We start from the raw sequence: 72089 nt of genomic DNA on the forward strand, positions 1-72089 counted from the left end.
GGGGAATCCAGCATGCGATGGATGGGATATCGCTTTGACGGTCCAGGAACCAGCACTGGGGAAGACGCGGCCACCCCTTGCCATAGCATTAGAGTCAGGACAAGTAACCAGCATGGCGAGCTGTGTAGAGGGATTCATAGGGCAAGGGTGGGGCGTTACAACAGTAGGTGAATTACGGTTGAGCTGGGCATTAACAAATGTGACTGACTTGAGCAAAGGCTCAAATGATACCAGCACAGGATGTGAGGTGTCACTAATAGCTAAAGGCTGCAAAATATATGGCAAAGGAGGGGGCAAAACTTCTGTGCTGCCCTGCAACAGGATGGCAGTCTGGGCAGTAGCTACTAACTGTCTCCCTGCAGGAGTTGTAAAATGCCTTCGCAAACCTCACTGAAAATTATAGGCATTGTCATTAAAGAAGGGAGAGGTCTCACCCCTGTTGCAGCTGTTTGCTGTACTGGCTGTATATTAAAAAGTACAACTGTTTTGGGTGGCATCAGGATGGCAACAGAGATTTATCATATACCTTATGTCTATCACAGGTACATCACCAGCCACAATGGCCTTACTGACAGTGGGGGGTATCAGAATGATGGGGCAGACATTTCTGGCAGTGGGAGCAGCAGAGGGTGTGTCTAATAAATAAATTGTGAACCAGACCCTTTGTGTGTGTAAAAAGCTATACTCACTATATTACAAGGGCAGAATAGACAAGTATGCTTTATTATGGCAAAACCCTGTCAGAGTTAGCTAATTTACAATGTAGGGATATGGGCCATATGTAGTGTAAAATTCTTAGGACCGATGTACACTTATGGAATTATTAAAGGAAGAGTTCAATATTTCCAATTTATTACTATTCAATTCATTACTATTTTCATTTCTTGCCTTTTCATTTTTTGGATTTCGCGACTCTTTCTCACACATGCTGTGGAATTCAAAATTATATTTGGTTTTACTGTGCATGTGTAGTAAAATAAAGCAGATTTTAGTGTTTGAAATTTGGATATATAGCATGTCCAACTCTAAATGTGGCCCTACATGAGGATTCTAACACCATAAAATGTTTGATTGCTGCAAGGTCATTCTGAAATTAATAACAAAGGCTGCATACTGCTCACATTCTCAACATGCATGTAAATTAAGGGTGTGCACCGGGCACTTTTGGGGTTTTGGGTTTTGGGTTCTGATTAGCTTGAGGTTTTGGGTTCTGATTTGTTTTGCCAAAACACCCCATGAAAGGTTTTGTTTCTGATTTTGGGTTTTGGGTTCTGATTTTTTTTTAAAAAAGCATAAAAAGTGCTAAAATCCATATTTCGGTTTTTTTTCACTCCTACACTATTAACCTCAATAACATTAATTTCCACTAATTTCCAGTCTATTGTTGTCGAAGTCAGCATATTGGATAAAGTCATTTCAATTAAAATCGAGCAAACTTGGTTGTCTTTGTCTGAAAAGATGCATACGGTACGCTACGGCATGAAAAGGGCACGCTACGGCGTGGATGGGCGTACGCAGCTGCAACACGTGGCAACAACAGTATTTAGTCTTTTACATAAATTCGCACAAACACGCACACTTGTAAAATAGTACACATTAATGGTAGTTGCAACACATAGTTATTTATGTCGAAATATAGAAGTATTTATATGTAATATTATAAGTTATGGGCATATCAGTAAAACATATGGTACACGTTGAAGGAATCTAGTCATGTGTGGTATCATACTAATCCTCTTCGCATTTGCGACTATCCAGTTCACTCTGCAAAGGAATCGCAGAGTGCATACGCACGTTATTAATGTTAAGGAATTATGGACTATTATGATGAGAAATCTTGGCGGGAAGATCAGAGCTCATCCCCTGGAGAGATGACCCCCTCCTTTGGATTCCTGAGCTTAAACAAGCCTATGATCTGCAACCCCCTGGACCCTCCTGATGCCTGGACCAATAGAAGCAAGCCACACCTTTGCATTGTGTTACTGTATCTCTGTTTGCATATAAGCAGCAGCTCCTCATCCAGAGTTCAGTCACCTAGACCACAGACTTCAGGACTAAATGACTGTTCACTGGATCCAGAGCGCCTGCAATAAGTAACAGCTGTACTTATTATTATTATTTCGCTAAGATATATCTACTGCTACTTTTTGAGAATAAATCTTTGTGCGTTGGAAACACAAATCGAGATTCAACAATCGTTATTGGATAGCGACAAAACACTCATAACATTGTGAACACCTCACACCTCACAATATTGTTTTTAGTCCAAAAGGTTGCACCGAGGTAGCTGGATGTCTAAGCAAAGCGACACAAGTCGGCGGCACAAACACGTGGCCCATCGTAGGTGGCTGTGTAGGCTTGAATGGCCTTTTTCTGCTCCTCCATCCTCTGCAGCATATAGAGGGTGGAGTTCAAGCGCGTCACTACCTCTTGTTTTTGTTGATGGCAGGGCATGTTCATGCTTTTTTGATGTAGCAGGAACAGGGAACGTAATTTAATATCTGATACTAATATTTCTGCACTGCAGGAACAGTGAATGTAGTTTAATATCTGATACTAAGATTTCTGGACTGTGTAGTGAAGTGGCCCCGGTACCCAATTTGGTACCAGGCCACAATACCTCCTTCAACTGTCTAAATTCCACTGCACAGATGGCGGACACCGGATGCACGTCTAACACCAACATAGCTGTTAAGGCCGCAGTTATCCGCTTTGCCATAGGATGATTACTGTCGTACTTCGTGCTCATGGCAAACGACTGTTGGACGGTCACATAATGCCAAAAAAAGAGTTGCAAGATGCAATTGTCCTTGGTTTGTTTGGACCCCCACAAAACGAGCTGGCAAAGAAATAAAAGAGGTGCAAGATGGAATTGTCCTTGGGCCCTCCCACCCACCCTTATGTTGTTGAAATAGGACATGCACACTTTAACAAACCAATCATTTCAGCGACAGGGCCTACCAAACTTCTGTGGCTGAAATGATTGGTTTGTTTGGGCCCCCACACAAAAAAAGCTGTTCAAACTCCCTGTACAAACTAAACTTGCTCTACTGAGGCAAGATGTCGTCTTCATCCTCATCCTCTGATTCCTCGCCCCCTTCAGTGTGTACTTCCTCATCCTCACACATTATCAATTCGTCCCCGCTGGACTCCACAACCACAGGTCCCTCTGTACTATCTGGAGGGCAGTGCTGTTCTTATTTGAGGAATTGATAATTCATTTTTATGAACATCATTTTTTCAACGTTTTGCGGAAGCAACCTCCTTCACCGCTCACTGACCAGGTTCCCCGCTGCACTAAAAACTCTTTCCGAGTACACACTGGAGGGGGGACAACTCAGGTAAAATAGTTTGTACAGGGGCTTCCAAACTGGCTTTTTTTCCTGCCAGTAACAATATGGACTGTCTGACATGTCTACTTGGATGGTGTCAGCAAAGTAATCCTCCACCATTTTTTCAATTGTGACAGCATCCAATGCAGCGACAGTAGACATGTCTGCAATGGTTGGCAGGTCCTTCAGTCCGGACCAGATGTTCTCAGCATCCCCGCCAGCGGGTCTATTAGGAAAACTGAGCTTTTTACTCGCAGCCACAGGTGTTGAAGATTGGGCATCGTCCTTGGCAGACGACATTGATGACATTTCATCGTCTATGTCATGATTAGTGGCAGCAGCTTCAGCATTAGGAGGAAGTGGGTCTTGATCTTTCCCTACTTTATCCTCCAAATTTTTGTACTCCATTATATGCAGCACAAGAGAGCGTACCCCTAAACCACACACACTTTGGGACTGCTGAAACAGTGAACGTAGTAATATAGATTGCAGTTCCTATTTTTTTGGACTGCTGAAACAGTGAACGTAGTAATATAGATTGCAGTTCCTATTTTTTGGACTGCTTAAACAGTGAACGTAGTAATATAGATTGCAGTTCCTATTTTTTGGGCTGCTTAAACAGTGAACGTAGTAATATAGATTGCAGTTCCTATTTTTTAGACTGCTTAAACAGTGAACGTAGTAATATAGATTGCAGCTCCTATTTTTTGGACTGCTTAAACAGTGAACGTAGTAATATAGATTGCAGTTCCTATTTTTTGGACTGCTTAAACAGTGAACGTAGTAATATAGATTGCAGTTCCTTTTCTTAGGGACTGCAGAAACAGTGAACGTAGTAATATAGATTGCAGTTCCTATTTTTTGGACTGCTTAAACAGTGAACTTAGTAATATAGATTACTACTCACCCTCTCCACCTCCCTTGGCCTCACCCAATGGACCTCCTCCCCCACCCACTGTCTTGGCCACTCCCTTGACCTAGTCTTCTCTCACCTCTGCGATCTCTATGATTTCTCTAACTCTCCCTTCCCACTCTCGGACCACCATCTCCTCTCCTTTACTCTGTCCTCCTCCCTTTCTCCCCCCCCCGCCGAAAGTCACCCTCACCAGACGCAACCTTGAAGCGATTGACCTTACCTCTTTCTCCTCCTCTCTTGATTCTCTCCTCTCTCCCCTCCCTTCCCTGGCCTGTCCAGACCAAGCGTCCTCTCTCTACAACCATTCACTCACTACTGCCCTGGATGCTGTCGCCCCGCCGCTCCTCTCCGCCGCCGCCTTATTCCTCAACCGTGGCACTCCAAACTCACTTGCTTCCTCCAAAAGTGCTCCCGCACTGCCGAACGCCTCTGGAGGAAATCTCGCTCCCTCGCTGACTTCCTTCACTTCAAATTCATCCTCTCCTCTTTCTGCTCTGCCCTCTCCCTTGCTAAAAAAACCCTTCTTTAAATCCCTCATCTCTTCTCAGTCCTCTAATCCCCGCCGCCTCTTCGCAACCTTCAACTCCCTCTTTTCTCCCCCCCCCCTCCTCCAGTCCCACTTTCCCTCACCGCTGCTGACTTCGCCACTTTTTTCTCTTCCAAAATTGAGGCCATCAGACTTAACATCTCTTCTTTCTCCCCCTCTCCCCCTGCCCTTATTGCCCCACCCCCATCCAACACGCAACTCTGGTGCTCCTTCCACCCCACATCTGGCGATGAAGTTCGCTCCCTTATTCTTTCCTCTCCACCCTCCACCTGTCCGCTCTATCCCATCCCCCCTAACCTCCTTCGCTCTCTCTCTCCTACTGCCTGCTCCTACCTTGCACACCTACTCAACATATCACTCGCCTCAGGTGTTGTACCCTCCTCATTCAAACATGCTCTCATCTCTCCTATCCTCAAAAAACCCAATCTTGACCCCACCTCCCTCGCCAACTATCGCCCCATCTCACTTCTCCCCTACGCCTCCAAATTACTTGAGCGGATAGTCTGCTGTTGTCTCACTAATTACCTCTCAGACAATTCCCTCCTCGACCCTCTCTAATCTGGCTACCGCCACCTCCACTCTACCGAAACCGCCCAGGCCAAAGTCACCAACGACCTCCTCTCAGCCAAATCCAGGGGTCACTTCTCCATACTTATCCTCCTCGACCTCTCTGCGGCCTTTGACACTGTGGATCACCCTCTCCTTCTGCAAACTCTTCTCTCTCTTGGCCTCTCTGGTTCTGTCCACGCCTGGTTCTGCTCTTATCTCGCCAACTGCACCTTCTCTGTCTCCACATCTGGCTCTGCTTCCACCCCCTCCTCTCTCCCGGTTGGAGTCCCCCAGGGCTCTGTTCTCGGCCCCCTACTATTCTCGCTCTACACTTCCTCACTCGGGACTCTCATCTCCTCCTACGGTCTTCAGTATCACCTCTATGCTGACGACATTCAGCTCTACGTATCTTCTCCTGATCTCTCTCCCACTCTCCTCTCTCGTGTATCTGACTGCCTCTCTGCCATCTCCTCCTGGATGTCCTCGCGCTTTCTCAAAATTAATATCTCTAAAACTGAACTAATTGTCTTCCCTCCCCCCAGGCTCCCCTCTCACCACAACCTCTCTATCGTGGTTAATAATTCAACCATCTCCTCTCTCACCCAGCTCCGTTGCCTGGGTGTCACCCTTGACTCCTATCTCTCCTTTGTCCCCCACATCCAATCTCTAGCCCAAACCTGCCGCTTCCAGCTGCGTAACATTGCCCGCATCCGGCCCTTCTTCTCACAAGATGCCACCAAAACCATCATACACGCTCTCATCATCTCCCGCCTCGACTACTGCAAACCTTCTCCTTACTGGCCTCCCCCTCTCCCACCTCGCCCCCCTTCGCTCTGTTCTCAACGCGGCTGCCCGACTCATCTTTCTCTCACGCCGCTCCTCCTCCGCCTCCCCTCTCTGCCTTGCCTTACACTGGCTCCCCTTCCCCTACAGGTTCCTTTTCAAGCTCCTCACCACCACTTACAAAGCCCTCTCCCAGTCTACTGCCCCCTATATCTCCAACCTCCTCACCATTCACACCCCTGCCCGCTCCCTGCGCTCGGCCAATGACCGCCGCCTCTCCTCCACTCTGATCACCTTTTCCCACTCCAGAATCCAAGACTTCTCCCCCGAGCTGCTCCCCTCCACTGAAACGACCTCCCTCGCTCCATCCGTCTCTCACCCAGTCTGTGCTCCTTCAAACGGGCACTCAAAACTCACCTGTTCCTCAAAGCCTACCAACAATCCACTTAACCCTTACCTTGTTGCACCTTCGCAAACATCCTTCTCTCGTTCTCCCCTCTCTCCACCAGCCCCGCCTTTCTCTCCCTTACTTTAATGGCTCCCTCCTGTGCCTGTTTGTCCACCCTCCCTTAGGATGTGAGCTCGTATGAGCAGGGCCCCTCTCCCCTCCTGTCTCCATACCTGTTCTTCTACTCTATCTTCGCTCATATGTCTGCCCGGAGTTCTAAAAAATTGGTACTTTGTGTTTATTGCTCTGTACTATGTCACCCTGTATGGTCTCCTGTTTGTATTATGTACGGCGCTGCGGAAACCTTGTGGCGCCTAACAAATAAATGATAATAATAATAATAATAGATTGCAGTTTCTATTCTTTGGGACTGCAGAAACAGTGAACATAGTAATATAGATTGCAGTTCCTATTTTTTGGACTGCAGAAACAGTGAACGTAGGTATTGCAGTTCTAATATTTCAGGACTGCAATAATATATTGCTCTAGAATTTTTTTATACTTTTTAAATTATTTTTTATTTTTTTATTTTTTTTTGGTATAATTTTTTTTTTTTTGGGGAGTTTTTAATAATTAGAAAAATACTATGGACTTAGCACAAAAATGCCCAGGACTAAAGCACCACTGGACTCAGCAGAACAGACACTGGCCAAAGCACCACTGGACTCAGCAGGACAGAGCACAGGACAAAAGGACCACTGGACTCAGCAAGGGCAGAGCACTGGACACAAGCATAAAGCACCACTGGACTCAGAAAGGACAGAGCACTGGACACAAGCATAAAGCACCACTGGACTGATCACGCAGGAGCACCACTACCCTACAACCTCCCTCTACCCTGATCACAGCCCAAATGAAAATGGCGGCCGCTAGCGGGGAATTTATGCAATCCGAGTTTCGCGAGATCCGACGCGAGACTTGGACAACAGAGCCTCAGTTTCATTTTTTTGGTGCCGGAAATACCCGAACAGTGCTCGGATCCAGTCGGATCCGCACTGTTCGGGTGGGCTCGGATTAGCGGAATCCGAGCCCGCTCATCCTTAATGTAAATGCGTCAAGAGAATATTTAACACCTTTGACACACATATCAAATTCTTATCAGACACTTGGGCAAATACATAGCACATATATGCTTTTTTCACATACAGTTAGCACTTGCATTTTTTGATGCAAACCAAATGCCAACTGATAAGGGACCATAGGTATGTGGGGGCAATAGTTGGCAGTATTTTTATCGTTCAATTACTGTAATAAGAGAAAGAGTAATTCTCAAATTCCTATTACTTTCTAGTGTGAAAATGTACAAATAAACATTAATTAATTAAGAAGCTAGAAGGGCACATTTCAATTTCCTGCAATTCTGAGAATCATTAAGGGATACATATAAGTATATGTAATTTCATTGATATTTATTTACTTTACTTTATTTTCAAGTCAACAAGAAGTTATATTTGACTGCTGTATTAACATATTTTCTTGTTCATTAATACCCAGCTGTTTTCCTACATCCAGTATAGTCTGCGGGATTTTGGCCTTCATTGTGGCAGTTTTTATTACTCTATTGTCTACTTAAAAAAGATTTGTCTGATATTTTCTGCCAGACTCCTTCTCTCTGGCCCTGGCCTCTACAGCAGATATTATTTTTAGGGGGTAATATGCTTGTTTAGCAACATAAAATTAGCAAGGAATACAAATACATTACGATTCACAGCAACTAATGATATATTTAAATTGGTAAAAAATGTAATGTTTTACTTACAGTGATCCATGCTTTTGTACTATGCTTTACTATAAAAAAAAATGGAAACGTTTCTTGGTTTCATACTGCAAAACCATCTATGGGCAATTTTTAATAATGTTGTATCTGTCAACAACAAAAAAATGAATGTAGGAAGATGATGGAGCAATTGATTACGGTAACTCACTTGTGATTAGTGAAGAGATTTGATGCTAGCATTTGCAGCTTGGGAGCTAGGGAAGATGTGGCAGACTTATGACACCACAAATTGAACAGTGTATTATTGAATGGGTTGAACTCAATGAACTGAATGATTCTATAAATTAATTTACTATATAAATATTCACTTTATGTTATGCTATTAAAGTGCATTTGACAAAGGTCAGAGCACCTTATTGTTATCAGTCTTCTTCTGTTTGTCTAAATGTCCCCAGTTTTAAAATGGGCAGGGATAGAACAATATATCCTCTGGATATTCACAACAATAATGGATAATTCAGATGATGATTGTTCTCATCTTGTGTGAAGCAGTTGTCAGGCCACTTCTGTGACTGAGTAAGTGATGAAAGGACAACATGTGACAGGAAAAGTGTCAGTATCCAGGGATGAGAACATCCTAAGAGTTAAATTGTAGAATGAAGGATAATGGACCCTCAAGTGTATAATGTGGTTGTCACAACTTTTAGCTTCCCTTGTTCCAGCGCTGTATTTCTTCTTCTTCTCCACCCCCCACCACTATTCAATTTTTTTCTCAACTTTTCGCACCCCCATCCACACCTGCTCCTCATCCGCCAACTTCTAATGTCCCGCGGCGCCAGATAGGCTCCTCTGTAATTTTATACACTCAGACATGAGCATTTGTTTCAGTTGTGGACCAATCAGTGGTGGTACCTGTACAGAATGGAATACTGTAGGTGAAGGCCATCTGTGTATAATACCCTTGTGTTTGGCAAATATATCAATATATTTAACTCCTAGTCGTCTGAGAAATATGAACTAATACTTCGAGCTTTTTGCACCTTACATCCATTGCCATAAAAATTGTACGTTTCCGTTGATATCATCAGTGGACAAAAGATTAACATGACTCTTTATTTTTATTTTTAAAAAGAGCCTGAAAATGTCGTAATACCTCAATGTGGAACTCATCAAAGATTTCATTGAGACATATAGGGTGCTTCCCTGTTTGTGAAAGATAAAATCAAAGGAATATTGTAACCGAATGTTACATAATGTGTCTTTGCAAGAACTTGTGAAGCATGCCTGCAACCAGGGCTGCCACCAGAAATTGCAGGGTCCAATAAAAATGTAACAGGCAGGGCCCCTCTCCTTCCTTCTCTCATCCCACCCTCATTTCAGATTATTCTCTAGCCAACATTTGCCTCCCCTGATTTTTTACAGTCACCCCCATCCCCAGTTCCATCTAACCTCTACAGTAGTTTACTTACCTCTGTGCGTCATCTAGCTGTCACCTTTCGGCTTCCCTCTATTGACAGTGCTGTGGCGTTATTAATTACATGACATCAGCGGTACTACAGGGAGTCTAACTGCTTTATCAAGGCTATCTGTCCGGGAGCCGGGCACCTCGGGGGCTGCGACTGGAGCAAATGATGGCAGCTGTGGGGCCCTGACATCTTGGAAGTGGAGTCAGACATGCTGCCTACAAGGGGGCCCACGACTGCATCCTTAATTAAACGTAGAGGTCTCTCCCCACATCAACTCTCACATCTCAGGAGAAACTGCTACCTAGAAATGGTGCCCGTTACTTCACTTAATTCACTGGAGATGCCCCCTCCCGTAATAAATTTGTTTGGGCCCAGGGCTGGTGGGGCCCCACTCTGCTGCTGGGTCCCATACTGCAGTACTCCCTGTACCCCCCTGATGGCGGCCCTGCCTGCCACATTACCTTGGAGCAAATTTGGAATGGGCAAAAAGCAAAATACAGAACCTTCAGACTGTATACAAGAAAGAACTAAATAAGGTTGAGGCGTCAAAAAAATCTGGGGCAGGTGCAGATGATGTTTATGTGCCAAAGCTGTGGTACTTCGACCTTCTGCACTTCATCCATGAAAATAAAATTACACAGCAGTCCACCTGCAGCCTGGTTTCGGACAGTAGTTCTCCTACTGATGTGGTTCAAGCAGATTACATACCTCCTAGTGGAACTGTATTTAAAGTATATTTTTGCTCTTGCTGTGTAACAGATTTTTTAAAGTCAAAATACATAACAATAAAGTTTGCACATATAACATGCTTATGAACAATTGTTACACAAGATCATTCTGCCATGGCACTGCACCTTTCCCATTAAAATATTGAAGTTATGTCTCCCCGTTTAATTTTGCACTGACACTTGTATTTCTAAGGTGACCCGACTGTAGAGTTGTTAAGCCTACTACCTCTGTTTACTCTACATTGTTGTCCTCATACGTATGTGAACTGCGTACACAGCAGGTTTTACGTCTTAGAAAGTTATGCAAAACACAACAGGCCATCACCACTTTGTCTATCTTGTCCAAATGTAGATTAATAGCAGAATGAAAACCTCTGAATCTGTTACTGAGAATTCCAAACACATTTTCAACAACACGCCTAGCTCTTGAAAGTCTACAATTAAATATCCGCCTTTCTGTAGACAGATTGCATTGCAGGTAAGGTTTCAATACATTGTTGTACAATTCAAATGCTTCATCAGTCACAAACGCAAAATTTAGTCCATATTTTGTATTACTTCTAGTTGGAATATTAAGTTCATAGCTTTTTAGTTTTGCATGAAAGGGAGTCTGCTCCAATGCACCGCCATCAGACACTTTCCTATTTTTACCAATATCCACAAGAATATATAAATCAACAAGAATTTATAATTTACATCCACTATGGCCATGGAAATGATGCTGAAAAATCCTTTGTAATTACAATCAGAAGATTCACTTTTGGATGGAGGCATAATTCGGACATGTTTCCCATCAATGGCACCACCACAGTTTGGAAAATTCCATTGCCTCTCAAATTCTTCTGCAATAACTTGCCATTGTTCTACCAAGGCAGGAAACGGAAACATAAAGAAGTGGGAAATAGTTTCATTACATGCATTTTATATTATACTCTTTTTTTTTTTTTCTCATTTTTTCGTTACTCTGCCTGCTGTCCTGGCACAATTGAACTCATGTTGGATATTGCTGAACAAGAAGAGACAAGTACAACTACTGTACAGAGAAGCCAGATGACAGTCAACAGCCAGGATGTACCTGAGGTTGCAATTCCACCACAAAACAGAAGAGGGAGAAAAAAGGCTGCGGGAAGTTGATCAAAGTGAGGTGCTAACTACAAAGATGGTGGAATGCGCAAACAGCTTAATGGCCAAAAAACCTGCACAACACACTTTTGACCTACTTGGAGCAACACTAGCAAGCAAAATGAAAGGTGTTAGTAAATCAATACAAGTGTAAATGGAGCGTTTGGTGTGCAACCTCATGTGTAGCGCTACCAAGGAAGATTGTACCTGGATAAAATTCTAACGCCAGCAAACCACAGTCAGACACCATCTTACACATTTCGGCACACACAGTTGCAGTATGATAGTATGGGAGGTCAATATTTAATGTCAAAACCATACATGATTTCTACCCCTATACCCAGATCAAACATGCAACAGTTCAGTGCAAGTTCATCACAAATGGATAACAGCAAAGTGTTGCAATATGAACAACTATAAAATGTTTATTTGGCTGCTTTTATTGGTTCGCACTTTATCCATTTAATGTCTATTGTAAATTTAATGCATGTTAATAAAATTATATATTTGTATCTAAAGAAGACTATTTATGCTTACCAACCTTCATATACTGTTCATGGAGAACTTCAATGATACCATCACAGGTCTCAGGTATTATCAAACCCAGAGCTTGCTGTGAAATTGCTGTGCTGTATTTCAGACCAGTTAGTGTCCTTCCTGTTGCCAGAAATCTTAGGTTAGCAACCAGTCTCTACTCTGCAGATATGGGTCTCCTGAAATGGGTGTCCTCCTTCTGGATGATGGGCAGGGCCAGATTAACCATAGGGCTAACTGGGCTACAGCCCAGGGGCCTATGGCATCCAGTGGGCCCTTGAAAGTGCTCAGCAGCAGTATTGATCGGTCAGGGGTGGGGGCGCCCCCAGCCCTATCAGTGCTGCTGAGCCCTTTCACTGCAGTACTTCTCCGGTGCGCTGTATTCTCCTTACTGAGGAGATCTCACTCTCACGAGATCTCCTCAGTAAAGAGCGTACAGCGCGCCGGAGAAGGAGGTAAGTGCCGGGGGGGGGTTTTCGGGTAGCTCGGATCACGAGGCGGGCAGCTCGGATCACGGGGGGCGGGCAGCTCGGATCATGGGGAAGGGCCCTCAAGGGGGAATGGAGGCCCCCTTAGCCCAGGGGCCTCCATTCCCTTAATCCGACACTGATGATGGGGGTGACTAGTTGGAGCAGTTCCTGGAATGTGGCTTCATATATTCTCAAGAAATTCCTGAAGTCATCAGGGTTATTGTACCATATCTGCTTGTTGTTCTTTAACATTATCCATATTAGTAAAAAATAAATTGTTTATGTGCGGTTGCGAAGGAATGTACACTGTACACGTGCTAACGAATGTATGAAGAAAGTGTGTTACCTTCGCTTTTTATGATGTTTGGGGTGGGTACTATTGAACATGCTCTGCCCTTTATTTAAATTTCATGGGGATATCGTTACATGGACCTCATAAGTTGTTTCAGTGTGTACAAAATTCTAATCTGTGCTCACGACAATATGGCTGTGAAAAGTCGCTGCCTGGATGGTTGGTCTTTCGTTAATCATCTAAAACTTGACTAGTGTGTACGCTTTAATCCTCCGGGCCATCAGACCTTTGGTCAGCGGTAAAGTCATTGTAGATAACACGTCGATCAGAAAATTCTTCAGTGTATACCTCGCCTTATTCTGTTTTTTTGCATGGAATCAAAACATAGTGTCCGGTCCTTATTACCTCAAAGTTGTGTGCATAGTTGCCTCTATTCTAAAGATGTTTAAATTGCATACACCTTTCCTTTGAGTGCTTGAGAAAGTTAAGTTCCCAGGCTACGTCAGTCTCATTATGGTAAACATGCTAGATATGCTGAACTATTTTTGAGACAGGTGTCCCTTAGTACAGGCAGTACTACTTGTTTTTTATGCGCACTGAATACATCACTTTTTTTGGAGAGTATTTGGATGGACACCACATTAGATTTTCGACCTTCTGTGTTTAAAACACCACTGCCCTCAGGTATAGAATCACTGTGTGTGGAACAAGTCTCTGTGTTCTTACTTTTCGTACTGCTACCCCACAATGGTTCATCACCACTGCTGTTGCTGGTGTCCGAAAAACTGTCCTCTGAAGGGTCAGGGACATACTAATGCCCTCCAGTCAATAGAGCCGTTACACCTCACTGTTCCTACCTTCCTTTTGGCAGGAGAACACTGTGATAGTCTCTTACTCTGATTCCCATTATGTGTAAAAAAGGAGGGAAATCTCTGATAACTTTTCCTTCCAGTGGACTGAGAACCCTGGAAGTTCTATGATGTGACAGAGGACACCGAATGTGTGATCACATGCACTCTTTGGTCAGTATCATATAATGCTAGTTGTAAATGAAGAAGAAATCAGTCCTGCACATGTGCATAACTGATTTTTTTCCTTTAGTAACACACTGATTTTACTTAATGAGTTCTACAGATGCAGCAAAACTGATTATTTAAGTAACACCAGAAAGCTATTTAAATAATCCATTCTGTGTATTTCTGCTCAAGCGTTACTTAAGGTCTAAGTGAGATTACTTAGGGCAGCTAATTTGTCCTCAGAATAGTTACTTACATATGCTTTTTTTTTAAGGCTGGCGAATATAAAGGCCTTTATTTAAAGCAATTTAGAGAACCTGGGGAAATATTTGTAAGCTCCGAAGTATAAAATGTTTGGATACTTATACATAGTATGAAAAACTGAATTACACTATAAATTGCAGCAATCAACAATATCAACCAATAAAATGAAAATACAGTATGTATCTGGATATGTTGAGAAATACTTCGACACATGATACATAAAAAGGGTTTGCTATTCCAACAAATACTTTAGTTATATAGGCACACAGTTGAAGTGCTCTTGGGTGCTTTGTAGAAAATATATATATATTTCCACCATTCTGAAAAGTAATGCTGGTGGTTTTCATCTTGCCTTACTGACACTTTGCATATGTAAATGAGGTTTGTTTTTGGGCGTGCTATGTGATGTCCCTTAATCTTTGTGTTAATTGTGCAGCTTTGCCCTGCAGCTGTGTTTTCTGAGTATGATATTTAATACCAGTGTTTAATAAGCCTGGCTAGGCATGCCTGGCTCGGCTCCTAGGATGAATATGTAGTGGAGTTAAAAATTGGAGACTAAAAGTGGTCAGTGATCAGACATTCTGCACCATTACTTACAAATAAACAAACAAACCTTTACTTTCCTCCTATATCCTTTCACACTTGTACCTAAGACCGCAGCCAGTTCAGCCACCTGTACATACTTGTATTAACATGTTATTTGTTATTATGCCTTCAACACCCTATGCTGTATAGGATAAAAGGCCACTACTTTACCTCTTCTTCCTCTACATATTTGACATATGCTTTACTTCCCCACTGTACAGCACTGCAACTTTTTGTGGCACCTTGTATATGATTGATTATAATAATATATATATGCAGTTGTGAAAGTGGGCTGGCATACAGTGGTATAGCATACCACCACTTCTCCTACTGCTTTCATTGCAAAACCATCAAATTCCATTTACTTAAATTTTCTACACCGCCACTTCTAAATTTCCAATTTGACCACTGAATATATACTGTATATGATTAATTTTCTTTATTTTTCCCATATCTTACAATAATGATAGAATACTAATACACACACTTGAAGCAAAACAATAATGTTCTTTTAATATGTTTTTTGTTTTATTGAACATGTATTAGATTAATCCAGGGTTTCCCAAACCCAGTTCTCAGGGCTCCCTAACAGTGCATGTTTTCCATATCTCCTTGCTGGAGCACAGGTGTATTCATTACTGACTGACAAATTGTAACAGATACACAGGTGGTCCTAATTATGTCACATGTGATCTGGAAAACCTGCGCTGTTGGGGAGCCCTGAGGACTAGGTTTGGGAAACCCTGGATTAATCTAATGAAGTGAACTCTTATTAAACAATGTTATGAATGACATTAATGTTGATGTCATAGTTCATTCTCAGTGCTCAAATATGTTGATTTGGGTGTAAGTGTATCTGATGTGTACCTGACATAAACCTGGTGCGGAGCTGCAAGCATCAAGCTATGCGTCCAACTGAGAATATGCATGTAAATACACTATTTTGTGTTTTATTTGAGCAAGGTTTTTTATGAATATACACCCTAACTCAGCAATATGTCAAATATGTTTTATACAGGTGCAACTATGGAGATATGTCACTGAGGAAGCATGTTGGCACACTCCATACTTTCTACCTGTATAGACAAATAGAGACAGACAGACATATGTGCAACTGTTACCCGGACAGATGCATATTGGTAAAAATTGCCCAACCCGATGAATTGCCTGTTGAATATGTTAGTTCTTACACTCATTAACAACCGTTCTGATCCCCGGGTCATCTTTATTTGTTTTGTCTCCTCCGACACATTGGAATTTCTGGCACTATAGCCCATCTAGTTCCTCAGTATCACTAGTTTCAGGATTATGGAAACTGTAAATGGGTTACTGCTCTGGAGAGCCGTAACTTAGAATTCTAGCGCCTGGAGTGAGAAAGACAAATGCTGCCCCCCCTAGCCTTCAATTTTAACCAATTGAACCTAAAATATTCCTAAATTGCGCCCCCCTTCAGCATTGCATCCTGGGCGGTCGCCCCTATCGCACAGCCCTAGTTACGGCCCTGATCTCTGACTTCCAGGTATGTTGCGACATATTGTATTCTCAATGGTAAGCTCACAATTCATTAGTTTTTTCACCAGTTAGAGTGTTTTGAATGTCAGTTTGACATTTCTAAAAAGCCACTAATCTCTTGCTTTCAATGTGCAGGAGGTCACATGATTCTTGTAATTTGATGACACTTTGTTTATTGCATTATGATAGGCGATTTCACATGATGAACTTTCTGGAACCAATGCAGAAGTTGCAGAGAATTTCTCTTTCATGTATGATATAAAACACAAGGTAGCATATGATTTCATAACAAAGTCACACAAGGTATGAAAGATCAATGCACCCTTTATCATTATAGCACAAACAGCACAGAGCCTTGACCAAAAATGACTGATGTTGGAAAATCTCTGTTGTATATAAAGTAAAATATAATTAAATATAAAGGGCTACACAAACAATACATCAGGTAGGGTATTTTATTAAAAAGTGAGCTAAAACGCCAAAATTGCTATAATGGGAACATTTCTTCAGTTTTCATCCAGGGGAGGAAAGTGACATACTGTAATCACACAAGAATAATGGCTGCCATGTTGTCCTCTTGTCGGACCTTATTTGAAGTGACGTTTTTCTTCCACACACTTCCAATTTTTGGGGGGAATACACATTTTTGCAATAGCAATTATTGCTATTGTCAACCTCAAACTAGATTATCTAACTATAAATGTTAGTTTGTTTAATCCTCCGCTGATTGAAACAAACACACTTCCATTCCTGATAATATATAGCAGCTTGCTGGAGCCTGAGTAATTTCTGCAAAATGTTCAGTATCTATCAATTGATCCTGTTCCGTAAGCAAATCTATTGCATTTGCTATTGAAGTAATAACATTGTCTCTTGTGACATATTGTTTTGTAATAAAAGCACTATGTAAAATGGTTTCATATCCTGCAATGATTCAATGAACAGGCTTCTTACTGCTTCTAAGGGATAATGTCTGTTCTGCTTTGTTGATTCCATTGGAATAAAACAAACAGATTCTGATTTTATCTCCGTTCATATCTGGGGCAGCATCACTTACAAGATCAATTTCCCAATACTGACGCCCTTCTCAAACTAAATGAATCATTCTCCTCCTACTGGTTTCTTTATTTTTGGTATGTATAATTGAAAATAAAAACCCAAATTGTAGAGTTGTTTACATAGGTCTCGAGTAAGTGCATAAACATAAAATCATTTTCATTAATACATGCATCTAAAATGAGCAGTAGCACAAATATTTCACTATACAGTATGGGGTCTGGTTTTATTAAAGGAATCCTTCATAGAGGCTCCTATTTAAGACAGGGCCCAGTGAAAACTAAAACATTTTTCCCTAAGTTGAATAAATTAAAATAATCTATTTTCTCCATTTTACATTTTTTTTTAGTGAAAGTGAAACTGAAAGTCCAAATCCAGGCATCCAATTCTCCTGTAACCGACAAGCCAGAAGACTCGTCCTTTTTCTGCTGCCAACCAGTGTTGCCAGAGAGCAGAATATCACTTCGCTGCCCCGGCTAATTTTTATTGGTAAATTGGGGCGAGAGAAGATTTTATATCGCTACGATAAACAGCGATATAAAATCTTTGATTTTGTCTGATAATGGTAAATAGACCCCATGGACAGGGTTCTTCACTGGAATATTATTAATTCCCCCTACTTTTGTGGGTGGGGCTCTTCAGAGGAGGGCTGGAAAATTTTAGCTCAGGGGCAAGACTCGATTCAGCAGCCTATTAGGAACATTTTAAAGGAAGAAAATGCAGGTGGCCCAGTGACCTAGACCAAGGAAGCTCACTATGGGACCAGCTCAGGAGCATTTGCCCACCTGCCCCCCAGTTCAGCCAGCCACTGTGGCTTTTGCAACCTGGGTGAAAAGAAAGCTGTATTATTTATTTTTATGTGTTAGGGATCTGTGGTACAATAGACTGTGCTGTTAGTTCCCTTACCTGTATGTAGGCAATAGAGATGAATATATGGGAGAAACAAGGGAGGCTTAGCTTGTGAGTTTAACCTTTTCACTGGGTGTGCTGCTCTTCAGGGTGAATGTTCAAAATTCTATAAATTATACTTGGAAATCTATTTTATTGGCTAACCTTGTAGTCAAAACCTTCCTTTGTTTTGTGATAAGTTTTTTTGCTGTATGTTTATACTATGTTTTAGTTTTTATGTGCTAGGCAACAGTGTAAAAGAAGCAGATGTCATTGGGGCAGCAGAGAATGACAGACAATTTATGGGCAGAATTGGCTGGAGGGCATGCCAAAGTGGCTCTAGGTTGTGCAGAAGTGGCTTGGGAGGAAGAGGTTGCTAGGAGGTGTTCAGAGGGGGTTCGGGAGAAAGAGGTGGCTGGGTGGTGCACAGAGGTGTCCTGGGGGTAGCCAGGGGGTGCTTGAGAGAAAGAGATGGCTGGGGGCTAGGGAGAGGTTGCCTTGGGGTGGCCAGAGGGGGCTTGGAAAAAAGAGGTGGCTGGGAGTAGGCAGACGTAGTTTGAAACAAAGAAGCATATAGTGATAAATTATGTTGTTGCAAAAATGGCTTTGGGCCAAAAGAATGCATTTGGGTAGGAGATTATAGTGCAGCAGCATTGCAAAATTGGGGATTATAACCATGGATAAATGGTACTTGATGATGTGGCAGAGGGTCTTGTATAGATAAGTTAGGACGATGGACAGGAGTATTGTGCTAACTGGGAAGGAAGGGAAACATGTGACATTTGGCCAGGAAGGTTGGAAGTGACATATTGGGAAACAAGTTAGTGAGATGGGAAAGGATATTTTGGATATCGGTGAAAATGATATTCAATATGGTGAGGTAAGTGTCCAAGTTGTGATCAATATGGGTGTGGGTAGTATCTCCTGGGTAGGGTTTTCAAGCCTGGTGTTTGATTGGTGAAGACTCTTAAGGCTCTTCCACATCATGGTCCTCCTCCACCAGTTGCTTCTCAATGTCCTCTGGATCACCCTCCTTGAAAACCAAAATTAAGGTTATTCACGAATATACAACTATTTGTGTTATCTTAATCAATGTAATTAGACTTATTGATAAATGTTTGCACCCCAATTTGCTGTGTACCTAGGGTGAAATATTACTTCCAATTTTGGGGTCAAAAAATAAACATCACTGTATCAACCAGCATACATGATGAGTTTTGGGTGACTATGCAACATTTGGAACTTGATATATGATTTTGACAGTAAATAATCCTTCATCTTGAACACATTGGTCTGATTGTACACTAGGATGACTATATTGCAGGATAAGTGGAAAGGATTTTTTATGTGCATTACAAATTTACTAACAAGCTAGTTAATATAGGTGGGTTAGTTATGTTAAAAACATGTAATTTGGGGAATCTATATATTAGTCTTTACAATGTAACTCTGGGGGATAGAGGTTACAATAGGGTTGGGTTGCATCCAGCATCAATGCGGCCCACCTTTTGCACCAATTTCCCATGGCTAATGTCATGGGCTCAAGGGAATTGATGTCTAAGTTTGACACAGGGACCATCGCCTGTTGCCTGAGCATGTCTGCGGTGATCCCTCAACTTGTCCTTTGGCCAAGGCAACTGGGTGATGGGCTCTGATATGCGTCGGAGAGCTAGCACGTCTGATCCAATCCCACAGAAGAGATGCTATAGATGATGATGACAGTGGCCTCTTTCAGCAGGATACAGCGCCCTGCCACACTGCAAAAATTGTTCAGGAATGGTTGGAGGAACTTTTGGCTTCCAAATTCCCCAGATCTCAATTTGATAATAAGTCAGAGCCATGAAGGCTCCACCTCGCAACTTACAAGACTCTTGTCCTGCTGCTTTCTTAGTGCCAGATACCACATGACACTTTCAGAGATCTTGTAGAGTCCATACCTTGACTGGTCAGAGCTGTTTTGGCAGCACGTGGGGAACTTAAACAATATTAGGCAGGTGGCTTTAATGTTGCGGATGATCATGTATTTGTAGTGTTTTGTTTGTTGTTTTTTTTTTTTTTTGTAAGTCTTTATCTAGTCGTGACAATTATTTGTAAAAATATTTTAGGACCTATGCCTGTCACCTATTGAATCTAACCTTTTTGACTGATCGAAGCTCTTGGCTTTTAAACTATTTCTGTAACAAATTTGCACATTGTCACGAGCCACGGCGGTACTCACAGCCGCCGCGGCTCGCTTCTCATGCGCCCCAGCGTCCCGGCCGTCACCTTGACGACCGGGACGTCATTTCCTCTTCCTGTCCGGCCGTTACCAGGGCAACGGCCAGACGCTAGTACACTAGCGCTGCGTCCCGGCGGTGCTGGTAGCCGGGCGCATGCGCATAGCAGGCAGCCTGTGGGCTGATTAGGCTTAGTAACAGGCATTAGCATGCAACTGTGTAGGTCAGGGGCAAGCCCTGATTGGCCCTGCTGGATACTAGTAAATTAGCCTGCAGGAGTGTGTTCAACTGCTGATTGGTCTGTGTCTGTATTTAAGGCAATGAGGTCTGCTGCCTCATTGCCGGTTATAGCTTCTGTGCTCCAGTCTGCTGACCTGGTTGTTCCAGTTCCTGTATCCTGTTACCTACGTTTTGACTACCCGTGTTTGACCCTTGGCTTTGTATTGGACTTCGCTTGTGTTTCCTGTGACCCTGATCCTTGGCTCGTTTACCCGTTCCGCTTCTCTGCCTGTGACCTTTGACCTCAGCTTGTTCATCGATACTGATACCTGCTGCCGGCCTTTTGACCTCTGCGTGGACCTGACTCTTCTTGCCTGGGTTCTCCCCAGCCGGTACACACTTCACGACCCTCTGCCAGTCTGCAGCCCAGTCTGTCCCCACCATCAGGGGCTCCAGTGAACACCTGACTGACAGAGTAGACTCCGGGTTGTGTTGTGCCGGCTGGAAGAGTTCCTAACATTATAACCGGCCCACTCACGGAGACAAGATTAGGATGGATGCAAGTGGATCCACACCGTCTCTGGCACAAACCCTAGCAGGCCATGTTGAGTCTTTGTATCAGATGATGCAGGGATTGGCTGAGCGTATGTCTGTTCAAGAAGAAGCCACAAAAGCTTCACAATCTCCTCCAGATCACATCTGTGAGCCCAAAATGAATTTACCAGATCGGTTCTCCGGAGATAGAACCTTGTTTCGGAACTTCAGGGAGAGCTGCAAACTCTATTTTCGGATGAGACCCCGCTCCTCCGGTTCAGAGCAGCAACGAGTTGGGATTATTATTTCCCTTCTACAGGGTGACCCCCAGTCCTGGGCGTTTTCTTTGCCACAGACCAGTCCTGCTATGCAGTCCGTAGACTCCTTCTTTGAGGCATTGGGTTTACTGTATGATGACCCGGATCGAGTGGCCTCTGCGGAAGCTCATCTACGGTCCTTGAAACAAGGCCGACGGTCGGCAGAAGAATACTGCGCGGAATTCCGTAGATGGTCACCTGACAGTGGATGGAACGACCCTGCCTTACGTAGTCAGTTCCGTGTCGGCTTATCCGAACAGATTAAAGATTCGCTGGTGCAATACCCGTCTCCTAGCTCTCTGGAGAATCTGATGCATCTCTCCATTAAAATTGACAGGAGATATAAAGAGCGGAAAACTGAAAAGGAAACGTCATCACCTCCATCCGCCTTCGTTCCTATCTCCCAGGATGGTGAGGAACCAATGCAGTTGGGAGCATACCGTCTTTCCTCTGAGGAAAGAGACAGGAGACGTTCACAAGGCTTATGTTTATATTGTGGCGCAAGGGGCCACTTCTCCCGTTCTTGCCCAAAGAAGTCGGGAAACGAGCATGCCTAGGGAACGATGGGAGAGTTCACTTAGGTCTACAAATTGTCTCCCCAAAAAATGCGGTATTGGTTCCTGCACAGCTCACGTTCAGTGCTTGTTCTGTGGGTCTGGCGGCCTTCATTGATAGTGGAGCTGCAGGTAACTTCTTGGACTTCGAGTTTGCCCGCTCTGCTGGAATTCCGCGGGTTAAACTCAAATCTGCCATCACGGTATGTGGCTTAGATGGTGCTCCATTGCCAGGCGGTAAGGTTACCTGGGAGACCCCGCTACTACAATTGAGGATTGGGGCTTTCCACTCCGAATCTATAGTCTTTCGTCTCATTGAATGCCCGTCAGTGCCTTTGATTCTAGGTCATCCTTGGCTATCCTGTCATAACCCTGTCATAGATTGGACAAAAGGAGAGATTGTCCAGTGGAGCCCTCATTGTTCACAGTCCTGTTTGACAGTACCTCTACGTGTGGTTCGGTCCATTCCGGAGCAGCTTCCCTCCCAGTATCATGACTTCTGGGATGTCTTCTCTAAAAAGGCTGCTGATATTTTACCACCACATCGGGAGTTCGACTGTGCCATCGAGTTAATTCCAGGTACTAAACTACCCAAGGGACGTTTGTATTCTCTCTCCGGTCCAGAGACCAAATCCATGCAGGAGTACATTGATGAAAATCTGGAAAAAGGCTTCATCAGGCCATCTAAGTCTCCAGTAGGGGCTGGGTGCTTCTTTGTGTCCAAGAAGGACGGTGGACTCAGACCATGTATCGATTATCGGGGACTGAATATGATTACAGTTAAAAACACCTATCCGCTTCCTCTCATCTCTGTACTCTTTGATCAATTAAGAGGAGCAACGGTCTTCACAAAAATCGACCTTCGTGGTGCTTATAACCTCATACGCATTAGAGCAGGTCATGAGTGGAAGACGGCGTTCAACACGCTCTCGGGCCACTACGAATACTTGGTCATGCCGTTTGGCCTTAGTAACGCTCCTGCTGTGTTCCAGGATTTAATTAATGAGGTGTTACGTGAGTTCCTGGGACACTTTGTTGTTGTCTACTTAGATGACATTCTCATATATTCCAATTCATTGCCGGCACATCGGAGTCATGTCAGACAAGTCCTACAGAAACTACGGGAACATCATCTCTACGCGAAACTCGAAAAATGTGAGTTTGAGGTTAAGAAGGTATCCTTTCTTGGCTATATAATCTCTTCAGAGGGTTTCTCCATGGACCCCACCAAGGTCCAGGCAATCCTGGATTGGGTACAACCCAATAACCTCAAGGCGGTCCAGAGATTCCTAGGATTCGCCAATTATTACAGGAGATTTATTGGCAGTTTTGCTGACATCGTGGCTCCTATCGTTTCCTTGACTCGCAAAGGGGGTGATCCGGCTGTTTGGTCACGGCAAGCAATAAATGCATTTAAAACCTTAAAGGAAGCTTTTGTGTCCGCTCAGGTCCTCAGACACCCGGACCCAAAGGTACCATTTATTCTCGAGGTAGATGCTTCTGACGTCGGTGCTGGAGCTATCTTGTCACAAAAGGACCCTCAGACTCACCGCTTGCATCCATGTGCCTTTTTTTCCCGCCAATTCTCCTCAGCGGAGACCAATTATGACGTGGGAAATCGAGAATTGCTAGCAATTAAATGGGCCTTTGAGGAAGGGCGACACTGGTTGGAAGGCGCTGCACACCAGATCTCCGTTATAACGGATCATAAGAATCTGCAGTATATTCAGTCAGCTAAACGCCTAAACCCCCGTCAGGCTCGGTGGTCACTGTTCTTCACCCGATTTAACTTTATTATCACTTATCGTCCTGGTTCTAAAAATATTCAAGCGGACGCTCTGTCTAGAAGTTTTCTGGCACATCATGCCCCAGTCACTAACCCAGAGCCCATTGTTCCTGTATCCATGGTCCATGCCGGATTAACTCAAGATCTGAGCTGTACCTTACAAAGGTTTCAGAAGTTGGCTCCTGACAACACTCCGGTAGGACGGTTGTTTGTCCCAGTTCATTTAAGGAAGACAGTTCTTGCTGAAGCACACAACAGTCGGACTGCTGGACATCCTGGCATCTACAAAACACTAGAGATACTTTCCCGTACCGTATGGTGGCCGTCTCTATCTGCCGACGTCAAAGGTCACGTCCTGTCCTGTGAAGTTTGTGCCAGGAACAAGGTTCCCAGGACTCGCCCGGTAGGGCAGTTGGTTCCGTTAGCCGCTCCTGCTAAACCTTGGACACATCTATCCATGGACTTTATAGTTGATCTACCACTCTCTGCGGGACACAATACCATTTGGGTTGTGGTAGACCGGTTTAGCAAGATGGCGCATTTCATTCCACTAGCCAGGCTTCCTTCTGCTCGAGATTTGGCCGTCCTGTTCATTCACCACATTTTTCGCCTCCATGGACTCCCTACAGACATCGTCTCCGATCGGGGTTCTCAGTTCATTGCGCAGTTCTGGAGATCATTCTGTACCCTCCTGGGAATCAAGATTAATTTGTCATCAGCGTACCACCCTCAGTCAAATGGGCAGACGGAAAGGGTTAACCAGTCTTTGGAGAAGTTCTTGCGATGCTACACGTCGGAGTTCCATGACAACTGGTCCTCCTTGTTGCCCTGGGCGGAATTTGCCTGTAACAACTCCTGTCACTCCTCCACCAAAACCTCTCCGTTTTTTTTGCAATTATGGTTTTCACCCCAGATCGAACTCTTTGTATTCTCTCCAGTCCGTTGGTATCCAGGAGATCCGTTCCACTGCCAGGGATCTCAGAGTTATCTGGAAGAAAGTGCACTCATCTTTAAGACAAGCCTCACTTGTTGCAAAAAAAAAATCGGACCGACACCGTACCATCTGCTCTCTTAAGGTTGGCCAGAAAGTCTGGCTGTCTACAAAAAATATCAGGCTGAAGCAACCTTGCAAGAAGTTGGGCCCTAAATTCATCGGGCCGTTTTCCATCATCAAGCAGGTGAACTCTGTTGCATTTAGGTTAAAAATTCCGGGCTCATTAAGAATTCCAAACACATTTCATTGTTCTCTGTTAAAACCAGTTCTTTATCCAGCTCAAGCCCAGTCTTCAGGCAAGCCACAGAGGTACAGTGTTCAGAAAATCTTGGATTCCAAAAAAGTGCAAGGACAGGTGCACTTTTTGGTGCAGTGGAGGAACCGCGGGTTAGAAGAACGCTCTTGGGTTCCGCGGAGACAACTCCATGCTCCCAAACAATTGAAGGAATTCTTCAGGAAATTTCCAAGAAAACCTGGGTGTCGGGGTCCCTTGACCCCTCCTCAAGGGGGGGGTTACTGTCACGAGCCGCGGCGGTACTCACAGCCGCCGCGGCTCGCTTCTCATGCGCCCCAGCGTCCCGGCCGTCACCTTGACGACCGGGACGTCATTTCCTCTTCCTGTCCGGCCGTTACCAGGGCAACGGCCAGACGCTAGTACACTAGCGCTGCGTCCCGGCGGTGCTGGTAGCCGGGCGCATGCGCATAGCAGGCAGCCTGTGGGCTGATTAGGCTTAGTAACAGGCATTAGCCTGCAACTGTGTAGGTCAGGGGCAAGCCCTGATTGGCCCTGCTGGATACTAGTAAATTAGCCTGCAGGAGTGTGTTCAACTGCTGATTGGTCTGTGTCTGTATTTAAGGCAATGAGGTCTGCTGCCTCATTGCCGGTTATAGCTTCTGTGCTCCAGTCTGCTGACCTGCTTGTTCCAGTTCCTGTATCCTGTTACCTACGTTTTGACTACCCGTGTTTGACCCTTGGCTTTGTATTGGACTTCGCTTGTGTTTCCTGTGACCCTGATCCTTGGCTCGTTTACCCGTTCCGCTTCTCTGCCTGTGACCTTTGACCTCAGCTTGTTCATCGATACTGATACCTGCTGCCGGCCTTTTGACCTCTGCGTGGACCTGACTCTTCTTGCCTGGGTTCTCCCCAGCCGGTACACACTTCACGACCCTCTGCCAGTCTGCAGCCCAGTCTGTCCCCACCATCAGGGCTCCAGTGAACACCTGACTGACAGAGTAGACTCCGGGTTGTGTTGTGCCGGCTGGAAGAGTTCCTAACACACATTAACAGAGATATTAATGCAAAAGCGGAACACTGAAAACCTTTACAACCTTTGGGATAGAGAGATACATGTTTTAGTATGTGATATTGGAAAGTGGTTCTACGTGTTCTAACTATCTCAGATAGGAAGTTTTCTTTTCTTTGAACTATCAGCTACAAGTTAATACTTGCTAATTTAAATTATCTTCCTTAGAGTTTGATCTCTGTTTGGCCTTATATTATCTAAGGTACCACTTCTTATTAACTAGCGGTCTGAGATTTCGTTACTGTCATTGGTATTGGGTCCAAGGAGTCTATCGTGTAGAGTTTTATTAAGGAACAACTGATACATTCTTTGTCATAGTTGCTATACTGTTTATCAGCAGACTTTATGGTTTTTTTTACTGTTGCTTTTTGAGATAATCTACTTTTTATAAATATATTAATACAGTTGTTCAAATATTTGATGACTACTTAAGAATTCAAGTAGTATGATGTTCTTTTCTTGTGCATTTTAAATATATGTTCTATTAAATTGTTTTATTTATTTTTTATGCAGATTCTTTTTTTAATTTTTATGATAGTTCTTGTGCACTGTTGTATCTATTGCGTTATGTTTAGGATTATCTCAAAGCTGTGGAGCATTGTGGTTAATTAATAATAGCAATACGCTAAGAATAAATTAGCATGTATCGCCACAGCTGTCAATTGATATTACCACTTGTCTTCAAACTTCAAGGAATTGTTGGTTAGAAGCAAATAAAGTGCCTTACAGATAAATAAAGGTAACATTTTATATTTACCTGCTCCCATAAGCAAGATCCTAACTGCTTTAAGGACTTGATCATGGCATCAGATATGGCAATAAAGGCTGATTACTTCTACAGTTACTAAAAGTGGGTCGTCATTGAAGGTCGAAAACATCTGGATTACTGCAAGGATGTCAAGCATATAAGAAATGATAGCAAGTAGTATGACACAAAATGCAGACAAGTAGTTGAAGAAGGCTCCATAACGGAGTCTTTACCCGACACAATCAGAAACCTACATGGATCCCTTATATATTCTTACCAACATTTGCCATACAGGATGACAAGGAGAATAAAAATAGTCCTCTCCCTCTCGGATCATCATCTTATCAGCTATACTATAACCCCCACTGCTTTAACCTCTGTGCTGTCAAACTCTACCAAGCCTCCTCATACCTGCAAAAATCATTACTATATTAATTTTCACAGTTTTCCACATCTCTCCAACACCTTCTCTCCCCTATATCTACATTCTCCTCCCCTGATACGGCAGTACCTCATTTTCACCAAACCCTTGACCAAGTGGCTCCAGCAAATATTCATACCACATGTCGACTTTGATGTCAGCCGTGGCCTACTAAAGTAACACAAAATCCTGAAAAATGTCCCAGTAAAGCAGAATGTCACTGGCGTAAATCTTGTACCTCTAATGATTTGTTCACATATCCTTCTATCTACCACTCCTATCGAAATGCTGTGGACACTGCTAACCAAACATACTTCCAAACTCTCATCAATGCTCAGGCTTCTAACCCCAAACACCTGTTTAGCACATTTACATTTTTTCTCAATCCTCCTACACTAAACCCTCTGACTACTATCGGTGCGCAGGATTTTGCTTCTCACTTCAAGGACAAGGTTGATAAGATCAGACTAGAAATAGTATAATCTTCCTCGACAAGAAATCAGCTCAATACCCAGCACCATCTGACACCCTCTCTTTATTTGATCTCACAATTGTCTACCAGACATTTCTATTACTGTTGACAATATGAGCTTCAATCCCACTCTGCAAGTTCGCTGCCAAGGTGTGATCCTTGTCTCAGAACTATCCTTTGTTCTCCACATCGATTCTATATATAAATCATGTTACATACATCTAAAAAACATTTAAAGAATATGAACATATCTTACAAAAGACACTGCAAAAAATCTAATTCATGCACTCATCGTTTTCCACATTAAACTAATAGAGAAGGGTATATAAATGTTTATGTCAGTGTAGAAATATAATAATATAAGCTTGAATAGGTAATAATGCATAAAGGCACGGGTAAGAGTTTAATTCACAAAATGTATAGTTTCTGGCCAGGAAGCAAATAATCAACGACAAAAAGAACAAAAAAGCAAACATATGTTCACATACAAATTCACTTATGGCCTTTATTAAGTTAAATCTGGACAAGACTTCTGTTATTAACACACTCTAAAGGGACTCTTCCTTTTGAAAAGTTCTTATTTAAAGTTATGAGAACATTAGCTTTATTACTTTCAAGTTTAAATTAACTAACCTTATATTCTATAAAGTGATCCAGGACATTCCTACTTACTATTTTAGTAGGTTAAAAGGACAGTCTAATGGACAATTAGGGACACTTTATTTCCACACAGAACTATACTTATGGATATCAGACTTGTCAAGACTGTCAGAAACTACCACTGTGGACGGTTGGGAGTCCTTATAAACCTTCATATTCACTTGATTTAACAATCCCTGAGGAAGCCCTTTTGCACTGATGGGCGAAACGCGTAGGTTTCACATTATTCTATCGGATTTCTGAACTACATTTGAATACTGCATTGGACTTTATTTTCATTACCTGCAACATTTGGTTAGTTCACTGTACCAGCACTGTTATAGCCGGCTTTACCTTACAAACTTACCGATCAAGCCAAACAGATAGCAGAAAAGTGTGGTCACATGACTGCTAGGCAGCTCCTGCTGAACACACATTGCTTCAGACACGGCTGGGAGATTATCTACACTGAATATTTATGACTGCATCTACGGCCACAGATTTCCAAAGTGAACTTTTTCTGACATTTCATTAATTAGATCGAGAACTCTTTGGAACTATGGATGGACAGCCTTTCGGTATGAAGAGGTAAATACAAGTTCCTGTTTATTCCTCCTTGAAGCCTGAAGACTCACACACAGAGTAAAAGTATTGTTTGTATTTGTTTGTATAATATATATATACCATTTGGTTTAGAGTGTTAGTGGACTTTCATCTGTGCCTCTGTGTCATTTGAAAACAGTCATTTTCTTTATTGTGTCCATTTTTGTCATCTGGATTTTTGATAGATGTTTATTTTTTGTTTTTGTTTTTGCTTTTTGTTGATTGTTTGCTTCCTGTTCAGAAGCTATACATTGTGTTTATTAAACTCTTATCCATGCTTTTACGCATTATTACCTATTCATGTTTATAGTATTATATCTCTAGATTGACAAATATATTTATACACCCTTCTCTATTAGTTTAAAGCGCCTAGGAGATTTTGTTTTGTTTGGATTTGTATGTAATATAGGATTAGTGGTTTACTATTTTTTTTCCCCTATTTATGGCAGCTATTTTCCTTCACCACTCAAGGGAGAGCAGTTTATGACCTCCCCCGTTCCATCATTTTCCACATTTACTATTGCAATTCCCTCCTAAGAACTCCGTTCTGTACAAGATCTGCCTCTCTCATCCACTCTCATCACATCCTCCCATTCCCATTTACAGAACTTTTTTTCGAGCTGCACCTTCTCTATGATTGAAATAGCATACTAATCACTTTTTACCTTTGCAATTTTGCTGGACTGAAATGCAATACGTAGATTTAACCTCATATATCCATCTTTCACTGTCCCATAGATTGTAAGCTTGCAAGAAGGGCTCTCTTACCTTTCTGTCTTTCTGTATTACCCAGTATTGTTTTATTGCTGTGTGTGTTCCCAATTGTAAAGCGCTACAGAATTTTATGGCGCTATTTTAATAAATGTTGTTGATGATGATGATAGTAGTCTCTTTTCTAGAGAGAAGTCAAGTAATTCCATCTCCATCAATCATCATTCTGAAGTGAAAAATTGTGGAGAATACAGAGCCAGATTACGTGGGGGCAATGGACAGAGCCACAGCACCTGTACAGGAACAGGTGCCGCCATGCTGTTAAGGCAGCAGCTCCAGCACCAGTTCCAGCATTATTATGCCACTGCTATGATACTTAAGGGAGCTGGAAACGTCTCTCATTGCATCTGCATACAAAGTGGACTGAAAAGTGAAGAAGAGAGAAGAAAGTAGAGAGAAACCCTAAGATAAGTATACAATCAATGGGACATTATTTTTTATTACAATCATCAAGGGGCACTATTATTAATTAAAATAAACAAGGGGGCACTATTATTAATAGCTGTTGTCAAGTGGCACTATTATTAATTTTTATCATTAAGGGGGCACTATTATTCATTATGATTATCAAGGGAGCACTCTTATTAATCAAGATTACTAAGTGGGCACTTTTGTTACTTTAGATCATCATGGTGTAATTTATTCAGAACCATGTGACTCAAAATTGGGTTAGTGAGTACTCTTTCTAAATCATGGCACTATGATCTTAATTTTAATCTATGGGGGCCTCTCGAACCCTATAAAGTCTTAATCCTGCACTGATAACATAGGGTTTTGATTCAAGTGTTTGTACGTTGATTGGGAACTTAGTTTGTACTGATGCCATCCAAATTTGGATTTTAATGTTTGGAAAGACATGGCTGAAATGCATTATTTTTATTATTATTATTATTATTATCGTTTAATTGTAAGGCGCCACAAGGTTTCCGCAGCGACGTACATGGTACAAACAGTAGACTATACAGGGTAAGACAGTACAGAACAATAAACACAAAGTACCAGTACTTCAGAAACTCCAGGCAGGCAGATACAGTAGAGACGGAGCGGAAGAACAGGTATGGAGACAGGGGGCAAGATGGGCCCTGCTCATACGAGCTTACATCCTAAGGGAGGGTAAACAGAATCAGCTACATAAGGGAGCCAGTGAAGCAACGGGGAGAGAGAAAGGGGGCAGGGGAGAACCAGAAGAGGTGAGAGGTTAAGTGGATGGTTGGTAGGCCTTAAGGAACAGGTGAGTTTTAAGAACCCTGCTTGAAGGAGCACAGATTGGGTGAGAGACGAATGGAGCGAGGGAGGTTGTTCCAGTGAAGGAGGGCAGCACGGGAGAAGTCTTGCATTCTAGAGTGGGAAGAGGTGATCAGAGTGGAGGAGAGGCAGCGATCATTGGCTGAGCGCAGGGAGCGGGCGGGAGTGTGAATGGAGAGGAGGTTAGAGATGTAAAGGGCAGTAGACTGAGAGAGAGCCTTGTAAGTGGTGGTGAGGAGTTTGAAAAGGATTTTGTAGGGGAAGGGGAGCCAGTGTAAGGAAAGACAGAGAGGGGAGGCAGAGGAGGAGCGGCGTGAGGGGAAGATGAGTCTCGCAGCCGCATTGACTATAGAGCGGAGGGGGGCAAGTGGGAGCAGGGGAGGCCAGTAAGGAGGAGGTTGCAGTAGTCGAGACGGGAGATGATGAGAGCATGGATGATAGTTTTGGTGGCATCTTGAGAGAGGAAGGGACGGATGCGGGCAATGTTACGGAGTTGGAAGCGACAGGCTTGAGCAAGGGATTGAATGTGGGGGGCAAAATGTGGGGGGTATGTTTTCACATACTTCTGGTCTCTCTTTCCCCAATGAGTCTGTACTAAAACAAGTCAAGTAAATATAATTTACTTACATAAACACCTTTATACTGGACAGTAACATCTTGAGCTACAAGACATTTTTGTGTTTTTATTGCGGCATTTCTTATTGCTGGAATTATGACTTGCTTTACTGATACAGACAAGTGATTTACTCTTTAAACTACAGTCTGACACCAGAGAGCTGCTAATCAGGAGACTGGTGGATAATATGGCAGACTTCAATCCTGATTCCTTAATGTCTGGATCTACACCTTTGACATTGGCACTTATAAACCACTGGCAGCCTTACATTGCTCTTAACACGCCTTTTGGTATTTTCAGGGAAAACCCCTAACATCTTCAATTACCGCTACTGACTTGGTCTAGGTGTTTATCTCATATTCTGTGAATTTTAACTCCACTATCCCTTTTGTGAATATGTGTGTTTAAATCACTTGCCAATTTGTTTTTAAACACCAGCAGGGGTTATGAATGTTTAATCAATCATATTAATACTGTTTACAATAAATTGACTATATTTATCTGATCCTTTTTAACTTTGGTGTAAGTGCAGCCAACTCTTTTAGCATTTTTCATGAGTATTTGTTAGAGATTACACAATGTCTCATCTGGCAGTTGCTCACATGTATTTCACTTATTTAATTTTCTGATTCTCCCACTGGTAGCACCAAGAATTATAAAACTTTCTCTCTTCTCTGTGTGTGTGTACTTGCATACTTATATTGTGGAGACATTGACCTGTTTGAGCTGTTTATCACTCTGCTTCCTTTCAAGTTGTAAAATAGTGCAGAGAAAAACCTGGGAGAGAGAGGAGATTCAAGCTGTGGAGAAGCACATGATCAATTTTTTCCAAACATATTGGTTGCCTGGAAAGCATGACTGAGTTGGATACCTCATGGCTGAACCATTACCACTGAAAGATATCGGACTGGTCCGGGTGAAATTCTACATAAAGAACTGCATAACAGCTTTCAGCAGAGATCCTACTTGTTGAAACAATACTCAATGGTTAACCAAGACTGTAACCTCCATGGCTAGTTGTCGGTGTGTGCGGGCGGGTGTATGTACTTAGAGGGCCATAATACATGAAACTTTCCCCACCATGCAGACAATGTCAGTACTTTGGGCAAAGTCCAGCTGGAAATTTCAAGGGGTAACACTGGTTACAAAAAGCTCCTACATATACTCATATGATTGTTGTGTTTACAGGGTATTAGGGAAGGGCACCATGTTCCAGACACAGGTGCCCGTGATGCAATAAAAACTAGTATGTGTGTGGAGAGAGAGAGAGAGAGAGAGAGAGAGGGAAGAAGGATGGAATAGGGCACCTAATACTGTAGCAGGTTTCTGGAGCTATTCCAAAAGAGTTAGGTGATAATATTATCAGGGCCGGATTAACCATAGGGCTAACTGGGCTACAGCCCAGGGGCCTATGGCATCCAGGGGGCCCTTGAAAGTGCTCAGCAGCAGTATTAATCGGGCGGGGGCGCCCCCGGCGGGATTAGTGCTGCTGAGCACTTTCACTGCAGTCCTTCCCCGGCTAGCTGTAGTCTCCTTACTGAGGAGATCTCGTGAGTCTCGCTCTCACGAGATCTCCTCAGTAAAGAGCGTACAGCATGCCGGAGAAGGAGGTAAGTGCCGGGGGGGCCTCACAGGGGAACGGAGGTCCCCTTAGCCCAGGGGCCTCCATTCCCTTAATCCGGCCCTGAATATTATACGCGTACCAGATACAGAAGTTATTCAGGCACATCTTTTGAAGTGTTAGGATCCCCCATCTGTGGTGATGGAAGACCTTCTTAATTTGTAATTGGCTAAATGGAATAAGGAATAAACCAGAATAGTGTACCATTTTTTTTATATAGAAGTGCACACCACTCCCCATCAACAGTATATTGGCGTACCAGATATAGATGAATATGCACTTATCTGTATGGGTACTGGATGCTGCTGTACTCCTTGATAGAGTGAAATACCTCAGATGCAAACAAATGTAGAAACCATATGGCGTAGTATTTTCAAAACATATTTAATCTGAATAAAACATACAATTGATACACTCACAATGTCAAAAATACAAAAGGCTTATCTGTGATGTTAGAAATGTTTTCCAAGTTCACTGCATGCCTGGTTCTTGAAATCACAGCTTCATTGCTTGATTACAACCATACTTGCTGCACTAGGGAGCATACAAGGGAAACATCAAAGACTCCAGATAAAAATAGTTGTATAAGTCTCAATGCATTTCTTCTGGTAAAAACAGACTTCATCAGGAGTAGAATAAGACCTCTGTTTGTGTCAAAGGAAACTAATATAGTGAGCAGTGCCATTTTGTGCCTGCGCATTCAGAAATCTCAGTGCCAAAACTGGAAAAGAATCCCTAACAATAAGCTTAAAAGTCATAACAAAGATCTGAAAGACTGGAACCCACATCTATATCTTGGAATTTGGTTGGTCAAACAAGACCAAGGGCCTAACGAAGTCCAAGAAGAAATAATAAACACATACTTTTTGAACACATTAAAACTAGAAATAGGTATTCGGTTTTGGAGAGGTTGGAGACTAATGAAGTTGGTGATTTTTTTTTATATGTTGGCACAATGCCAAGAGAGAGAAATATACATCGGAAACACTCTCTAAAGGAGGACATAAAGTAGCTTCTCCTTAAAGTGCAGACAAGGAGACATTGTGGAAAACGGGGGAGGGACCAAGATCCCAAAAGAGGAGTTACATGTAGAATCCTGTGATAAAGTGAAATAAAATGGTATTTTTAATTGATCTAATCATAACCTGACACCATCTGAAATTTTGGTCCTGGGAAAAGGATTATCCTTTGCTCCAACAAAAAAAACAATAAATTTCAACGTTACATCGATAAAAACAAATTCACTAGGAAATTAACAATACAAAGGCAGTTTACCAGGAAAGATCAGGCTATTATTAACAATTATGAAAGCAATTCAAAATCTGGTTTGAAACCAGCATCACAGTATTACCCACTAGAGTCCAGAAGTAGCCATATAGACATTTTCCAGGAACTAGTGGTTGAAGATTTATGTAATCATGATTATCGCAATCCACCTAACTGAAATTATACTAAAAAGGAGTCTGAAGCTTTGAAGGATCCTGAAAGTAATAAGGAAGATGTGATTAAACAGACTAACAAAGGTGGGAGCCTAGTTCTTTTAAATAGAGTAGACTATATAAATGGGCCTGAAAGACTGTTAGGGGATGCATCTTCATATCTATCTCTAAGCAGTGATCCTACTTCTGATTATGTGTCTCTTCTAAGAGAGGTTCTAATAAAGGGACTATATGATGACATTATTACAAATGATAAATTCCAGCTTCTAATGTTAAACAATCCTATCATCCCAATCTTTTATTACCTGCCAAAGATTCATATATCCCTGGTAAATCCTCCAAGCAGACCAATTATAGTCGGTATAGAATCTCTCACCTCTCATATCTCAGAGTATGTGGACATTTTGTTTGACATATTTAAAAGACATGACCAAAGACACAACTGCTTGAAGATTTTAAATGGAGCACAGATTATTTGAAGGTCATGATTGATGTGCAATCTCTCTATACATCCCAATTGAATACCAAAAAGGCATTGAGGAATGCAAACATATTCTGAATTCGGACCCTACCCATAGAGAAAAATATAGGGTATTTATTTGTGATCTTTATACATTTTATCCTTGCTTATAATTATCTTACATTTTTAGATAATTTGTATATTCAAACATGTGGAACCGCTATGGGGACAATTTATGCACCAAGCTGGGCTAATCTATTTATGGGAAGCTGGGAAGAAATTTATAAATATGATTCTAACCCCTTTTCAGAACATATAATATTGTATAATAGATACATTGACAATATTTTAATAGTTAGAAAGGAGACACAATTTCATAAAAACAGTGGATACCAATAGTTATCATCATTACAAGAGCAGCCATGCTAAAAAAATGGAAAACCAATTCATCTTGTTCCCAGTTTCACAGTATAAAAAGGAATTGTAGTGAAGATGCACAATGCAAGGCAGATTCAGACAAAGGGAATATCCAAAAAATTATAAATAAGGTTAATGGTATCTGTAGGACCCAATGGCTTACATATACAAAAAGAGAACAGATAAAGGAGGACATTTCATTTATTACACAATACAGTAGTGGGGAAAGTAGAATCAAGTTTCACTAAACATTTGGATATCTTGAAAAAAGACCTGGTATTAACACATATTTTGCCTGGTAAACCAGTCATTATTTTTAGAAAAAAATCACAGTCTAACAGACATGTTGGCTTTGAGCATGTTAAGATTATTAGCAATACATTTTTAGATCGAAAAGAGTTTATTAAGTGCAGTCATTGCAACATTTGCAAGTTTACAAGCCCAATAAAGAAAAAAAAAAAATTTTTTAATGACAATAAGGAGTATACTATAAAACAGCTTATGAATTGCCTCGCCACCTCTGTGATTTATTTATTAGAATGTATGTGTGGATATAAATATGTAGGCAAAACTAAAAGAATATTGAAACTCTGAATTCAACATGTTAGCAACATAAAAAATAAAATAATAAGGAATTCTGTTTTAAAACATGTTAATATTAAAAACAATTTTTAAATTTTAAAGTTATTGAACATGTTGAGGTGGGTTCAAGAGGTGGGGACCTACAGAAAAAACTGCCACAAAGGGAAATGTATTGGATATACAAATTAGGAACATTGTCTCCTCAAGGCCTAAACAAAGACTATGAAATTGCTCCATGTTTGTAATCCTGGTAGAATAACCATTTTTTTAAAAAACAATAAAAATAAAAAAGATTTTAATAATTGTTTCTATTATTTTTAAGTTTTAGTACATTTCTAATATATGTTTTATTTACTAACAGTTCTTAATAAATAAGAGTGTTTAGTGTCTTACAAGAGTTTTTTTTTTTTATCAATGATAGCTATTTAATGCATAAGCTTATATATAATTGATTCCTGAGAATTACCAAGGTGATTATTGCATAGAATATTTCTTTTATGAATTATTATGAACTTTTTAGGATCTTTCATGGTGTTGGGTATGAGGTTTTTATGATTAATTATTGTGAATTGAAGGTATATATATTTGATTGAGCACACAGTCTCTGAGAAGCTATGGGATAATAAGTAACATTCTATTGTCCTATTGTTTTTCTTTATTTGTGGGTTTTAATTGTATCATTATGGTTTTCATGATGTTATTTATGATGACCATTAAGTCCATGTTATTATCTGCTCATATGTATTATCTTATGTTTTATATGATAACATTATTTTATACGAGTTTTTAATCCCATTTTTATATGTAATCTTGAAGGGATGCCTTTGTTTATATTGTTTATATTCTTTACACTATGATTAGAGGGGCAATACGTGTACTTATTGCACTAATATATTTAGTTGTATATATTTATAGACTTACCATTGGAATATATGAATGATATTGCCATTTAATTGAAAATATTAGCATGATATCACACCGTATGGTGTACATGTGCAATTGTCCATAAAAATGTAGTTCAGACATAGGTGCAAAATGGCGACAGGCTACTTACAGTTCGCATGCGCAAAATGGCACAGATTTCAAGTGTGCAGGTGCAAAATGGTGCTACGCACTATATTAGTTTCCTTTGATACAAACAGAGGTCTTATTCTTCTTCTGATGAAGTCTGTTTTTCCAGATGTAGCACGTTGAGACTTATACAACTATATTTATCTGGAGTCTTTGATGTTTCCCTGAAATGCTCTCTAGTGCAGCAAGTATGGTTGTGATCAAGCAATAAAGCTGTGATTTCAAGAACCAGGCACGCACAGATAGGCCTTTTGTATTTTTGACATTGTGAGTGCATCTATACTACACCATATGGTTTCTACATTTGTTTCCATCTGAGGTATTTTACTCTACCAAGGAGTGCAGCAGCATCCAGTACCCATACAGATAAGCGTATATTCACCTATATCTGGTACACCTATACACTGTTGGTGGGGAGTGGTTTGCACTACTATATAGAAAAAATGGTACAACACTATTCTAGTTTATTCCTTATTCCATTTTTCCAATTACACATTGTGGAGGTCTTCTTGCCACAGACGGGAGATCCTGACATTACAATAGATGTGCCGGAATTATTTCTGTATCTGGTACGCATATATTATTATGACTGAATTGCTCCAGAAACCTACTACACTGTTAGGCGTCAAATTCTATTCTTCCTCTATAGATGCATACCGGATATATGTATCAAATATGATCATCAATACAGGAATCCTGTTTCCTGCTTAACCTCTTTAGCGAAGAATTGCATTGAGGTTAAGAGGTACGTAGTGGGAACCCCATCTGTGTCCAGTTCTATTTGCCAGTAGAAATCTCTGAACCTTTGACCCACTGGAGAAGGAAGTGAGGACAGGAGACAACTGCACATTTACTGGACTACAGATAAGCTTCTGTTACTTTTATTTATTGTGAATGTGTATCACTGGCGTATCCAGTGGGGGCAATCAGGGCAATCGCCCCCCCCCCCCTCCCCTCACCCCACTAGCAGGGATGTTCTGTCTGCAGCCGCACACTATGTGTGGTCTGTGTCTGCAGAGACAAGCAGGCAAGGTATGCTGCCTGGCTGCCCTGAAACAAAGAATCTCTACAGATAAGCTGAATATTTACATTTATTTGTTACGTATATATAAAGGTGGTTGGGCAAATCACAAATTTATTGATAATATGATAATACTACACTAGCACTCATGACTGGAGAAATTATTCACGTTTCAAGTGAAACTATCCAGGATTCCTGTATTGATGAGCATATTTGATACATCTATCTGGTACGCATATATCAAATACCTATCTGGTTTTGGGAAAATACTACACTATCTGGCGATAGTCAGATAGTACTACATTATCTGGCGTCCCTGTCTCCTTCTCTTTATATATATATATATATATATATATATATATATATATATATATATATATGTATATATTCCTAGAGAAAACCCACTCAAACACAGGAATATACAAACTCCAAACACATAGTGCCCTGATTGGATTAGAACCTATGACCCCAGCACTGTGAGGCAACAATTTTAATAATTGCGCCATATGCTGTATATTATATATGCATTTGTCTGTATTCGCATGCAGGCTTATGTGTATAACAAAAATAGCAAGTGTTCTGGGTTTTTGTGGGAGAGCAGGCATTCAACACTTTTGTTCCATAGCACCAGAAAAGAATGATTTTGAATTCCATTTGAAATGTAATTTATATCCTGAGTTAGTTTAAGTGAAATCCATCCTCATTGCAAAATGATGCTTTTCGCTCCTGAAAACTGTGTATCATTTTACACTCAAATGTTATTAGCCAAGGCATTTCTGATGATAATTGTATTTTGTCTAGCCGCATCCATTAAATTATCTCCATGCTGAGATTCTGTATTGTTATACAGCTCTCTGCTTTTTAAAAAACAACAGAATGTGATATTACATTTCAGTTGTAGTGTTATAAATGTCCTGTTCAAATAAACATAGGATAAGTACCAGATTTATAATCTGTTTTTCCTTTGTTAAAGATTACAACCTTGTATGTGCAAAAACATAGGGGTGGAACTACTGTGGCAGAGGGCCCATAGCTTGGGGTGGGGTCCATGTCTTCCCTGTCAAAAACCCCATGCAACAGCAGTGGGGCAGCTCCTTACTGAAAGTTCCTTAACTGGTCAGGCCTTGGTTTCTTTCATAGTAACCAAAAATAAGCCTATGATTGCTTAACAATGTAGGCTGCTTCCTATTGGTTACTCAAACAGCAGTTATGGACTGATTATTCGAGGGTGTTGTGTTTTAGTAGGACAGAATAGGTAAGAAATTTTCTGTTTCACGCACATGGGGCCCCTTAGAAAAATTTACTTAAAGCTCTGCAAATGTCTACTTACACCCTTGCAACAATCATTATGGCTCAACAGAAAATAATACCCAAGTCTCAACAATAACTGATGAACATTATTTCAACACCGAATGGCAAAGATACTAGAGTAAAGGAAGACATGAAAATTATTATATCTAAATGACTGATATTGTTATTTATTTATTAAACCAGAAATCTGCATTTATCCCTTAATATAAGGGACAATTATTCTACATTTATTCAGCTTGCTAACATTAACTCATTCCAGAGGTTTATTCTATTTATGTTAAATGGTGTGTTTTTACTTTAAGTTCAGGATTTTAAATAAAGCAAACCTTTAGGAGGTTCAGGTTTTTGACGTCTGCACATTTTTTTGCTAAAATTTGGAAGAAAAAAGTCTTTTACAATGTAGATTGGTTTAGCAACAAATCTATAAAAAAAAGTCAAAATTAACATAAAATCATTTTGTTTGAAACAGTAATAAAAGTTTTGTGAACTGATTTATCAAAAATGTAAGTCTTTGCCCAATATCGAAGATCTTGTAGTGTCACAATCCTAACCACGAAAGTTTCATCTTTAATTGTGAACATGACTTTTCATTGGTTTTGAATGTCAGTGACAGGGAGCCTGCGTACATGCTGCCTGTGCTATAGTAATCATAATCAGAATCATTAAAATTGAGCTGCTCGTTCATACCTTGTACCATTATAAATCACAGCTACACAATATGTTGCTCCAGTGTCAAACTAGGGCATAAAGTAAAGTAATTTTAGTATTTTGAGTCAGATTACCCATTAGTCAACCTAGGCTCCTGCCTAGGACCCGATAGGCGCTGAGGGTCCTGGATTACTCTAACCAGTTTTATGTGTATCTTTTTTTGACTAAAGGAGTGGGGGAAGGGGGGGGGGCACACAATCATCTTGTCTGGACTGCATATGGTCTTAATCAGTATCTGCCCATAGCTGAGTCAAAGTATTATATGTGCTAGATATTTTGTAGCTTAAATAAGCAACAATATACAATAGTAATTAGTTGTATTTAAGTGCAGATAAAGGGATGGGCTTAGGAAAGTGTACGAAGCTGGAATGACCTTATGCAGAGACAACCTTTTTCACATTCGAGTTATTGTTTGTCAATCAGTTGCTTACAACCTGTGAGCCATGAGCAACTATCTGTAAATCCCATGGTTCATTTTATGTGAAATGTATTGACTGAAAGAAAATCATACAAGATGTTTTTGGAATATATTTTCTCTTCAAAATCACAATTTCCTATTCTTATTAATGCAAGTAACCAAGTGAATTCTCAATGTTGTAGGGCCTTCAATATCGACTGAATCCAATAAGTTGGTGCTGCATGAGAAGGGCAGATAATGATGGCTGCACTTTCAATTAGCTCTGTTCTTAACCTTCCACATAATCATCTTCCAACCACTATAAAATCCTCAAAAATTGTGAAGGCAGTAGTAAATTGTATGGCGGTGTGTCATCACACCAAAGACAATGTTCTGTAAAAGATCTACTGAATAACATCTTAGTTCAGCTGCTGGATAAAGTGACTTTAACTGTCATTACTATTGCCAACTCTCTTCCTTATTTGGCGATCTCCACAGCCTCCATGGTGACAGCAGCAGCCACAGAACATGGGGAATGAGTCATGGCTGTCTTTCCGATTAGGCACGCTGGGCAATTGTCCGGGGCCCCCATGGGCATAGGGTCGATCCGGCTCCCTCCCTGTTCCCCTCCTCTGTGCTGCGCTCGCACTGATTGTCGGGCTTGACGTCATTCTGCCCGACATTTTTAGTGAGGAGCGCGCCACTAGAGCAGCGTAGTGATGGACAATCAAGTGAGGGAGAAAGAAAACAAAAAAGAAGAAAAGAGAAGAGAAAAAGGCGATAGAAAGGTTAGTCAAGGGGGATAAACAGGAGAATAATGAAGGGCACAGAGTCTGATACAGGGGGAGGCCAGAAGCATGATGAAGGGGGACAGATAGCAGAATAATTTCGTTTGTGTTGAACACTTGATTAATAATAATTCATAGTTTATAATAATTTTGTTTGCAATGAACACTTGATTAATAAAAAAATTGTTTATAATAAAAAAAAATTATGTGGATTAATCTCTGTAGTACAGCATGTTTTTTTAATGTTTAAACACTGATTTTACTGCAGGTTTCTTTAAAAATTAGCTTAATTTTATCGATAATTTACATTTTTATTCCTGTGAGTGGTTGTGTAGTTAGGGGCCCCAGTGCACTGCTTTGCCCGGGGGCCCATAATGTTGTTAAGATGGCCCTGGAATGAGTGTCCTTGTTCTGTTTCCAGCAGTGAGCATGACACTAAAGAAAAACACCAGACACACAGCTACTCCAAGCTGGAGGATAACTACAAGAGGGCCAATGCAGTTCAAAACTAAAAAACTTCTCTAGAACCAGCAGGGGACGGGTGATCATTTTTTTAAAAAAAAAATGGTGAGGGACACTAATGCTATCAGCAGCTGTCATGTTTTGTATCACCTTCAACTTTCCTTGCTCCAACTGTGAAGCGCCACTGATTGCTGTACAGAAATGCCGTTCTCCGATGACTGTTGAAAATGTTGCTGCCTTAAAGTAGCCACACGGTCTTGCCCAATGGCAATTACAATTGCTATGATGCTACCTTTTGTATATAGTGTTCACCACAACTCTTAGAGTGTAGGCTCATATGGAAATTGCCATCTTAACTTCTGTTTCATGACATTATATGTAATTTGTATATGCCATGATCCCCTCAGTATACAGCACTGTGTAATATGTCAGCACTTTCTAACTAAAATATATTAATAATAATGCCAAAAGGCAAAACAAATATGCTAGCACATTTGATTTAATTAAATTTGTGGCGCTTTATAAATAGCTGATGATGCTGATGAATTGTTCAAACCATGTGAACTGGTAGTACCCACGCTGTTGTTCTTATTTGGTATGTAATTGTCAATACCTAAGTAACTTATCCAATATCGGCCCTTATAGATATGGCAATCACCACAATCCATACATTTCTTTTATTTACAAACTCTATACGCAGGTGTCAATTGGACATCCTTAGTGTTAGCTGCATAGGGTATAGAGTACATACTGAATAGTGCCAACAAATGAATATACAAAATAACACACACCATTGTGCAGTGCTGATAATTTCTACCAAATATGCATTTTCATGGAACTAACTGACTTAATTGAATGGATTATATTGAAAATATTGGACAAACAAATACTATGTTCACAGTCTATTCCTGCTTCCTTTCCCCTCCCGCAGGTCCCAGGTACAGAATATGTCTATTTTCTGTGTTTCCTGTTGCTTTCTGACTCAGAAACTGTGCTTCACAGTTGGAGTTGCTGGATGTTGTAATATTAATAGTCCTCCTAGATCATTGATTTTGCTTTGATGTGTTTTTCCCCAATCTCCTGTGATCGCATCAGTCTTTTATCTTAAACCAATTCTTACTGTTGCACACAAAGAATAAATTCATAGTGTGAGAGGTGGGTAAAAGAAAATGTATTCCCTTTATTGCAGGTGGTTGAGACAATATAGGAACAAACTTAAACCATGCTGTACATGGGGAACTTCAACAACTATATAAAAAAGAGGACAAATCTAACCATTAGCAAATGACCATATAAAGGATTTTACGCTACTCTAATATCAGGTTACTTTGATAACATACAACACCATTATACAAATTATGCTAATTTTGTCTATTTTGTCCACTAAACTATAAAGCATTCATTACAAACTTCAAACTTAGTAACAGCTCCTGGGGCGCGATTTGCTAAACGGCAGGTTTGAAAAAGTGGAGATGTTGTCTATAGCAACCAATCAGATTATAGTTATGATTTATTTAGTACATTCTACAAAATGACAGCTAGAATCTGATTGGTTGCTATAGGCAATATCTCCACTTTTTCAAACCCGCAGTTTAGTAAATATACATCTTGGATTCATAACATAGTGCTTATGTGATCTGTTGCAGAAATAAAGGATTTCCATATTATTATTATTTTTATTATTAATATTGTTGTTGTTTTTGCTTATTTGAAGGCACCAAAGTGCTCTGGACAGTGGGGTAAACAGGACTTACATAAAACAGGAATACATAGTAGACAAAATAAATGTTTACATTCTAGCAGGGCAGAGCTGAAACAAATGGATTGTGTCTCAGAGTGAAGATTAGGACAGATGTGAGGGTATATTTCCTGTGGTTAATAAAGGTGGAAGTAGGATAAGCTCTAATAAAGATATGGAATTTCAAAAAGTGTTTAAAGATTTGGAGGCTGTGAAGAGTCTGATCTGGCATGACAGGAAATTCCATAAGTGGGTACTGGCACATAAGTCTTGTAGGCAGGAGTAATAGTTAGTTACTATTAGGTGAAGTGCAGGTCAGAGGTAGATCTAGGAGGAAGAGAGGGAGGGTATTTTGAGATGGAATTCAAGATATATGAAGGGGTGGTAATATTGATGGCTTTGTTGCATTCTGTGTGTAGATTAGGAAACACTCTATCTACTGGTAGTATTTGGTTGACCAACTTATTATTGGATTTTAAAAAACTAGGAGCCAACGATTCTTTTTGAAAGCAACTCTAGTTTCCTGGGGAATCGGTAAAGAGGGATCTTGTTTTAGAATGGGGTCATTTTTCATCACAATAATTGTAGTTTCATGAGGATCGATTAAATTTGGAGATGAATGCTATAGCTGCTAAATCGAATGCTATGCATTCGATTTACCGGCAAATAAAATGTGTCATCAAATAGAAAGAGTGAAAGAATAAAATTGATAAAGTTGTTAAGTAGTGAGTTCAACATTACATAAATACAAGTAAAACCGTTGTGGTTGTGAGACACTACTGTGTCACATACTTTTGTAAGATTGTTATTTTAATAAAATATTGCCTAAGTTAGTATCCTCACTAAGTCTAAAGATATGTATTCTGATATGTAAGTAGTAAGTTATCTTTTGTATATTGCCCCTAGGTATCTAAGTAAATAAAAAAATAATTTTAGTATATGTAACGCCCCCTAGTGGCGAGTTAGGTGTTTGCGGAAAGAGCAGTGATTCAGACTGGCTGTTATGGGGACATCCCTGCCCATTCTGCTAGAGACAGAGTAAGAAGGAGGTTGGGCTATAAAAAAGGGGGGACAAAGATAAGGAGGAGACTGGGAGAGAGAGAGAGAAGAGGTGATGTGAGAAGCTAGGGACCTCCCAGGCTCCCCGGGGATTGTCTGGGAGCATGAGTATGGTGACTGCACCAGGGCAGGGTATATGTGCCCTGAATAGGGAGAGAGTCCCCAGAGCAGAAAGCCCTGAAGAGAAGGGGGAGGGATTGCTGAAAGTGGCAGCATGCAGATACTAAGGCATGTAAGAGTAGAGACCCCTGGAGAGACAGGGGAATTGCTGAAAGTGGCAGCATGCATTCACTAAGGGATGTAAGAGCAGAGACCCCTGGAGAGAGGGTTGTAGGAAGTTGTAGGAAACCTGGATATGGGCAGAGAGAACACTAGAGGAGGGTGTTATAGCCCAAGGCATTCTACCCCTGCTTGCAAAACTGAAAGCTACAGTGTGATTCCTGTATGTGCATACTGGAAACAGACAGAGGCTTAACTGTAAGTAGTTGTGGAACTACTGTGACCAGGAGAACCTGGTATCTACTGTGATAACACCAGCAGTGTAAGATGTGTGCAGGAGGAGTAAGGAGAGATACTTGTAACCGTACCCATATTGCTCATTAAGAACTGTGTTGAAGAGAGTAAGGAGCTGTATATATTTCTGTATTGCTGCAACCATTATGATTATCGTGCTGGAGGAAGAGGAGTGTAAATAAAGTGTTCAGTTTGTGATAAAGATGGTCTGGCGCCCACATTATTCTGACTTTTACTGTACTGCATGACAAAGGGACATCCTCTGTGTCCCACTGCTTACAAAGAAACACCTGCATCTACTGGTATGCCCTGGTCATTTACACCCATGCCCATCAGCTAGCCAGGGTTTGAAATAGAGATGCAATGTGTAACCTTCGCACCACACAGTGACAGGGGGTTACATATATGTAATAGTAGTAACACTTACTTTTGCCCTTGTTGATTTTGACATGGGATTGGAGAGAAAAAACACTGAGAGTGTAGATTAGTATACAAGTACTCCGTTGTTGCAGATTGTTCAATGTACTATAAACATCCATTTTAGATACTGTTTTTGTGGGTGGGGCATGTGTTCCGTATTGAACCATTTGATTGTATAAATATACTATAATCATTAACAGTACCCTATTTATGCATACAGAAAAGTCAAGCATTGTGGATGGGACATTTGGGCCTAAACTGCTTTTTATTTATATATATATATATATATATATATATATATATATATATATATATATGTATATAAAGAATAGATAGCTATATATATATATATATATATATATATAGTCCCTATAATGGGTTACATATTAATGTTAATTTATTAGCTAACTTACCAGGAGGTACCCCAAGAGCCTCCAAACTGGTAATAGAAGGACCAGCATTCCCTGTCAGTTACTGGTAGAGATGCTTGACTCGGTTTTCTGAAAACCGAGCCCACCTGAACTTAGGGAATCTGAGTCAGCTCGCGAGCCGTCTCGGTATTTTCGCGCATCCTCAGATCTGAATCGTGGCAAAACGTCATTATTGCGTTGTCGGATCTCGCGGGTTTGGGATTCCATAAATACCTCCCTCCCCAGGAGATCCAGCGTCATTGCTCACACAGAAACAGGGGTCGCAGTGTTCTTGTCACTCTCCAGTCTTCAGTGCCATTGCTCAGTGCCGTTGCTCATACAGAAACAAGAGGGGTAGCAGTGTTCTTGTCACTTGACAAAAAATGACTGGAAATGACTGGAAATTAATGTTATTGAGGTTAAAAAATAATGGAGGAACAAAAAAAGAGCCAAATTATTTGATTTTAGAAAAAAAAATTAGGGATTTTAGAAAAAAAATAGGGTTCCAAACCAAAACCAAAACACGTGAAGGCGATTTTGCCAAAACCAAAACAAAAAGTTAATCCAAAACCAAAACACGTGGGTCAGTGAACATGTTCAGTTACTGGTCCCATACATGCCTCACAGAGAGTGCTAGTACGGATCTATTGATTGCAGTTTAAAAATTTGTAGACAGATTAAAAGGAGCTAATGATATTCACATCATTTGCTTAAATCATTTCTTTTCAAAATAACATGTTGATGGGAAATTTTTTAAGTGGTGTTTACATTACATAAACTTTATCGTTTGCTATGATCACGTATTGCAATTGGAGCTCTAACTTACAACTATTGACCCGTTTTGTAGAGTTTGATTTTTTTTATATATAAAAATTTTAGAAACTGAATACTTATTGTCAATTTACTGTTTGTATGTGTTAATAAATTGTTGTTCCAGATCTATGGATACAGGTTATTTTTTTCTTTTCTGTTACATTTTATTTTCTGTTATTATATTGCACTTTATAGTGTTCAATTCAGTTAAATTTTACTGGCCTGTATAAGTGCCACATCATTGTGTTTTGATTGTCTAATATCTTTTAAGAGGGTGAAGCCTGCTTCTTACAGCTGCTACAGTACCAGTGTCAATAACAGTACCATATAGGTTTTTTTAACATTGTTTTATTTCTCTTGAGGGACACTCTTCTATAAAATTAGTTGAGCACCAGGCTTCAGGCAGCAGAATCTGAGGGTCAGATGGTGAAGAGTATACATGATTTATTGCTTGTTTTTACTCTCTGTCATGATGCTTCTTACTCAGATACAGAAGAAGATGTACAAAAGGATATTTTTTTTAGCTCTTACTAATATCCTGATTCACTGCTACAGAAGAAGGCATTATATATTTTTCTCATTCACTGGCCAATCACCATGCAGCCCCACCTGCTTCACCTCCTGGGGACAGACAGCCATTCAAAGTGGTTGATTGCCAGTAAAAGGTTAGGTTACATAGACATAAACAATAAAATTGTGTTTAACTATTCTATGGGGCCGATTCAGTTCGGCCACGTTAGTCTAGCAATAATGCGGCGCTAGTACTATTACCTTTAGTACGGTCATTTTACCCCGGATTGTTGCTTGCGGCCCCAAGAGCTGCGAGCAAAAATTAGTGTTAAAATTACCGTACTATGGTAATATTCTGCACTTTTGCCGTAGTAACGGTAATAGTGCGCCGGTCGCGTTATTCCTAGATTAACGCCGCCGAATTGAATCGGTCACTACATATTTATTCACCCCCTCTGGGCTGCGGTGCAGGGAGTGGAGGAGGGATACCAATAGTAACATACAGCCACAGGTAGCACCTTGGCTTTGAACAAATATGTAGAATTCCTAGCAGAATCAGTGCATAAAATGTGCCATTATCACTCTACAGTGTTTTTGTATTGGTAATTACACTGAAACAGTAAGTATAAGTCAGCAGGGTTGAGTGCAGAATGTTGACCTGGGCATTTATATTTTGCTTTTCACTAATGTTCTCATATTATATTTATATACATACTCTACAAATATATATTTATTGTTATATCTACAGGTTGGCACATTTAGTGTGACTGGTAGTAAACCTACAGAAAGATTTCTGCATGGGTCCCTGAAGTGCCTTTTAAGAATTTTGCAAAATAAATCTGATATGGTTCAAAGGTTATACAAAAAACAAGTTTTCATTATAAGTCAAAGGGAAAAGTTAACAAGAAGTTTGAAACTGTTTTAAATGCAAATGCAGTTTTAACAAATAGCTCTTATATTAATTTTGTTTTCAGTTAGTCATTAGAAAAATGTTTTCATTAAAATTTGGGACCCTAGGAATATAGTAATTATTGTATTCACATAATTGACCCTGAAGATATTAGGATGTGTGGCGGTTTGAGAATTGAAACACATGGTTTGCACTATCTTGCTATTCACAACATAAGAGGAGCACAATAGATAACTTAATTATGAGGGCAATCATTAATTATTAGGGGAAATAGTAAGTTGTAAGTTTCTTATGGGGGCAATATTAATTTCTAACTATCTTATGAGATCAATAGTAATTTATTATTATGTTAAAGGGGAAATATCCTTTTATCATTATATTAAGCAGGGAACAATAATATATAATTATATTATGTGGCAACACTATTTCATTGATAAAGGGGCAATAATAATTTATTGTTGATGATGCAACACTTATTATTTCATTCTATAGAGAGAAGAGAGCTGCATTTTCTCTCGTGTTGTTTGGGTGGATAGTTATATGCTGCCTGGAGTTATAACTCATTGTGCATTCTCAATTATCCCAAATATTCCATATCCTGTAACAAGCACAGTACCAGCTTAACTTGGTCTTTTAATGGATATCTCACCAGACCTTGTGATCTAATTAGGTCTTTTGCAGCTCAAGTGTAAGTAATTTACATTGCTTAGGTCCACCCGACCAGGACCGATCTTACCTGAGGTGAATTTCTCTGGGAGCCACGGTCTCTATGCTTCCTGCATGTAGCATGTAATCTACACCAGGAACACTGTTCAATTGTTACTGAATGGGAGCTCATGCTAAGGCCATAGAACTTGTCTGGTATCTTCATGTAGATAGTAATGTAGGTCAAGGCAGAGTGCTGGATAAAAGGAAAAAATAGCTTCAATTGATCAAATGCTTTCATTAACATGTTTTTTATAACAGTAAAAGAATCACACTAACAAATGTGTTGTAGTAAGAAGTCAAGATGGTGTCTTTTATAGAGTGATCACAGGTGAAGTACAGGTGAAGTACTATAAATAGATCCAATGTGATTTGTCTGGACAACCTAGGCTTCATCAGGGATAGTGTGTTGTACTTCTGAGAAAAAGTCTCTTTATATCCTCTAAGTCATATGGTGGTCTAATCAGTAATGCGTCTTCATTAGCATCAACAGGTAATATTCTTTTAGGTCAACTCCCATGATAATGAGACAATTACTGGCTAGTGGAATGTCATGAGCAATGGATATAAATCTCAGGTCAAAAATGACAGCTTAACATGGTTTAAAGTTTGTTAATTATAGACCCTTTGCTATACTGCAATCAGACATTTTTTGCTAAGGCTTATGTCAAACGCGCTTGGATGGGATGTAAAGATTTAAATTTTTTACTTACGATCCTTTTTTTGTGATAAAGATAATCACTGTATAGTTACTGCTCTGTGTGTGGGGTCCCCATAACTTTTCTACATATTAGCCATTTGATTTAAAAATTGATTTTAACAATTCCATTAGATTGATCATTATTATATAGGATAGAGTTAGTATAACTACACGTAAGCTTCACCTATCAAAATGAGTGGGATTCTTTTGCTCCAATGGTTCTCTCTAATATTTACTTTAGATATGTGCGGTTCGGATTTGGAGAAATCCGACAGATCCGAGATCTGTAAAGTTCTGAGTGAAACAAAGTCATTACTCAAAATGAGGCAAAATGTAATTTCCGGGAAAAAAATTGATGCAATACTCGCCAAAGTTTATATCTTCTATATATATATATATTTATATATATATAGAGATAGCCCTTCCTTATTTTCTCATGTGCTATTTTAAAACAGGCAGTGTGAAGGAAGGATGTTAGCTGCAGTGCTCTGCTCTGAAAATAGCATTCAGGGTGAAAGAGGGACATAGAAAATAACAGAATAGTTGTAATTACTGCAAAAGGGATCAGTCACAATATTATGGTGATTAATTTGTTTCAATTTCAATCTGTAAGTGAGTTTAGACTGAGTAGTGGCTACTTGTTGATATTAATGCATATATAATAGTACTAGTATTTAGACTGAGTTAGATATCATTCTGAACTAACTAGTATACATAGTTGAGAAAAAATATTGTGATTTATGCTGTATAACTGGCAGCAGCAAAAAAAAAAATTTGATCTATTTCTTTTTAAAATTTTAAGTTTTTCTGGTTAAAGTAATTTTGTGTGGGGCAGGGACATCTGTACATCTGTATTAAGTAGGAACAAAATGGTGTTTGTGTGTGAGTGTTTTTTCTGGGCGTTTTCGACATTCAGCGGCTGCAAAAAAAATGTCATCTGCCATGCCACCAACTGAAGCAAGTCCATTAGAAAAATAAAAGAATTAAAAAAAATTAGTGCAAAGTGCAGGAGATAAAATTGTTGATACACTATATACACACTAAATTTAGAATATTATACAGCATGCATCATGGAGAGTGGAATGGCAGTAAAAATCAGATGTCATTAGATAGACAGAGGCATTAGAAATTCAGACAAGTAGATAACCAATTGTATAGTGCTACCTAATTTGATATTGTTATATAAATAAATGTTGGTGATGATAGAAAAAGATGGCCTGCACGCATATTAAAAATGTCAAAGACCAGTATTATGCACTTCCCAAATGGCAGAGCATTCATTGTTAGCCAAGAGCAGAGCTTTCAAATACCTTGTTTTATTTAAGTGGTTGTTTATGCTGTGATTACGGTAGATGTGGGCTGTAGCGCTGCCCTCGTGAATCAAACAATGGAACTTGTAGGTTAGGGTGCAGTGTATGAGCTGTGTGAGTATAAGAAATTAATTAATTAGCTAAATTAAACAGAAAAAAAAAATATGTATGGAGTGTAAGGTGCAAGGGATAGAAATGTTGAAACACTACGCACATACTAAATTTGAAACATAAGACAGCATGCAACATGAAGAGCGAAGAGGCAGAAACAATAAGATGTCATTAGATGGACAGAGGCGTGAGTAGATATTCAGACAAGTAAATACCCAAGTGTAAAGCGCTATGTAATTTGCTCTCATTATATAAATAAATGTTGATGATAGACAAAGGTGGCCTGCACCCATACTTAAAACTTCAAAGACTAGTACTATGCACTTCTTGATGTAGGAGACAGGGAATCATGCAGCACAGCATAAGAATAGCAAGGGCCAGGCCAAAGGTCGAGGTTTAGGAGCAAGCAGAAGAGTCATAAACGATCAAAATGTTCGGGCTGGCAGCAAGCAGGGATAATCCAAGATCAGGGGGTAAATGTATCATACTCCAGTTTCTTAAAGTCGCCGGAAGGTTTCCTGTACAAGGCAGCGCCGCTTTAAATTTTAGCTGTCATCTCACAGATTTCCGGCGACTTGAAGAAACCGGAGTATGATACATTTACCCCCAGAGCTAAAGGTCAGGGGCAGTCAGCAAACAAACAGGGTCCAGTAAACAAGCCAAGGGTCACAACAGGTATCAATCAAGGCAGGCAGAGTATCCAAAGGAACAGAGAGCTGGTCAGCAAATGTAAGGGCATAAATGCTATAACCAGTATCGAGACTAAGCCCTCCCTGTCTTAAATACTTAAAGGACAAATCAGGGTAGAAGGCACATATCGCTTTCAGGCACCCAGAAGGCACATAATTAATCATGGCCGTGCGCCCCATCTGTGAACTAATTGCTAGGACGCAGTGGCAGTTAGGATGGTGACCCGGTTGCTCTAGAAAGGGCTGGGACGCGGCACCCGGAAATGGCGTCCGGGCTGCCAAGGCAAAAGCCAGGATGCAACCGAGGTCTGAGTTTACCTGAGCCGTCATGGCTAGCGCGGTGGCTCGTGACAGTACCCTCTCTTGAGGAGGAGTTAAGGAACTCCTACAACCACGTTTCTCTAAAAATTGCTTAAAGAGTTCCTTAAAGAGTCTGTCAGCATGCAAGCATTCAGAACCATTTCTCTGGGCCATAACCCTTCCAATGGGCCAAGAAATGAGCCTGACCTTGGACTCTCTTGGAATCTAGAACCTTCTCCACAATGAGCTCCTGACATTCATGAACACTGATTAGATGAGGCCTAAATGGATGATGAGGTCTGAATTTTCTGGAAGAGATAACAGGTTTGAGAAAGGAGCAATGGAAGCTGTTGGGAATCCTTAAAGATTAAGGGAGCCTCAGCCTGAAGGCAAGCAAATTGACCTGTTTAACAATAGCAAAAGGCCCAATAAATCTAGGCCCAATAAACAAAAGGCCCAATAAATCAGTCTAGAGATCCTACTAACATAAGATTCTGAGAAGATTGCTTTCCTGAGATGGTCTGGAACAAACAATGTGTTCTCAGGGATCTCAGAAGGTTCCAGGTTCTACAATCACCAGAGTGTTAAACCCAGATCTTGGACCAGTCCAGTAAGGATGGATGAAGCAGGAACAATAGATAACGGTTCTGTGGCAGGGTTGTGATCAGAGAGGTAACTATGACAGGGAGTCAACTTTCATGTCCTTTGATCCAGGTGTGAAAATGATGATAAACCTGAATCGAGTAAATAATAGAGTCCATCGTGCTTGTCTAGAGTTGATTCTCTTGGCGTATTCAATATACAGCAGGTTCTTCTGATTGGTGAGAACAGTAATATCATGAGAAGCATCCTCAAGACAGTGTCTCCACTGTCCCATTCAATAGCCAGTAGTTCCCATTGCCAGCATCATACTCGGATTCAACAGGTGAGAATTTCCAAGAAAGAAGAGCACAAGAGTGCAATCTGTAGTTGCAGGGATCCTTCTGGGAATGAACAGCACCTGTACCAACATCAGAGGCATCAACTTCGACCACAAAAGGTAAACCAGGAATTGGATGTCTAAGAACAGGACAGGAGCAGAAATGAATGCTTGTTTCAAAGATTCAAAGAATGCTACTGCTTGAGTTGTCCTTTTGGTGGTGCCAGCTCCTTTCTGGGTTAGGGCAGTGATTGGAGCCACTGGGACTGAAAAGGAATGGATAAATCTTTTGCAATAATTAGCGAAGCCCAAGAACCTTTGAATGGCCTTCAAGTTAGTGGGAAGCACCCAGTTCAGGATGGTTTGTTAGGATCCATGGAGAAGCCTCTAGGAGAAATTACATACCCAAGGAAACTAACCTGATTGACCTCAAACTCACACTTATTGAGTTTGGCAAATAAATGATTCTTGCAGAGCTAAAAGAAGATTTCTCTGTAGTTGAGGCGATGTTGCTCCTGGGACCGGGAGTAAAGGAACTTCCAAAAGGTGTTGTTAATCAGGTCTTGGAAAAGAGCTGGTGCATTGCAGAGGCCAAATGACAAGACCAGATATTCGTAGTGGCCAGACTGTGTGTTGAAAGCGGTGTTCCATTCATCGCCCTCTCTAATGCAAATGACTCATTACAGAACTGTACAACATGATATAAGCTAACTTTAGGGACAAATTGATCTGTTTCCAGCAAACGGATCATTTGATGTAAATGTATTAGACAATTTAAAACATTGTTTAATTAAAATGAATGGCTCAGAGAAACGTATAAAACATTTGAAATGTTTGGACAAATGGTATGAACAATTAAAATTACATAAGAAAATAGAAAAGAGACACAAAAATATCTCCTGAAAGCCAATCTGCCATGCCTGCAAGACCACCTTCTGCTCCTAGCACGCCACCACCACCACCATATGTACCAATTTACCCTGTAATCACTAAAAATAAGAATATTAGTGAAAATAATACAGATAATGTTAAAGAAGAAATGTGGTTTGATTCCAATATGGCAGCCACTTTAACATTACTTAATCAGCCAGCGAGTAATGTGCAAGTAGATGTACCAATAGTAAGTGGAGGCTTTCTCGTTGGTGAAGGGGGGGATCGCAGCTGCAATCAAAACAAGTAGCAATAGAGAGTGTTATGTCCGTTTCTATCATCACCAATAAAGATTGTCCAATGCGATTAATGTGGTTCAAACGCACAAGAGATTTAATAGAAAAATATAGCAAAAGTATAACAAAATAAAATAAAGTGTAAGAAAGTATAACCGATACATTACGTACCTCACTGAAATCCAGTAACAGCCCATCAATCCTGAAGTCTGCTTGATGAGAGAGACTGTTGCTGGGTCAGCGCTTGTTTATATGCAGTTTGATTTGAAAAAACAAAACAGTAATGATGTCATAATGTATACAAAGATAACACTAAGATCTGTCTTCATTAGTCCAGGGGTCAAGTCAGTCCAGTACAATGCAGATCATAGGTCAGTTCAAATGATGCCTTTTCAAAGGTGGGGCAACTAACTCCAACAGCTGAATAGGTGTTTTCCCGCTGAAAAACCGGTTTAATCCAACTCATTAACAGAGTACTTTTGAGAATTAATCTTATACTAATCAAAACTAGTGACCGCTATGTGCAATCGCTTCTTTGGATTCCTGGTGATGAAATCTAGATTAATATAAGACCAAACACCATACATTTCTTAGGACCTGAACCATAAAAACATTTTAATGTAGGTTTATCTTTGTTTAAACAATCTCTAATTCTTAATAATAAAATAATCTGAGTTGGAACTTTATTAAATGTGATCTATTTACAAATGTAGAAGTGAGTTTAAATGTATTTGCTCTGTTTCTACGTGCGATTGCGTAATTAACCCTGGAATGACGTAGCGTACTGATTGCAATTGCACATGAAGCTATTACAATCAAAACTTTATTAATTTATAATGACTGCATCCAATTATGTGACTTTGACAACAACACAACAATTGACCTTCAGAATGTAATGATCCCAAAAATAGCTGAAGTATGAAGATATCCTAGTTATCACTAGACAATGGGCGCACATCACATCTGTTAAGGATGAATAGGTGTGGATACAAAGGATCAGGCATCAGGAATAATACAAACTCACACTATGAGAGCACAACCAGCAGAAGATAGGCAAGTTCTAGTATATGTCCTCTGGAGCAGAGGTGAATTAAGTAATTAGTAACGGATTTCCTTGACCCTAAAATAAATGTTGCAGATTCATGTAGGTTTGTAGATGTTCATGAAGCCACACCCTTAGATTGGAGCCAACTTATCAAAAGGGTACTTCTTAATGGATTAGTACGAGCAAATCAGGTTGTCAATGATGCACAATTAAAACAAAATAATGCACTGACCGCAGATGAGCAAACTGCCACTGTAACCAGGTATCAACCACAGATCAGAGCAGTTGTTCCTCCAAAGATCGATTGGTCTAAACTATGCCAGACAAAACAAGAGCCAAATCAAGCTGTCAGAGAATACAAAAGGAAGCCAGAAAATAATGTGGTACAATATACAGGCATCAGGAAGTTTAACAATGAGGCACATAGACAGTTAATGGTTGGGCTGTTTATGGACAGTTTGCTGGAATCAATTAAAAACAGAGAAACCTAGAAGTACCAACAATGGAGAGGACAGAATTACAATGTTATAGCTAAGGCAGCTGTAGAACTTGAAAGAAATGTTCAAACTAGAAAAGTCAAAACAAAATATAAATGAATGACTCTACAGATACAGTCTTATCAGGCACCACACATTAAAACAAAGAGCATTCCCCAACCAACTCTCAATGGCCCTACTTGTTTTAACTGTGGCAAGTATGGACACATAGCTAGGAATTGCAGAGAACACCCTAGATATAGACAACAAGGAATGGTCAATAGAGGTGTTTATTGATCACCCCAGAGACATACCCAAAACCAACCCCAGTCTGGATAGCCAAACCAGACTTGGCAATTCATCTCACACACATAAGTTGGAGTTTACATTTGCATCTGTGCCGTGGGTACCTCTCAACCACAGTCACAAAACAAACCAATTGTTAGGGCTCAGGTAGGAAAAAATCCTAACCATTGTTATTTGATACCAGGGCGGCCAGATCAGATTTACAGGACAACTGCTCATTTCCTCACACTAGTAACACAGTGGAGGCAGTAGGAGTATTAACTTTACCTATGTCCACTGACCAAAATGTTGCAATATGTCCACTGAGTACAACATTCTTTCATTCTGTCAGCATACCAATGAATTTATTGGGTACAGACTTGTGTAAAATGAATTGTATAATTTATTGTACTCCGGACGGAGTTACCTAGATGTACCAAAACTGCATGAACAAGAGCATGATCATTTGATTTTGTAACTGAGATGTTAAAAGAAGTGCCTGGTCACAGGAGGGTGAAGATATGGGACACATGCACAACACCTTACCAATCCTAATAGAGTTACAATCAGGAAAATACCCACCTAGAATCCCTCAGTATTCCTTGAAGCCTGAGGCAGAAATGGAAAATTACCATTGTACAGTCATTACTCAAACAAGGTGTTTTAATTAAATGCAGGAGTTCAGTCAACACTCCTATTTTCCAGTTCCCAAAAGCAATACAACCTCACGCTTAGTTTAAGACTTAAGCACATTGTTACAAGCTGTGGCAGTGCACAAAGCCGCTGTGACTCACTGCCTACTCTTGTCCGCATCTCGGCCGTCTCCATGGCAACTGGGACGTCATTTTCTCTTTCTTTCTGGCTGTTGTCAAAACAATGGTGAGTTCTGTGCTCGAAACGCAGCGTCCCAGCGTAAGATGCAGCCGGGCTCGTGTGCAACTATCCTCAGTAAATTAAAGGAGCCCTGCGGCTGACTCTTCCTGCTGTGCTTCCTGCATGATGATTGACTCCCCTATGTATATAAGGCAGGGATGACTTAGCCTCTCTTCCGGTTATAGTGCTCACTTCTGTGTTTGCTGGCCGGCTGCTGTTTAAGTCTCTGACTCATGATTGCTTTTCCATTGTTGACCCCTTGGCTTGATCTGGACTTCGTTTGCTGATTGCTCTGGCTTGTTACTTGGAAATACCTGCTTGCTGCCAACCCTGACCCCTTGCCTGTTTTCTGACCATGCTGTTTGCTACAGACCCCTGACCTCAGCCTGCTTATGACTACCCTCTTCAATTCAGTCTCTTCCTCCAATTTTCCTTGCTGCAAGATTACTCATAAACCTACACTATGCTAGAGTGTATACCTGGGGGTATCTCAGTACCTGTGAGCATGACAAGCTCTACGGGAAAGGTGGCTGCTAAAGGCGAAGACCTCTATTTCTAGTTCAGCAAGTTTATGATAATAGCCGCTGGCCGTAACAGGCATTAAATAAAGTTGTAAAATCGCAATTCCCTGTTGTGCCAAACCCGGCAACATTTGTAATGCAAATAATACCTGCCGTCACAACACATTTTTATGTCATTAATTTGTGCAGTGTATTATTTTCAATACCCAATACATCAATACAGAATCAATGTATTTGTTTGCTTTTACGTACAAAAGTGTGCAATACACCTGGACACGCCTTCGCATGGGCTTTATTGATTTTGCATCAATATTTTCCAATTGTTTGCATTAAAGTTTGGCTGTATTTCAGCCTACATGGAGTTCAGTTTTAATTCAGTATTTTGATAATTTATTACTGTGTTCACCTTCATTGCAAGCATCACATGCTGATACAACATCTTTACTCATTTACCTTGCACATACAGGAAACATTGTATCCAGAACAAAAATACAACTTTGTTTAGACAGGGTTCATTATTTGGAATGCTGTCTCACAGCAGGTTATAGACACCTTACACCTGAAAGAATATAGTTGCTTTTAAAAATTCCCTACCATAAAACCAGAAACAAGTGAGAGCATTCCTAGGCCTTGCAGGCTGTTACTGAAATTGAGTGTCCGGGATTCTCAGCAGTGACTCTACCACTACAACACCTAATTTCACAACATAGCCTAGGCAAGAACACACTGAAGAAATAATGCAAACATTCCAGGACTTAAAAACATTGCTGCACTGGGTATACCAGACTACAACAAACCCTTCCAACTTTTCTGTACTAAATCAGAAAAAACAGCATTGGGTGTTTTAAAACAAGAACTTGGCACACACCATAGACCAGTTGGTTAATATAGTGCCCAATTAGACACAGTTGCACAAGCATTATCATCATGTTGTAGCTGCAGCTGCACTGCTGGTTGACAGAACACAAGACAAAGGGCTAGATTTACTAAACTGCGGGTTTGAAAAAGTGGATATGTTGCCTATAGCAACCAATCAGATTCTAGCTGTCATTTATTTAGTGCATTCTACAAAATGATAGCTAGAATCTGATTGGTTAACATAAGCAACATCTCCACTTTTTCAAACCCTTATCTTAGTAAATATACCCCATAGTGTTATAACATACAGTTGATTTGTAAATCCCACATGCTGTTGATACATTACTCACCTCAGCGCAGACCAGACATGCTTCTGCTACCAAATTCACTCGCTGGGAAATTGCATTCATTACTCCACCAAACATTTTCATATGAGACTCAGGGCTAGATTTACTATCAGGCGTGTTTGTAAAGCCGCCGACTTTCGGCGGGTTTGCCGGCGGTTTAGCCATCGCCGGATTTACTAACGCTAAACCCGCCATCCAAACGGCCAGAAATGATGTTTTCAAACCCGCCTCTGTATAAAGCGCCGTGACGGTTTCAACAATGCTCCACATACAAACAGCCGGATTTACTATTAGGGGGTTTATAAAGCCGCCGGAAAACCGCCATTCAAAAGACCAAAATGAAAGCGCTGCTTGTGAGCGGCGAGATTGTTCAAACAGTGTGCTGTTTGAGGTATTTGGTCAATCTGAACAGAAGGGAAAGGGCCATTTCATGTGCAAAGTTTGTCCCTTTGGGATTGTATATGTTAAAAGGCCAGTGTCTTGTAATGGCAGTGTAATTTGGGTTTCTTTTTCTCTTCTGTTTTCCCACGATGCAATTTTTTTACTAAGTTCAACATTTGTTTAATATTGCAACAAATCCCTTAACAGAGTGTAAAAGCAATTTTAACTGTACTCAATAAAGAATGGGTTTCTGGCTGATGACTCCTCTGCTGCATCCTCACACATCTGCACAGCACAAATTCAGGCACAAACCCACTAGTAGAGGTGTGTTATAGCGTACATTTGTACTTTGGTAAACCAGGTTCAGCTTACTAGAATAATCTGGTGGGGTGGTTATGTATGCACCTGAAAAGGGGTCTGATATTATCCTGGCTGGCTGTTTTATACATAATCTAGCATTACATCAATTTACCCCACCGATTAGTGCAGTACACACTGAAGCAGAAGGGGTCTGTGTCACATCTGGTGATGTGCAGAGCACAGAGGGCGGAAGGCAGATTACAAACTACTACACAATAGGAAAAACATTTATTTCTCTAAAATGTGTTTGATGTGAGTGCAATGTTTGTGACAGTCAGAGCGCAATGTGTAAATGATTTGAGTGCCTAGTTTTTTAAAACATCACTATACTCTTGTTTAATTAGCAGAAAATAAACACTGACACCATAGAAATTTAACTGCATTTATTGCAGTACAACACAATAAATAATAAAGGATAATGCTTATACAAAGTAAAAAAAGCATGAGGCAATAGTCATGTGTTAGCGCTAGCGACGCCTTTTTGCTTGCATATCGCTATGTTTTGCCCCACTCTGTCCTCTCCCTGGCCCACCCCTGGTGCGAGCACCTCTCCTTGGAGGAGTACTCTGTGCCGATGTGCTTGGCGTACTAGCGGTACTTGTGGTGGCCGAGGAAAAGGGTGCAGGCAAGCGGGCAATGAGTTCTTGCTGCAGTTGGCCTGCCAGCCGGGTCAGGTTCGCATTCCCCTCGCGAACGGAGGAATTTAATGCCTCCACAGCCCCAGTCATTTGGGCCATCTGCAGATTGGATTGCTCCCAGGCATTAGCCAGACGATTGATTGCAGCAGGAATTTGGCTATTTGTGCGGTGTATCCGCCTCAACTGGGCCGCAATTTGGGAAATGTTGTGAGTTTGGCTCTCCATGAAGACTGATTGCTGCTGCTGGAAAGCACCAATAGACTGCGCCATTTCACGGGCTGGGTCCATACTCTGAGGTGCCGGCTGCTGGTGTGCTGGGGCTTCAGCAGGGCCAGGTGCAACATCCTGGAAACCAGACACAGGGGCATCCACTGTTTCCAGGGTGATTATGGTTTGCTCATCTGGCTCAGGGGACATTTGGAGGGACTCCACCTGAGGTGCCTGGTATGAAGAGGGCCCTGTGTATGAAAATGACGGTAAGTATATAGGATATAATATGTTTGTATATTGCATTCTGAACACTTGATAGGAAAGAATAATCTTTACAAACTACAGATTGTTTCACAATTTTTGCATTAATGATTTATTGTCCTATGCTACCTGCTTAAGGATGCACATATTATCCTTTTAATACCCAGTATCATATGAACTATGTATGGTTGAGGGGGCTAAAAAAGCATAGTATTTGTAACCTACAAATATTGTGATTTATTACGCAATATCTGGCTAGACCGTGCCTTGGGGTACACAAATCCTATTTCAGTCCTCCCTCTGTGTAGTACATGCTGGGTATTTTGACTTAACTGCGTGTGTAAAAAAGTGAAGACGTTGCCTATAGCAACCAATCAGATTTGAGCTCTCTTTTTGTAGAATGCAATAAATAAAGTAAAGGTATATTCAGATTGGTTGCTCTAGCCAACATCTCAGTTTAGTAAATGTAGCCCTAAGGTCGCATAGCACACCATATTTTAAATAAAAAAAATTTGCCAGCAACATTTCCACAGAAAAACAATTAACTCCATTATTTAGCACAAAAACATAAATCACACACCTGCTTGCTCTTCTGTGGCCGAATCACTGACTGAAGGTGGAGGTGTAGCTGTAGGAATGGGACTCAACTGTGGTCCAGGTGAATCTGGATGTATTAGAAAAAGCATACAATGTATTTGCAGCAAAAAGCCTTTTACAAATAATAAATCTTTGGAAGACATGTGTTTGCACATTAAAAAACAGTTATAAACAAAATTATTGCCCTTTACATACTGATTGAGTAAAAAAGACACTTTTGCAATAAAAAAACATTTTCAATATTGTTAGCTTAAAAAGGACAAATCACTCACCAACTCCTTGGGCAAACGAGGGCGAATCTGTGTCTTGCACATTAATTCCCTCCACTATTTCACGGGGCATTATCTGCCGCAGCTCCTCCTCATAGCTGGTATATTCAACGCGAAGAGGGGGGCCACCACCCGTGCGTCTTGTGGACCTCCTTTCCTGGGCCATTTTTTCCTTCAACCTCCTCTTAATGTCCGAAAATCTCTTGCGGCAGTGCGCCACTGTCCTCTTTAGTGGGCCCACCGCGTTAACAGCGTCGCACACTCTCCCCCACAATTGGTGGCGCCGCCTTAGCGGAGTCCGGGCTGCCAGGTTCCCCAAGATCACCTCGTAGCAGGGAATGATATTGTGCACCAACACACAATTCTCATCATGTGAGAAGCGCACATTCCTCCCTGTCTTGGTCTTCCTGCTCTGTCCTGTCTCCTCAACCTCTCCCTCTCCCTCCTCTGACCCCTCAACCTCCATCTCCCTCTCCTCAGCCTCTGCTCCCCTCCTATCTCTGGACATTTTTACCCAGAAGACAGAAAAACACAAAACACTGAAGGACTTACAAACACAAAGAACAAACTACACTGCCTACAGACACACTCTCCACACAGTCACACACAAGTAACACAGACAGAGGACAAGTCAAATACAAAAAATACAAGACAGAAAATAAATGAGAAAATAAATGTACAAAACAGGAAAAAACCACAGGACTACTCACACTTCAATCAGATATCGCTCCACCAATCCACCAAACACCAACTCTCAGCAAACCACTATCCTCCAAACTCCTCTCACAAAACTCCTCTAAACCCTATCAGAGAAAAAAGTGTCAGGCCAGTGGTTTATATAGGGCTTGTGATGTCAAATCTCCTGAGTTTGAAAATAGCCAATAGTAACAGGCCAGGAGACAGGTGTAATTTTCAAAAAAACCGCCTTTACACAAAAGCGCCGTCATTTAAAGCAAAAGCGCCATGTTCTATTCAAAGCCGCCGGCGGCTTTGAGCATTACATCCCGCCGTTACATCGCCGGCGGCTTCAAATTGAAGCTGAAATGCGCCCATTAGTAAATCCGGCTGTTTGCAATGCAAACACGCCGGAAAACCGCCGCGATGCATGGCGGTTTGAAGCCGCCATGCATCACGCCTGATAGTAAATCTAGCCCTCAGTCTCACAGAGGGGAGGATATAAAAAGTGAAAGCACACATACTTACGATGCATTGCACTCAGAACAAGATTGCATAACGTGTTTCTGTACCTGCAGAAAAACTCATCACTCCCATACCACATGCTGAATTAACCCTATTTACTGATGGGAGTTGCCACAGACTATCAGAGGATGGCGGACTGTACACATGTTATGCAATCATGACTATCTAATATTGTTGAAGCAGGTCCATTGTGCCCTCCACACTCAGCACAAGTAGCAGAATTAGTAACTTTGACAGCAGCCCGAAAATAAAACTGTGAATATATACATAGGCTCAAGGTATGCCATTGGTGTAGTGCATGATTTTGGTGACATATGGAAACAAAGAGGTTATCTAACCGCATCTGGTACACAAATAGCAAATGTAAAACAGGTTCAGGCACTAAATGAAGCTATACAGCTACCCAACCAATTTGCTGTTATAAAGTGCCAGGCACATACTAATCAGACAGATAGAATGGCACAAGTGATAAGATAGCTGACAAAGCAGCATGTAACAGTGTTAAATATACAGAAACAGTAGAACTTATGATGATGACATTTGAATCTGTTAAATTGGAGAAACAGATTGCAATGCAAAAGTGTTACCTTCCATTGGAACGTGCTAGCTGGAAAGTTAAAGGATGTGTGTCTGATCCAGATATACTGTAGATTGTGAAAAGACTTAAAAGGAAAACCTATAGCTCCAAAAACTTTGCTCCCAGCATTAGCTGAAGTTGCACATGGACTTACTCATGTAGGAGCAGATAACATGTGCAAAATTATAGCAACTTTGGCAGCACAAATAAAATGCAGATCTTGTATTACATGCTTAAGAGCAAATGTGGGAAAAACAATACCAGCTGAACCAACACATTTGCCTCATACTACAGGCCCAATTCAGAGACTTCAAATAAATTATATACAACTGCCATACAGTAGAAATTTGCAATCTGTATTGGTGAGCATTAATATGTTATCAGGTTGAATTGAGGTGTGGCCCACTGCTGCCAGCACTGCCACATTTACTGCAAAGATAATCATACAAGAATTTGTGTGTAGGTATGGGTTGCCACAGGTAATTTAAAGTGATGGAGGTACTAATTTTACAGGACAAGTGTTTCAAACAATGTGTGGTTTGATTTGGATTGACTCAAAATTACACACATCTTACAGACCACAAGCATCAGGCAAGGTAGTGAGAATTAATGGGGTAATTAAGAACAGACTAGGGAAAATTCTGAGATAAACAGGAATGTTGTGGCCTCAAGCACTCCCTTTGATTCTTTATAGCATTAGAACTACTCCAAGGTAATCTCTGAATCTCTCAATTTATAAGATACTTTTTGGGAAACTGGCAAATCTTATTTTTTGCTCCCCAACAGACTTTAGCCTACAACAGTGTTGGCTAACCTGTGACACTCCAGGTGTTGTGAAACTACATGTCCCAGCATACCCTTCCAGCAAAAAGCAGCTATTTGTTGGCAAAGCATGCTGGGACTTGTAGTTTCACAGCACCTGGAGTAACACAGGTTAGCCAACACTGGCCTACAACATGATGTTACAATAAAATAAACTGTACAGATGAAAAGAGAGTTGCGAGAGATTCACTCCAAACATGCTAAGGGTCAGCCAAAGCCTATTGTGGGACCTGCTCATAAACTCCATCCAGGGAACTTTGGGATGATGAGAAATATTTTACATTTTGGTTCCCTTTCAGATCACTGGGAAGGTTCATGGCAAGTACTTCTAACAACTGATACTACAGTAAATGCACTTGTGAGTGCATGCCTCTCATTGTAAGCAGGTAAATACAGGAATCCCACAGTATGCAGTCACCTACACTCCACCAGAAGAGGACTTTGGACTAAAAGTGTTGTTCGAGAACGTAGAAGAAGAGGGAGAAGGATTTGGTTAATGTAAGACATGACTGCAGTGATTTGTTTTCTTTGGTTAATGGCAGTATTGATCACAGCCTCAGTTGTGTTTTTAGGAGCTAAAGCGGATGGCATTGGAGTAAATGAAACAGATATGGAGTATAACAAATTGCTTCTAATAAAGCATATACCTTTTATTATTATTTCTTAATATATCCTCGAGTGCCCATTTGAGACACCTCTTTTTCTTCTTTTGTTGGGTTTTTACTTGCTTACCGATTATCTAAAAAATTAGAGCCAATCTAGCAAATTCCATATCCATAATCAGTACCACAAAGTTAGCCACAAATCACTATCATGATTGGCAATAAAATCAGTGTTGACTAGTGTAATATATAATTGTTATAAAGTGTAAAAAATATGTAAAACAGACTGTACAGATAGGCCAATAGTTGGACTTCCCACTCAAGTAAGTGTGTACAACTGACATTGATGCTGATTTGATTGCCAAAAATATCTGTATTGCCAAGACAACAGAAAGTCCACATTCTGAGAAATTAAGAGCACAGAATTTGGCACTGGCAAAGTATATATGTATAAATGGACAGATGTTTTTTTTTTTTTTTTAAAAAGTAATATTATGTTTTAGGGTAGATGGTTTGCACATGCTCAGATCAACATAGAGTGGACCAGTGAAGTGGTAAGTTAATGCTTACCAATCTGCAGTAGTTGAACTAGAAATTTTAGCACCTGGGTCAAAAAGGAAAATTGGCACCCCTAGCCTCAACTGTAACCAAATAAAAATAAAATTTCATTTATCTTGTGTCCCCCTTCAACTTTGTGCCCTGGACAGTTTGTATTCTAATTAAGGTCCTGCCATTCAGAACCACTATCAATGAGACAGCATTATTAATAATCACTAATTATCTAATGATAGATTATGGTGATATTATGGTCATTTTTTATTGTAGCGATAAGCAGTTTTGGGTACCAGTTTTAGCACTGTCCCCTACTTTGCTCATCAGGCACATTGCTCATATTCCATTCCCTTCCACATTGCACAAACTGCCCCACATTGCAAACAATTCCTAGCAAGTAGCAACACTGAAATTACATAGATCCCCCAACCACATTGCACACATTCTTTACTCACAGTTCCATTATGTTCAGTGCTTAAGCATCAAAGGAAACAGTATTCCAATATTATTGTGTATAGTTTGTCTCTTTTAGTGGGAATGTTGTCCCAATATTATTAGGTAAAATATACCAATGTTGTTATATACAGTGTTTCAATATCAATATAAACAATGTTTCTTTGTCTGTTTCAATATGAACATTTTGTCAAAATAAATGTGATAAGTTAGCCAGTACAGCTGGGTACATTTTTCCAATATCACCTCATGCATGTGCACATCTGCAGAGACTGGGCTGGTGAAGCAGTAAGTTAACCCATAAGGATCTGTGCCAGTGTTTGCGGAGCAGCGGAGTATCACTCAGCTGGCGCTGTTATATTTTGCTTTGATAAATTGTTGATAATTGATTTTGTATTGCCAGAAATTAGGTTTATCTCAGCAACAGAGGTTCTATTAATAAATAGTCCCCTATGTGAAGTATAATTTAGGGGTCACCAAAGTTTGTCATTTCTTTGCTTCCCCCCAATAAAGGGGTTGTAAGCATGTTTTAAAACTTTGAAGGGGTGTAGGAAAACTTGAACTTTCACAGGAACTCCTCTAATCTTAGAGAGACCAACTTCAGGTCTTCCACTAGTTCCTTAAGTGCAGCTATTGGAAAAAAGGGAATGAATGGGTGGTGCCAATTCAGCACACTGCAGCTATTTTTTTTACATGATGCCATGCATACTTCATTTTGTTTAGCTTATACATCTGTAGCAAGCATTATATATATATATATATATATATATATATATATATATATATATATATATATATTTCATACTGGCATTCCAGGTAAGCCAGTACCTAGCTTTTCGGTCAGTTAACTAAATAGTTGCGCAAAGAGATAAAAAGAATGTACAGCAGCTTATGCAAAAGGCTAATTGAGAACGTAGGATGCAAGAGTTATTTTTGTTATTGTCTTTATTTAAGAATAATTAAATCCCTTAGAATATTTTAAACTAAACCTAGATATAAAGAGTTACCTCAATGCCAACTTGCCGTGGGTAACGCAGGAGGGAGAGAATCATTTCTCTGATAGGGAACCAAGTTTAATTGCCAGATCTATGACTCATGCAGCTGGTTGAGAGCTGCACATACATTCTCAACATGGGACTGTAAGGATGAATATGCTTTCCATCTGTGAGAACCTAATTACGAGCAAATTCAAAAACACAGTCAGATGTTTTCATTGTGTCAGATACAACGTGCAGCCAGTGAAATGCGAAAATATTATTTCAGAAAAAAAGGGTCTTGTCTTGTCTGATAAAGGGGTGCGAGAAAAAGTAATTTAGCTATGTAATTGGCTTTGCTATCATTTATTTATTGAGAGTTGGTCTTATTTAACACTAATGAATAATTAATCATTATTTTTGAACAAGGCTTCTAGAACTCATCACCTTTATCTTAAAATGACTGACCCACACTTTTAGCTGCTTAACTAATGAGATAATCTTATTTATTTACCATCAAGAACACAGAACATCAGACAAGGCGGAGGTGAACCTTAGATAAAGATAGATTAGGTAAAGATTGTTAACACCATGCAATGCATCTAGTTTCCATGCTAACATTGATGGCATGAAAATATCCATAGTCATAAAGTATTGCATCATTTATACTTATATAAAGTGAGATTTTTATTAAAAATTAATCAGTCAGGGTATGTTATTTTATTCAAATACTCAACAGTTTCTGTACCATTTCAGTATAGCCATAAAAGAGCATTTCAGTGTGGATGGGACGAAAAGGAAAAAAGGTAATTTGTATTTTTATGTAATGATTCTGCATTATTAATTCATGAAATTTCTATAAGAAAATCTGTTGTCTACGTAGGCAGTGAGGCTGAGTTATAACCAGATGCTGATTGGCCATTGACACTATGGAACTCACTTAGCGCCTGAGTCATTAAGTGGAGTAAAGCATAAAAAGGAGTAACTTTGTATCTGTGCAAAACCATGTTGCATTGGAGGGCGAGGTATATTTAAAATGTGGGGACATATTTATAGTTGGCTTAAGGCATGTCCAAGATCAACTTTAAATTTCAGTGTACAAATAAAGCTATTACGTATTTGTGTGCTAGAAGAAAAAACAGCCGGTATTTAACTGATGTGCCAAATAATAAACTAATTTGCACCCCTTGCATTGATTAACATGGTTTGTCCAAGAGAACACTTACTCCTTTATTTAACTTACCTTCCTTAATGACTCAGGCCCTTAGAGTCTAACTCAATTTAAACTGAAATTGTGAGTGTAAATTGCATCCTGTAATTTACACAGTATTTAGAGTGGCACGGATATTTAGATCTGTGCAACTTAGAATACTGTGCAAATTGCACAAACACACCTCTTTATCAGCCCTATGGGCCAGCGCACGGTAAAGCAGATAATTAAATAAACAAATAAATAAAACTTGTTCCCCCACCCCTAAACAGAAAAGGGGATCGTTATGGTGTTTAGGAGGGGGTGCAAACCTTTTTTTTTAAATTTAGTTATTTTTTACATTGCTCTTTAATACATTAAGGTCTCTTGCACCAACTGAAAGCACCCACAAAGGTATGTCTCCTAAAGACCTATCAGCGTTTGCTTTCAACTCAAAATAGCATGTAAAGAGCGTGAACACACCTTTACATTGCTAGTCTCACCCACTACTTTCCCTGTTCCACCTCTCTAAGCGCAGAGAGGTGCAATGGGGAGATCCGTCTCAGTAGGAGTGCAAAATTTAGATGGATCTTTGGCCAAAAGTGCTTTTTGCGCTGAACAAAAGGACTTGCGTCCAACTCTAAATGAGGCACTATGCAGGCAGATATCAGTCCTCTAGGTTTGGTGTATGGTGTATCATGAACCTGAAGTGTGTGTGGGATTAAGTAGCTAACCTGGAGCAAGTGAAGTGAGAAGGCAGGAAAAAGTGTGTCTGGAATGTGGAAATTAACATGATAACAGGTAATGTACTTCTCTGGGCCATACATGGAGACAAAACATTCTATGCTGATGCTAAATGGTAAATATACACAAATAAAAATGTGCAAAATATTTCCAGAGTTATACTTCCCCTATACTCTCATGTTTTACTCTAGTACCAGGTCCTGATTATCTAACAGGCTGTTTATGCTGCAGCCTAGAGCGCAAGGCTTTTGTGGGAGAGTACATTTTTTGGGAGTACAAAATTGTGACAAGGAAAGGCATAAACTGAAATTAATATTAAAATATAAGAGAATAGTTGCGAAGCAAGGAAAATAGGAGGTGAAGGAAGACAGTTTTAAATTTAAGACAAGTTTGTTTTTACCAACCAGGAATTAGCGTGGTGTGGAAGGTGAGGAGGAGCTACGAGCGTATTAGCCTAGTGCGGCTTTACTCCTTAATCATGTCCTGTCTAGCATTCTGGAAATGTTACACTACCATTTCTAAAAATTGCTTTTTTGACAGCCAAAACAATTGGCATTCACAGACTCTCCTAAGCTCATATAATGTAACATAGCTTTCAATGTGAAATATGGTTGCTCTGCATGAGCATCATTTTCCCAGTTGAATTTCATGTGACCGACAGGGAAACAAAATTCCCCATTCAAAATTCTGTGTCACTTTCAGAATGACACATTACAGTACAATACAGTAGCTATTTATGGAGAGAAATAGAGATAAAGAGAGAATGAGTAGAGGAGTGATTCATTGCTTACCTTTATGTTTACATTCCAGGCAATGATCTCAGTGAGTCCCAGCTGTGGGCACCTCCTCTTTTAGATCTTGACATTCATCAGTCAGGGAATTTCCATTCCCCTCCTATGCTTCCCAGCTGAAGAAAAACAGGCAAAGATACAATCAGAAAGAAGGACAGACAGGTACACTCAGACTGGGAGACAGAGGTCTCTAAATGAGATGCTCTCCAGCACACAGCAGCGCATTCAGCAACTTCTAGTTCTATCCTATAATTCACCACCTCCATCTGGATGATCAGGGCTGAAAAATTACAAGGAAAAAGGAAAAAGAATACTACAGTACATGGCTAAAAGTATGTGGACACCTAGGAGAGGAATGGAATCTTAAAGTGGCACTGGAAAAAAGGATTGAAGTGGCCTCATGTGGACAGGACCAAAGCAACTGTAGGTGCGGCCAACACAAAAGAAAGCGGAATTTAGAACTACAGGAATTTGGTTGTAATAACATTTAGGAAAAACTAGTTGTGATAATACACAGTGGGTCATATCTAAATAAATGCAGGGAAAAGGCTGTCCGTCTTGTATTATGAAAATACATGAATATTTTTGCATGATCTGCGACTGGTTTATGCCTCTGTGCTCAAACTTGTTTAGTTGTCTACCAACACAGCCTTTGAAAATTCCCTTCATAGAAACATATCGGACTTTTGTTTAATAAGTTTAACTAATACGAAACATGTTGGCACAATCGTATATGAACAGTCTGCCAGAGCAACATATGAGCACCTCATCCAGGGGCGGATCTAGAAAAGTATCCTACCCCGGGCGATTTAGGGGGGGCGATTTAGGCCCCGCCCCCTTTTTGACTTCAAGGCTACCGGCGGCTGCACATTATGTGCAGGTCCGCTCGGCAGTGACAATGTGTTGCCCGGCTGCTCTGATTGTGTTTTAAACACAATCAGAGCAGCCGGGCAGCACACTGTCACTGCCGAACGGACCTGCACATAGTGTGCAGCCGCCGGCAGCAAACCCCTGCTAGGGGGAGCGATCGCCCCGATCGACCCCCCCTGGATCCGCCACTGACCTCATCGCACTGTTGCATCTTTCCCTGACGTCCTGAGATGCAAACTACCAGTAAAATCTCTCTGTATATCATATATAAATATGTGTACTGTGTGTTTCAAAAAATGCATTAAAAATACTTCTTATAATAAATGGCTATCCAGTGCGATCACTACAAAGGTGAAATGCTTCAAGCATCTGCAAGAAAACACCTCTTTTGTAACAATTGTGTATTAGTTCTAAATGTGCCCAGTGATTGGGGGTGGTTTGAATGACAGTACAGAGAGAATTGGCATACAATGGCAAAAGTGAAGGGGAGAGCTATTTCAAGGGTTTACTGGTGATATAGTAAGTGCAAAGGTGGCAGGATTAAAGATATTGTCAGTGCAATGGGGGCAGGGTGGCCATATGTTCAACAAAGTGATCTAAGAATGGGACCAGTGCAAAGTAGAAAGCAGGCAATGGAATCAATGCAAAAACCTCTAGAGTATCACCAGAGCTGGAATAAGGCTTAGGGATCCTGGGGCAATTAAGACAGGAGGGTTAAAATTTTAGACAAATACACAGGCAATAGTGTGTGCACTACTGTTAGGTGCACTGAGCTCTGCCTTCACAAGCAGTAGTGTGAAGCAGGACATACCTCCCAACTGTCCTTGCAGCCGGACCAAATCCTGACTAAGCGAGACAGTCACCCAAGTTCGGGACTGCCTTACCAGATTCAGGACAGTTGGCAGACTGTTCTGCTCTCTCCTACCTGTCTGGTCACTTTCACCACCTGTGGCTGCTGGTGTTTCAGTTGCTGCTCTGTTGTCTGGATCCTGGAATGCTGGAGGCCCTATTTGGAAAAAATAATGGGTTCATGAAATTTAGAAAACGCCAAACAGCCTCGGCATTAAATCAATAGCACCGACGTTTAATAATTAGGCCTCCCTCCAGCCCCAACATTAAAATAATAGTACTCACATTTGATAAATAGATCTATTTCCCTCCACCCTGTCCTTACTTTAAATTGATAGCACACACATTAAATAAATAGACCTATTTCCCTTCAACCAACCCCAGCAAAAATCAATAGCATTTACGTTAAACATCAACAGCATTAAATCAAAGGCCCTGTCATCCCATTCAAATTTAATAGGCCCCACTATTAAATTAAATAGCCCACCGATAAATAAAATTGCCCCACCATCACTCCACAAATAAAATAGCACCCATTAAATAATTAGCTATCACCTAAACCCCATTAAATTAATAGCCTACCTCCCACCATTCCACTATTAAAACAGCCCCCCCTTCCCTCATATCACACATTATATTAAGAATTTCCCATCCCCTCACACATTATAACAACATACCCCTCTCTTCCTTGGCACATTATAGCAATATACCACCCCCTTCTGTCCTTCACACATTGTGACAGCTCTTTCTCCTTTTCGTCACACAGTTTAGCAGCCCCCTCCTTCTCTCACACACATAGTATGGCAGCCCCCCCCTTTGCTCACACACACAGTATGGCAGGCACCCCCTTCTCTTAAATACACAGTATGGCAGCCGCCCCTTCTCTCACATACACACACAGTATGGCAGCACCCCTTCTCTCACACACACACACACAATATGGCAGGCCCCCTTTTCTCTCACACACACAGTATTGCAGACTCCCCCATCTCTCTCACATACACAGTATAGCAGTCCCCCCTTCTCTCAAGCACACAGAGTATAGAAGCCCACCTTCTCTCTCATGAACAGTATGGCAGGCCCCCAGTTTCTCACAAACACACAGTATGGCAGTCCCCCCTTCTCTCTCTC

This window comes from Mixophyes fleayi, chromosome 8 (assembly GCF_038048845.1).
Source record: "Mixophyes fleayi isolate aMixFle1 chromosome 8, aMixFle1.hap1, whole genome shotgun sequence".
Lineage (NCBI taxonomy): Eukaryota > Metazoa > Chordata > Amphibia > Anura > Limnodynastidae > Mixophyes > Mixophyes fleayi.